Raw genomic sequence first — 61,125 nt, forward strand, 5'->3', positions numbered from 1 at the left:
CGAATACTCACAGAGTATTCCGTTGAGCCAAGATCAAGATCATACGACTATACAGCAATCCCGCATTACAAAAAGCAGGAAGGGGGAGGAGCAATCCCCAAGAGCTTCTGGCATGAGGACACGTGTGATGACAAGGGCATTGATCGCGATCGGAAGAACAAACAGCGATCCCCCATTGACAGCGAGCATCCAGATGCAACCGCGCTCCATGAAAATGAGTGCGAAGCAGTCTGAGAGAATATGGCTGATAGAAACAAACAGACCAGTGACACGCTCCATGAGTAGAGCGCAAAAGCGCCAATGATATAAATGTGGTTTTCATCCCTCCAGCAATTCCATCCTGACGATGTTGGCAGTTACCTTGTCCCTGTGTTCGGATTTCTGTTTTTAATTTCAATATGCCTGGGATTAGTATTTTTAACTTGATTAAGGAATATATATATATATATATATATATATATATATATATATATATATATATATATATATATATATATATATATATATATATATATATACACATATATACATACATACATACATACATACATACATACATACATATATATATATATATATATATATATATATATATATATATATATATATATATATATATATGAGGACCCAGATTGTTGGGGGCAATTAAGCTCACTTTGTAATAATGCCGCTTGGGGGGGGTGTGAAAGCCCTAATAAGCAGGCATATACATAGAATGAAGGCTACTGCTAAGCTTGTAAGCCGCCCTGAGTCTTTGGAGAAGGGCGGGATATAAATGGAATTAAAATTATATATATATATATATATATATATATATATATATATATATATATATATGTATAATATTATATATATATGTGTGTGTGTGTATGTGTGTGTGTGTGTGTGTATGTTAAATGTTTGTTAAGTATTTAGATTACCTTGCTAAGCCCCAAACATGGGACAAATCTTATTTCCTGTTTCAGCCTAACCCAAGGCCATCCACAGGCAGTGGTCACAGTAGTGACAGCTCATATTTGTGTAAATTTTTTGGATTGCTAACAAAGAATTAAAGTTTGCATTTCAAACTTATTTGTTCTCATCAGTCAGCCATACCCTTCTGAGATTCGAACCTGGGCTGATTGCACATTAGGCAATTGTTTTAACCCCTAGGCCACAGGCTCTCTCTCTCTCTTTGTTAGCTGAGAAGCAAGGGAGATATGTGTTAAATGTTTGTGAAGCATTTAGATTACCTTGCTAGGCCCCAAACATGGGACAAATCTTATATATATATATATACAATCATTTAAGAAAAAATTAGAGGCTTCACTAAAATGAATGAGAGCAACGAGAGAGAAAACCAAATTTATTATTCTGTATGGCATGAATTCTGTTGACAATAGCTTAATATATTCACAAGCAAAATACTAAAATTTCTTTAGATTTCATAATAAAAAAATAAAGATTGCCAAATATATAGAGAGAGGTCTCAATTACCTCTTATTTCATCATAGGCAAAGTAAACACCCGCAAAGACTTTTATAAAAAAACTAGTTCAAAGCCTGCTAACCCTCTATATATAGAATACAATACATTTCTTTTGACAATATGTGATCCTGCTGAATAACTGAGTAAGCTGTATCCAATCTCAGTAAAGAATTAAGGTAGGTTTAGTTAATAAAAAAGATCATATTTCAAATAATATTTTGTTTTCTGCCTCAGTGGAAATGTTTTTCACCTGCTACTAATTTTCTTCTCAGTTAGTAGAACTGTTATTTGTCTAAAGTGAGAATGAAGAAAGATTTTATGCTTGCTAGTGAAGTCAGATCTGGAATGCATGCAAATTAATGGGCAAATGGTATTGATCAGTCTGTTCAAAACTGTTGAAAATTATGACGGTAATTCAATTATAGCCTCACAATATGACATTGAGCAACCAGAGCTATTTTCATTTGTGCAAAAGAAAAGAAAAGAAAAGAAAAGAAAAGAAAAGAAAAGAAAAGAAAAGAAAAGAAAAGAAAAGAAAAGAAAAGAAAAGAAAAGAAAAGAAAAGAAAGAAAAGAAAAGAAAAGCTCTTTCATTCTCCATATGCTGGAGGTTTACAAACTGATATTCTCCAGTCCAATTCTCTCTCTACCCCACCCCCCCATTTTAATTTATATTTCTGGCTTTTATTTTGGAGAAATATTTTTATAAACTAAGTGCGCTGAATTTAATTTTGAGCAAGTATCACCTGACAAACAATTCAGCACTATGATTTTGCTGTTCTGTCTGTAGCAACTTAAGCTTTTTGAAGTGTTGGCTTCATTCCAGTAAAAGGTTGGCATCTAATTTTATCAAAGATTTGCTTAACAGGAATTTGGCAGAGAGCACAAGCTGCTTTGTTTAGTACTGGTTACTTTATTGTGAAAGGTTCTAACAGTTTTACAGCTATTTTAGGGGGGGGGGAAACCCTCCAGTGTATCAGTGTTAAAAATGTCATTTAGATTTATCCATGTGTAAAAGTAGTTTCAAGAATGAGTTACATTGTGGAGCATATTAATAAATAATTCAGAATTACATTATTCCATTCATGATCACCACACCTCTATTTTCATATATAATCTTTCCATTTTTAGTAGTAGTACTTCTTTTCATTCAGTACCCTGCCATCAAAATGAGCTCAAAGATGGGAGCATCTCTTCTCTTCTTTCAATGGGCCTATCCCAGAATCCATGGAAAATGCTACCCATAAAATTGGGACCCCTTCATGGATTACTGCCTTGTCGTGGCGAAGGGGCTTGCGTAATTCAATGAAGCTATGAGCTATGCCGTGCAGGGCCACCTAAGACGGAAAGGTCATAGCAGAGAGTTCTGACAAAACGTGATCCACTGGAGAAGGAAATGGCAACCCACTCCAGTATCTTTGCCATGAAAACCCTATGGACAGTACCAAAAGGCAAAACGATATGACGCTGGAAGATGAGCCCCTCAGGTCGGAAGGCGTCCAGTATGCTACTGGGGAAGAGCAGAGGGCTAGTACTAGTAGCGCCAGAAAGAATGAAGCGACTGGGCCAAAGCCGAAAGGACGCTCAGCTGTGGATATGTCTGGTGGTGAAAGGAAAGTCCGATGCTGTAAAGATTTTTTCTCCATAGGAACCTGGAATGTAAGATCCATGAATCAAGGAAAGCTGGACGTGGTCAAACAAGAGATGACAAGACTAAACATCGACATCTTAGGTATCAGCGAACTAAAATGGACAGGAATGGGTGAATTTAATTCAGACGACCATCAGGTATACTACTGCGGGCAAGAATCCCTCAGAAGAAATGGAGTAGCCTTCATAGTCAATAAAAAAGTAGGAAAAGCAATACTGGGATACAATCCTCAAAATGACAGAATGATCTCAGTTCGAATCCAAGGCAAACCATTCAATATCACAGTAGTCCAAGTCTATGCCCCAACCACCGGTGCTGAAGAGGATGAAATTGACCGGTTCTATGAAGCCCTACAGCACCTTATAGAACTAACACCCAAAAATGATGTCCTTATCGTCATGGGGGATTGGAATGCTAAAGTAGGAAGCCAAAAGATAACCGGAATAACAGGCAAGTTTGGCCTTGGAGTACAAAATGAAGCAGGGCACAGGCTGATAGAATTTTGTCAAGAGAATACGATGGTCATAGCAAACACTCTTTTCCAACAACCCAAGAGACGGCTTTACACATGGACATCACCAGACGGTCAACACAGAAATCAGATTGACTCTGCAGCCAAAGATGGAGAAGCTCTATACAGTCAGTAAAAACAAGACCAGGAGCTGACTGTGGCTCAGACCATGAGCTTCTTGTTGCAAAGTTTAGGCTTAAATTAAAGAAAGTAGGGAAAAGCGCTAGGCCAGTCAGGTATGAGTTAAATCATATCCCTGTTCAATATACAGTAGAGGTGACAAATAGATTTAAGGAATTAGATCTGATAGACAGAGTGCCTGAAGAACTATGGACAGAGGTTCGCAACATTGTACAACAGGTAGCAACCAAAACCATCCCAAAGAAAAAGAAATGCAAGAAAGCAAAATGGCTGTCTGAGGAAGCTTTGCAAATAGCTGAGGAAAGGAGGGAAGCGAAAGGCAAGGGAGAAAAAGAAAGATATGCCCAATTAATTGCAGAATTCCAAAGAATAGCTAGAAGAGATAAGAATGCCTTCTTAAATGAACAATGCAAAGAAATAGAAGAAACAATAGAATAGGGAGGACCAGAGATCTTTTCAAGAAAATTGGAGAGATGAAAGGAATGTTTCATGCAAAAATGGGCATGATAAAGGACCAAAATGGCAGGGACCTAACAGAGGCAGAAGAGATTAAGAAGAGGTGGCAAAATTACACAGAAGAACTATACAGGAATGAGCTTAACATCCCTGACAATCACAATGAGGTGGTCACTGACCTCGAGCCAGACATCCTAGAATGTGAAGTGAAGTGGGCCTTAGAAAAGCTGAGCAACAACAAAGCTAGTGGAGGTGACAGTATTCCAGCTGAGCTATTCAAAATCTTAAAAGACGATGCAGTAAAAGTGCTACACTCAATTTGCCAGCAAATTTGGAAAACTCAACAGTGGCCACAGGATTGGAAAAGATCAGTTTACATTCCAATTCCAAAGAAAGGCAGTGCCAAAGAATGTTCAAACTATCGCACCATTGCACTCATTTCTCATGCTAGTAAAGTTATGCTTAAAATTCTACAAGCTAGACTCCAGCAGTATGTGGATCGAGAACTACCAGAAGTACAGGCAGGATTTCGAAGAGGCAGAGGAACTAGAGATCAAATTGCTAACATACGCTGGATCATGGAAAAAGCTAGAGAGTTCCAGAAAAACATCTACTTCTGCTTCATTGACTATGCTAAAGCCTTTGATTGTGTGGATCATAACAAACTGTGGCAAGTCCTTAAAGAGATGGGCATACCAGACCATCTTATTTGTCTCTTGAGAAACCTATATGCGGGCCAAGAAGCAACAGTGAGAACTGGACACGGAACCACTGATTGGTTCAAAATTGGGAAAGGAGTCCGGCAAGGCTGTATACTGTCGCCTTGCCTATTTAATTTATATGCAGAGCACATCATGAGAAAGGCAGGGCTAGATGAATCAAAAGTTGGAATTAAGATTGCCGGAAGAAACATCAACAACCTAAGATATGCAGATGATACCACTCTAATGGCAGAAAGTGAAGAGGAACTAAAGAGCCTCTTGTTGCGAGTGAAGAAGGAGAGTGCAAAAGTTGGGTTGAAACTTAACATTAAGAAAACCAAGATCATGGCATCCGGCCCTCTCAATTCCTGGCAAATAGATGGGGAAGAAATGGAGGTAGTGACAGATTTTATTTTCCTGGGCTCCAAGATCACTGCAGATGGGGACTGTAGCCAAGAAATTAAAAGACGCTTGCTCCTGGGGAGGAAAGCCATGGCAAATCTAGACAGCACACTAAAAAGCAGAGACATCACCCTGTCAACAAAAGTGCGTATAGTCAAGGCTATGGTCTTCCCAGTTGCAATGTATGGCAGTGAAAGCTGGACCATAAGAAAGGCTGAGCGCCAAAGAATTGAGGCCTTTGAACTATGGTGCTGGAGAAGACTCCTGCGAGTCCCTTGGACTGCAAGGCGATCAAACCGGTCAGTCCTAGAGGAGATCAACCCTGACTGCTCTTTAGAAGGCCAGATCCTGAAGCTCAAACTCAAATACTTTGGCCACCTAATGAGAAGGAAGGACTCACTGGAGAAGAGCCTAATGCTGGGAAAGATTGAGGGCAAGAGAAGAAGGGGACGACAGAGAATGAGGTGGCTGGATGGAGTCACTGAAGCAGTAGGTGTGAGCTTAAATGGACTCCAGAAGATGGTAGAGGACAGGAAGGCCTGGAGGAACATTGTCCATAGGGTCGCGATGGGTCGGACACGACTTCGCAACTAACAACAACAAAATTGGGATGCTTTCTGAATGAGATTGAATTGTAGCATATAGAAGTGAAATGAAAGAGAAAAGTATCCCAAAGTCCAGAATAATTACACCACTGAACAATAATACTTTATATAAACATGTGATATACTCAAATATTTTAAAAATACAATTCTTTCTCATTTTTCAACAATACAGTTCAACTGGATGCCTATTGCTTACTAATCTTCCCAATTCCGATAATTATGTGAAAATCCATATGTGCATAAAAAAAGCTAATTTCAAATTTAAAAGGCCTTTTCTGCTATAGGAAATAGGTACTGCAGATGATAACAAATGTGGTTCTTCATTGTATCAAATGATCTACTATGGCCTACTATGATCTACTAAGTTTCCAAGGGAATCAAAAGCCGATGAAGAACAATATTTGTAGCTCAACGTTGAAATGAGGAGTCCTTGGTGCTCTCTAAGCTTGGTTGTTTTCTTGCAGTTGGAATTAAAAGCAGAAATGGGAAGCAGAAAAAATCTCAGTGTCAATCCATTTTTTGTTGCTTTCCTCGTCTTAATTTGGATCATAGGCAAATTATTAGGTAAAAATTAGCAAGATAACCAAGTCCTGTTGCCAGACCAGAGAACATAGTAATGTTCTGAACATAGTCCCTGAAGAATAAATTTACATAGCGCTATAAAGACCTTGATTGGAAGAGCCTGGTGAAGATAACAAAACTTGCAAAAGAAAAGATCTACTGAAATCAATGGGACAAAATACTCATACCAGTTGGGGTTCACTAAGTCTTAACTAAGCACGACTAGATCCGGAAACTTGGAGCAACCTTGAACTGGGAGCAGAAACAAGTTCAAACTCTACTTAAAGAACATCCACATACAATTTATGTGATCTTAAATGTGTTAATTTTAAATGTTATGCTACAGAAATTTGGATTTCAGAGTCAGTATCATTGCTTTCTCTATCTTAAGAAAAAATCAGCATCAACCTCATGCAACTTTCAATGTCAGTCCAAACACTTCAGCGTTCTTCCTTGTAAATATCTGACTGACTTGTTTACTTTCTGAACAGCATTTTTCAAAGCTGAACAATGAGAAAAATAGAGAAATCTGTCCCTAGATGCTGCATAAAATTCAAAATAAAATACTTTTGGGCACCTAACTGAGTAACAGATTAGCAGAATAACAGAATAAAAAAGATGGAAAGGACCTTGGAGGTGTTCTAGTCTAATCCCTTGCTCAAGCAAAAGATCCTATACATTTCAGACAAATGACTGTTCAGTCTCCTCTCTGTGGGCGCCCCGGATTTATGGAATCGGCTGCCGGTCGAGCTCCGGATGGCGCCCGACCTTCGCTCCTTCCGACGCGATCTGAAGACGCATTTATTCGAACAAGCCGGCCTGGCCTGATGGGGGTTGGGTTTGGGATTTTATTGTTGTTTTTTAATATATGTATTTACTGTTTTAGTTTGGGCATTGTATTTAATTCTTTTTAACTTTTGTATTTTTGTATTTTTATATATTTGCCCTGTTCACTGCCCTGAGTCCTTCGGGAGAAGGGCGGTATATAAATAAAATTATTATTATTATTATTATTATTATTATTATTATTATTATTATTATTATTATTATTATTATTATTATTATTATTATTATTATTACTCTCCAGTGATAGAGTGCCCACAACTTCTGAAGGCAAACTGTTTCACTAGTTGATTGTTCTCACTTTTAGGAAATTTCTCCTGAGTTCTAGATTGCTTCGCTCCTTGATTAGTTTCCATCCATTATTTCTTGCCTTCTGGTGACTTGGAAAATAGGTTGACCCCCTCCTCTTTGTAGCAACCCTTCTAATATTGGAACATCACTAACGTGTCACCCCTTGTCCTTTTTTCACTAAAAGATTAAACCAATGACTATCTTTTTTGCTGTGGGAGAGGGTCATCTAATTAGATAAAATAGAAAGGTTTTTTGTTTTGCTCAGTTAGCGTGAAGTCACCCCAAATATCCAGCAATCTGAGCACTGAAATGCACCAATAAACTTATGAAAGAAGGTAGCTTACTGACATCAATAATTATAACTAGAACAGAAGACTAACCCAACTTCTTGACTGTAAGCTGCCACTGTTCAAATAATCATAAATAATAATCTATCAGTGAAAAGATCAGTCTCAAATAATAAAACAAACTCTCTAATAATATGAAAGATGATTAGTGAGTTATGAAGGTATAAATGTCATTTCCATTCATCTGCTTTAAAAGGTTGCGGAATTCTCCAGCGAAGGTATGAAGAATAAATAAAATGTTAATTTAGGGAGAAGAGAAGGTGGGAGTCATTCATCTCTGGAATGCACTTTAGAGATCAAGTCATCTGCTGCATTTTATTTATCAATAGCACTTACATATTATGATGACTAGGATTTATTATTAGGTATAAAACATCAAATAAATGTGCTTAAATGCTTTCAAACTGGCAATTTATTTTGAATAACCATGATTATGAATTTATAGTCCTTCCTCTTTTTCAAATTAAGGATATTACTTGGCTATTGTTACCAAGCTGTGAAAGCTGGACCATAAGAAAGGCTGAGTGCCAAAGAATTGAGGCCTTTGAACTATGGTGCTGGAGAAGATTCCTACGAATCCCTTGGACTGCAAGGCGATCAAACCGGTCAGTCCCAGAGGAGATCAACCTTGACTGCTCTTTAGAAGGCCAGATCCTGAAGTTGAAACTCAAATACTTTGGCCACCTAATGAAAAGGAAGGATTCACTGGAGAAGAGCCTAATGCTGGGAAAGATTGAGGGCAAGAGAAGAAGGGGACGACAGAGAATGAGGTGGCTGGGTGGAGTCACTGAAGCAGTAGTTGTGAGCTTAAATGGACTCCAGAAGATGGTAGAGGAGAGGAAGGCCTGGAGGAACATTGTCCATGGGGTTGCGATGGGTTGGACATGACTTCGCAACTAACATTGTTACCAAGTGACAGACCTGCACATAACATGTGAACACATCCTAGATTCTATCAATATAGGGTTTAAAAACAAACAAACAAACATGCAGGCCTCATTCATAAGAGCAATGCAAGTTTTCTCAAAATGCAGCTTCATGAAGATAGCTTCAGAATGCCAATCATTTGGGAGAAACAGACTTGTTTTATAGCTCAAGAAAGATTATAACCCTAACTAGTTGTTAAGGTCCGCAAGAGAACTATTTTTGAAGACGACCCTGCTGTCAGAGGTTAGGTGGGTTTTTTGTTTTGTTTTGTTTTGTTTTGGAATAACGAGCATTTTATTTTATTTTTTGCATTGATCCCAGGCTACATTATGTTATGCTCCCACTGTCTGCTTGGCTGTTAATTGTTAAATGATTTAGGATTTCAGTATTTATATTTACTTTGTTGTTATTTTTAATCTGTTTTAAACATCTTTATATTCTGTTTTTGCTTCTAAAGTTTGTAAGCTACCATGAGTACATGACAGCATAAGGTAAAGGTAAAGGTTCCCCCGCACATGCGTGCTAGTCGTTTCCGACTCTAGGGGCCGGTGCTCATCTCCATTTCAAAGCCAAAGAGCCAGCGCTTGTCCAAGGACGTCTCCGTGGTCATGTGGCCGGCATGACTAGACGCCAAAGGCGCACGGAACGCTGTTACCTTCCCACCGTAGTGGTCCCTATTTTTCTACTTGCATTTTTACGTGCTTTCGAACTGCTAGGTTGGCAGAAGCTGGGACAAGTAACAGGCGCTCACTCTGTTACGCTGTTAAATCAAAGAAACCTATTTTACTTAAACAAGTGCCATTATGATATATGCACTCTGTTCAAAAAATATAATGTTTTACAGGTGCTTTTCTAAATCATGTCACAGTAGGCATGCAGCCTGAGTCTTCAGTCCATTTCAGGCCAATACAGCCTATGTAATAGAGGAATATTCATAACATGGACAGATCCAAACCCAATTAACATATTCTAGAGAAAATAAGAATGCCATTTGTTATTGCATAAAACATTAATATATATGTAAGAATAGAATATTCTGTTATTTATTTTGAATCATAACCAGCTTTTTTATTCAAATAAGGATTCAAAATGTCTATTTTAAAATAAAAAAATAAAACATAAATATAAATTCATATAAAAATTCAGTAATAATGTTCACTATAAATCTATGCTCTTTGAATAGTTTATTCATTTTAATATATACGTATTGATTTATATGTGCTACACATCTCACAACTGTGACTCCTAAGTATTATATGATCCTACTTTAAAAAAAATCCAGATTAGATTGATTATTAGACTAACCCATGTCCTTGGATCTTATGCTCCAGTCGCTGATGAGTATCAGTATGATGTTGACATTAACAGAGTTATTCTGAAGTGCACCAAATGTGGATAATCTGTGTATTTTCTGATGAACAGTTGTAAAAAGTGTCAAAAAAGCAAAAATACTGCAGTTGCACTGAAGGGCATATTGTATGCATTAAATATAAAGTAATCTTTGCAGGTAGAGAACTGAAAATAATTTACTTAACTTTATATAGACTACAGTACTTTTAACCTCTGAGAAGGTCACACTTCCTACTAGTTAAATAAATTGTGGACGGGAAGGAAGTTTTGTTAGAACTTTGATAGGTGGTAGTAAAATTTCACCAGAAAAGGAAGTGTCAATGCTAAGATTGTCGAGGATATCTTCCAGCTAGGACACTAAAACTACACATACTTTGATCATCTAAAAGCAATACTGGAACACTGATAGGTTTGATTTTTAGTAAAAAAAATATTCCTAAACTCCATCTGAGTATGCTATAATATTTATTTATTTGTTTGTTTATCACATTTAGAAACTGGCCATGTCGATTACACAATGACTTTTGTTCATTCTATTCACCCAGCAAGTATTCTGCTCCTTACGTAATTTCAAGTGATGGAGTTTACACTTTAGATACTCTAAATATATTTATTTAATAAATCCACTCAATTAACCTAAATATGTTTTTATTAGTTCCTATCTGATTAACCATTGTCGTAGTGCATGCATGGTAATATGTTAGCAAGGAGGCACTGCAATAACAGTTGCAACGTACAGGGAGTTCTTGGGGTTATGATGGGATCCCTGTCCTTGGGATCTCATATTTCATAACAGAAAAAGTGGTGGGAGCAACTTATCAAAGTGATTTGACTTCACTTGTGGGTAGTTGGCAGGGAAAATTGTGAGTAGTGATCATGTGACCACAGGATGCTACAACTGTTGTAAGTGCAAGTCAGTTGCCAAGTACACAAATTGTGATCATGTGACTAAAGGAATGCTGTGATAACTGGAACTTCATGGACTGGTCGTACCATGTTTCCCCGAAAATAAGACTCAGTCTTATATATTTTTTTGCCTCCCAAAGAGGCACTAGGTCTTTTGAGGGGATGTCTTATTTTGCAGGTGGAGGTGTGGGGAAGGGGGTCAGTTGCAGGTGGGGTGGGGTGGAATAGGCTCGCTGAAGGACCAGGTTGGAAGGTGGGAGCCATGGCATGGTACTACTCTCGCCCCATCACCTGCCTCACCTCACCCCAAGGAGACGGCATTGGCAGCAGGCAGAGGTGGGGGGAGGGACAGAAACTATGGAGTTTTGCATGGTACCAATGAGGTAGAAGATACTGTTATCGCACCAAAGCCATTTAATCCAAGGTGACTAATGATTGTGGTTTCAGCTTTTACATTGTCCCTTGACTAGAAAGGGTATAATTCAGGGATTGCTCCCCTTTTCCTTCAGCACAGCCCAAGCTCCCCGCTCTTCTTTCCAATTCTGCCTCAAAGCTTCAGCGATTCAATTCTCTCCCCGCCTTCCCAGCCTGTAAGCCTAACTCCACCTCCTTCCTTCAACTACCACCTCCTCATTTACCTATTTTCACCCATGAGGGTCAGGCTTTCTTTCTCGTTGTTTGCTCTTCTCCCGGACTGTTTTCGTGCAGAGGGTCTACAAATGTAACTTTGAGGCAGCAGCTGGGTGAGTTTCAATTGCCAGGAAGGAGGCCATTCTTGGCACACTTTGTGTGTTCCAGCCTTTCCATTGGGATCCCGCGAGACCTCGACAGGCCCACTCCCCATCCACTTCCTCATGTTGCTTTCTATTTACTGGTAATACTGAATGGACTCCAATGGAAAGGCTGGAACGCCACAAAGTGTGCCAAGAACAACCTCCTGTCCTAGCACGGCTTCATGAGAGCAGGAGGAGCAGTTGGCACCACCTGCACCTGGCAAGCGCAGGCAGCTAGCAGTGCTGCCTGGCACTACAGGAGGAATGGGGAGTGGGCCCGCCAAGGTCTTGCAGGATTTGTCACCCCCAGGCCAACCCCCATTCCCATTTCTGGTGGGCAGGATGCAAGGAAGATGAAGCATGGGCAGCCCCAGACCAGACTGCCAGTGAAAGCTGTGAATGGCATAGATTTGGCAGGCTCTTGTTGCTACTGCTGCTACTGCCAAGAAGCAAGTCTGACTCCTCCTTCAACCTGCTAAACCTCACTTGGACAGAACTTCAGCACCCAGCATAGACCAGGCTGAAGAGGAGCCGTCCATAAGCCAATCACCAAACTGGGCGGAGGCCTGAAATAAGCAAAAAACCAATGGGCGGTACTCCCCTCTCCATTCAGAGTGGGGCATATTCTGCTGCTGAGAAAGTAAACAAGCAAAACTTTTGCGGTACAGCAAACTCACAGCATTGAGATGCCACTCCTGGTGATTGAAACTCACCCAGCTGCTGCCTCAAAGTCACGTTTGTAGGCCCTCTGCAAGAAAACAGTCCTGGAGAAGAACAAGCAACAAGAAAGCAAGCCTGCCCCTTGTGGGTGGAAATAGGTAAATGAGGAGGTGGTAGTCGAAGGAAAGGGGTAGGGTTACGTTTGCATGCTGGGAAGGCAGGAAGAGAACTGAATCACTGAGGCTTTGAGGCAGAATTTGAAAGAAGCGCAGGAAGGTTTGGCCGTGCTGAAGGAAAAGGGGAGCAATCCCCAAATTAGACCTTTTCTAGTCAAGGGACAGTGTAACAGTATCTTCTACCTCATTGGTACCATGCAAAACTCTGTAGATTCTGAACCTTCTCCCCAGCTGGGTTTCCTCACGTCCCACATGAGCAATGTCAAGCTAGCCATGCCCACCCCCCATGGGCAACCACAATATAGGGCTTACTTTTGGGATAGGGCTTATATTAGACCCAACCCCAAAAATCAAGCTAGGTCTTATTTTTGGGGTAGGTCTTATTTTGGGGAAAACATGGTAAGTACCATATGTTCTTTCATAACTTTGAATGGTCACAGAATGAGTGGTTGTAACCTTTTTTAAAGTTTTCCTACTTAAGTGTTTTAACATTATAAATTGCAATCTTGTTTTTACACATAGCTAATATGATTTTAAAGGTAATACTGTATATATAAAAAATGGTTTAAATACTCAAGGTAACCTAATCTATTAAAATGCTTTATTCAGTACTGCAAAATGTTCAGTACTTGACTCCATTAATTTGAAATTAATCGAAGTACACTGTTAAAGCTTTTATATAAAAATTACTTAAGGAGAAAATGAATATACTAATATGCTTATCTAGCAAAAATAAATAAAATCAGACCATATTTCCCATAATAATTATTGCTTGTAGAACATGTATTGTTTTATAAGCAATATGAATTAAGAAAAATTCACATCAAATAACCATCTTGAAAAAAATGTTGCCGTTTCTAGCTGGAGATTAATTATGAATTCATATGATTTTCCCCCCCTTTCTTATTATGTGAATAATACCCTTGAAGGTAATTTTTGAATGTTTACATTTTGAATAATACCCTTGAAGGTAATTTTTGAATGTTTACATTTTGAATAATTTAAAAGTGTTACAGTTCATTGAACTGTATATGCAAGGATTGTCAGTAGAAAACAAAGACAGGTTTATGGTTTAAAAGATGGACAAGTTAATGATTATTGCTTGAGAAAATAGGAAAATCTTTTTATTTTATTCTTTTAAAATATGGTGCAGTATTTCAGTAGATGTAGGGTTTTTTAAATTGGAAACCAGCTGAAACACAATAACTTATAAAGGAAAAGACTTTTAAAATCATGAACAGAAAGTGTTTTCTGTGGTAAGAAAGTGAAGAGACCAGTGACAGGCATTTGACAACTCACTAAGCCATTTCCCACAGAGATTCTGTTCAACTTTCTCCTTGGTGCTCAGTGATCCAGCACAGAGCTTCTTGCTCCTTCCAAAAATTCAGGCAGCCAAGATATTAAGCTGAACTTGACAAAAGAATATGGGTAGGAAGCCAAAATTGCAAGCTTCTTGAAACTCTAAAGGTATAAGTGAGAATTACAGATAATATCTGCCAAAGTTCAGTAAGAATGAAGCAAGCGTGATTAGCTACAATCTTGGCAAAAAGAAAACAAAGCTTCTGTTTTTCAAGCTCAAATAAATAATGAAGGTGGGGAAATGGGAAAGGCACACATAATCGGTGTCTAGTAATAGTATCCTAGAGCTAGGGTAGTATGGAAATAACTTGGCAAAAATATTGTCTTGAATTGCACTACAGTATAAGAATGAAACATATCCTTAGTGTATATGCACTGCATATACTTCCTATGTAGGCTGCAATATGTGGCTTGCAAAGTAGTGTGTAATTATCTATGCACAGAATAGTATCATCACACTTGGGGTAAACTGGGCTATTCTTTTTGTTGTGCTTGAGTCCTACTGGCCAAAATTTGCCAAAATTGACTAGTATTCTCTTTACCAAAGAAAGGGAATGTAGCATGTGTACAACTAAGGCTAAGATCCTAGTTTATGTCTTCTTAATTTTATTAAGAAACATTATATGAAAGCTTCAACTGACCAAAACCACGATGGGTGATAAGAGGTCAGTATCTATGGGTTCATTTAGCATATGGAATATTTTATTTCATGTCCAATCAATTGATACCCTGGGCAGTGTACAACAAAGCATAGTGAGACAATGAAAAATAAAAAAAATCAATATCAAATAATATAACAACTAATATAATAGTCACCCATTATCAATCAGGATCAAAGCATGTTGGAAGTGGATTACTTTAGTGGGTATGAAAAACCAGCTCCATGTGAAGATTCAATTTAACTTATTTCTAAAAGTCTATGCACAGGATTCTTCTCAACTAACTATCATCACCGGTTAGAGCTAGTAAGGTTCATTGGCAATCAAGGGGGGTCTGGACTTAGCTTGTTTGTGGATACAAACTCTAAACAGACTCTAAACTGGCCCCTCTTTTTAGTCCTTTTGTTGGCTCTGCCAGTCCTCCTACAGGAGCTTCTACTTTCTTAGAACACTGGCTAAGTTTACAAATGCTGTGCAAGATTTTTTTTTTAATTTAGATTACAATTATAATACAACAATGACTGAGTACTGCTTGTAAAGGCTAATTTATTCCAATCTACTATACCTGCCATGTATCTCACTTGTTTTGAAGGCTATACTATACAACAATGGGATTTGAATGACACTCCTTTTAGACCTATAGCTTTACCACTTGAGGATGTTCCATTCATGAGGAGTTCCCTTGCAATTGTAGCAGTATTCTTAGTGGCAGGAGATATACTGAAAAAACAAATAGATGTCTGACTCATTTCCTTGGATGTCAGATAGTTTATGGAGGCACTGGGGGATGTTTTGTTGCAGCTGGTTTCCATTGATAAACATCAGGAGACAGATGATTTATTTCCCTTGGGTGCCAAAATTAAGAGCAACAATCATTCTAAATTTCATGTAATTTTAATGTATTTAATTATTTGTAATTTTAAACAATGTATTTCCCTCAGTTATTTAAAGTAGTATATAGAGTAATTCCTCTCTGTTTGGTTAGGTAAGAGACTCCAAACCAAAATGTGTTATCAGGAAGTTTGTGTTCTCTTCCTAATAGTCCTTATTGTCTATCACCTATCATCATCTCATATCTGCTTTTTACAAAATATAATTAAATTTATTTTCAGTGTGATTCAATAGAATATTAGATCTGGGCCTTTGATTCCTAAGTTCACCACCTTATCTGGGCACTCTTGGTGAATTGAAGGGGCTATACGGTTTACTTCAGCGAACTTCAACTTTGCACATGTACAGTCCCAGGTCCAATCCCTAATACTTAGCACATGTAAGAAAAATTTCTGTTTTAATCCTTAAAGAATTATTGCCTATCTATAAGACAATTTCATAATACAGTTCAATGGAGCAATCGTCTACCCTCCTTTTTATTACATAGGTAATATTTTTAACATATATATTGGCTATTGATAATAAGGAGTTTCTACAATTGTAGATCTAGACTTAAGAAAACCTCTACTCTAAGGCCTGGAGCAAAGTACTTGGGCAACATTTTATTTTTCACAATGTGACTAAACAATGTGATATCAAATCACATGATAGAAAATAAAATTTCAGACTGAGAAATATGAAAATATTACTTTACAACTATAAGATTAATGGATATCAATCGATATTGTTTTCAAAAGTATTATATAAATTTATGAATGCTGCCACTAATATACAGTAGCTATCAATGTGATAAGATATTATGTAAGTATTTAATATGTGTGTCAATATAGTTACTGAGGAACAGAGTTGCTTCTCATAAGTACATGCAGATCACAATGTGAACAGAATATAGGACTGATAGGTCTTTGGCCTAATCCAGCACAATTCTTCTTTTCTTTTGGGGGGAAAATCCAAACTGGGTATCCATAGTAAACTCAGCTGGCAGCTGCAATGCCAGGTGCAAGCACTGTCCCTGATGCAAAATATTGAATTTATTAATTTCATTGTGCCTTACCTGCCTCCCACCTATTTTAATCAGGAAAATACTCATCTTTTTGTTCTATAATAAGTAGTGAACTACAATGGTAAAACAAGATTTTCTTGATATATCTACAGAAAAACAAAACAAAAGGCAACACCAGCTCAGGGAAACTGCAAGTGCTCATATTTCCTTTGAACTGGATCTGTACAAATTCAGTTAACATAAAAGCACTCCAGATATATAAGGATGCCACATCTTTAATAACATAACTGAAAAATAGAGAAATAATAGAACTGATATGGTGAAAGAGTGCCCATTTAAAATTCCTGTACAATATTATAAACCTTCTAAAACCACATCAAAAAGTACAGATGTCTCGTTCACTGATGTAATATCACTTCAAACAAACATTTCACATGCTCTCTCAGCCTTTTCAGTGTTTTTACATGATCCACCCAAATATCTAACTGCTGTCTGGAACAATAGTTGGGAATTCTTCCAGATTACTAATCTCTTTAAAAGTTAAAACAACTAATATGCATCACAGGATGAATAAAAAGCTCTCTGTCATAATATACCATATGTTTCTAAATTGCATCCACATTATTGTAATATGATCATTCAATTAGCAATAATGACAAGGACTTTCCACTTATGTAATACCTTCTATTTTGAGGTTTTTGGAAGCTATTCAGAATACACAAAAAACAAATATGTCACCTAATACTTTTTTGAGGTTTCCACTATCCATATTATCTAGAAATAACATTTAAAATATAATTGTCTCAGTCCCTACAGTAAATGACTTTCTTTTTATTTCAATTACATTTGAAATACCCATTTTCTAATTCTCATTTTATATCTGTTTAATAAATAAAAAGTACAACAGTGTAACATTAATTTCAGTTCTGCTTTTCTATTACATTCTCACCTCTTTCCATTTTAAATTATCAATAATATTTAATAAAAATAATTGAATTCATTTCCAGTTTCTTATTACTAACTGTGTTTGCTTCATTTTATAAAGAATATGAACAACTATAAAATAATTATGAAATCCCTTGCAAAACATCCTGATGTTGTCACTGTAAATATTATCCATCTTATCTCTGGAACTAACTTAATTGTAAAAATCTGGTCCAATTATATTACACTTTGAAAAGGAATGTATACATGAATAGCTCTGTTGATTTGTACAGCAAGATGTATATGCATTCCATTGAAAGAAATGCTCTGTAGAAAAACATTAACTACAGCCCAACGTGTATTTCAGCATGTACCTCTCTTAAAAGAATTGGTTTCCAACGAGTAAGGAATATGCACACCTATCTGCTTAACTGAATATGTATACACATATACATACACATACACACACATATATATATAAAATCAATAAATACCTGATTCTCTAGGTTTTAATAGATAAAGAATAAAGAAATCACAACTAAATGCTCTGAAACCCTGACACTCATCTGTGAAAATAAATCTGCTAACTGAAATTGTAGCCTAACTAAAAATACAACATTAGCCTTATATATTATTAAATTTTATGACCTAAAAGGAGAATAAAGAATAAAGAGGCACAGCTAATGGAAGCAGAAACTAGATGGAAATTCAGAAGTGTGAATAACAGCAATGGTAAAGTACAGCTAAGCATCATAAAATGCTTTTATTGACAATATGTTCACATTATCACTTGAAAGTGTATTATGGGCCACAAAAACCTGGCAATAAAATGGAGGATTCTGTGTAAAAATAGATTCTAAGCAATACTAAGCAAATCTCTTCAACTCAATGAAGGAAACTAAAAACAAGACTGTGAAATGTTTATACACACGTCTTTATAGTAATAAAAAGATATGATAGCAAACTTTAATGAAAATATAAATTGACAACCTTCAGATTCTTTAAATTATTTTGCATCTGTTCACAATTAGCTTGGGGCTAGGAGTAGGAAATTGATGTTTTTCTTAATGCTATCAAAGGGCAATCTTATCTCTCATATGACAGATGACCAGTTTCTTAACCTTGTTGATGGATATTGCTGACACAAAACCAATGATAAGTGAACAAATAACTTAATATGGCTATAAATAAAAACATAAATGAAGAAAAACTAATTCCAATTATTGTATTTTCTAGAAAGTGCTACTGGGAAATTTTAAAAATATGAGGTATTCATCTATCAATAGTTGGAAAAATTTATTCTGGTAAAAAGTTGTAACTCCTTTGACTTGAAACATTGTGGCTTTATTCAAAATTTGGGAAATTTTTGCTGAAAAGAGTAGTCCACAAACATGCACAAAAATGTCAAGCGTACATAATTTTCAACAACATATTCAAACTCAACAGTTTCTGTGTAACAAAATTGAAGAAGCAGAGATCAATATTCTTTTTCTGTTCTCAAACGTTGTCCAGCAACTTCATAAAGTAAAACAATTCCTTGAGAAAAATGAGAACATTGTGAAAAATGCTGATACCAATACTAAGGTAATACTTACACATTCTGAAAGTGACTCACAATAGCTAGAGTATGAACCATACAAGAGATTTTGAAACCATATGCGCTGGATGTCTATGGAGATTTTCAGTCATCCAGGTCACAGTTATCCAAAAGGTGCTCTTTCACAAGGCAACTGCACTTTCTTGTTTTTCTTTGAAGATGATTCGCTTCTCCTTCCCTTCCAACCTTCCATTCCCCACCATTCAGTCAGAGCTAAAGAAGCTTCTTGTATTAGAAGCGAAACATCTTCAAAGAAAAACAAGAAAGTTCAGTTGCCTCATGAAATAACACCTTTGGGATGCATATGCGCTGAAAGTAAGCAAAATAGTTGGACACTATCACTTAATAAAAATAAACAACAAAAATGAAATTATAAAGTTCCTCATAGGCAGGAAAAAGTTTTAGGGATATCATGTCAAGGAATTTAAGAGAATGTTTCTATTCTGCCCAACAAAGCATCAAGGTGCACAGGTGTTGATTTTTTGTCAATTTTTTTTGACAATTATGGAACTTGTGCCAAGTATGATTTTTGGCACATTGAAAAATCTAAGGAAAAAATGCACACACATTAAAAAGTAAAAGTCAAATTAGTAAAACACAATGCAAATGGGTATCCTGTAAAACTTTAGACATAGTAAACAATAAAACAATAAATAAACAATAAAACAATCTCTTTCTTAAGTACCAGATCAGATTTTAGCAGGTAAGAAATATAAGGAAAGCATTTTATTCAATCTTACACAGCTGTAGTTATTGTTCACAAGTGTTACATTAGCCATAGGAAGGCTCAACACATATTCCCTGTCCCTCGATCAAAAGAAACATGTGGAGATATGCAAGAAAGAATTTTCAAAATTATTCAACACAAAGTCTATAAATGTGGTTCTCATTTCACATAAAATACTTGCAAGTATGCTGCATTTTATAGTATCTGTCTTGGTGTACTGTGTTTATGCAAAAAATGGAAGTAAATGACAATGTGTTTCTGGGAGATTTAGTCAACTAGGGATTAAAAATGTTTTGACATGTTTTCGTACCTGGTGCTGTGAAAAAGACCAGAAATAACTATATTCATGCAAACTTGAATTTGTAAAAAAAACAACAACTATGACATGAATATCTGTTTTCCCCATGCTTTTTCTTCTTTGTTCCTCCAAACTTCATTAGTTCCTGCTGGCTGTTCACCACCTGAAATCATAATCATCTGTTTGTGACATCACAATTAGTTACTGTGAAAATGATTAGTGTGTCACAAACAGATGATTATGATTTCAGATGGTGAACAAACAGCAGGAGCAGATGGACTCCTAAGGAACAAAGTTCCTGGTTTCATGCATAAGTCCAAAGTAATAAATGAGTTACGAAGAAAAACAAGTGTTTTGAAATAAAAGTTTTTCCATGGTTTTGATTTTCACATGAACATTTTAGATGTACACAGAATTTAGTCCCAATACATATAGAAAAAAATATACATACCAATAAGCTTGGGGAATTATGTTCAACCATTATTCTAAAGTTCAAAGACTAATTTACTTGATATACTTGGTTGTCTGACTGAAAATATTTACTCTGATTCTTGAAGTATAGTTATAGCTGCATTATTTTTATTGGACAATGATACAAAGAAATACTAAGTTATTATTTTGAACTTTAGAACATTATTTATTTTATTTGTAAAGGTATAGCTACTTTTCATTACTAAGAAATAGTTTTCAATTACACTAAAATTTGCATATCTATATAATAGCTGTGAGTCATAGAAAATACTATTTGGATTAACTTTTTAAAACATATTGGGAGAAAAAAGAAAATGACATTTGTTTCTACTACCAACTAGTTTCTCTGAAATTATTTATTATTTTATTGCTATCCAGGAATAGTCCTGGACCTTTAATATCATTCATTTAACCTTGTGAACTCTCAAGCTTCCTCCTTCCATTATATATTCAAGATGGACAGTATTTAATATTTATTTGTTATGTATATGTAGGGGTGTGGGTCTATACATATGTGTATATACTATGGTTAGGTGTGTGTCATGTATGTGTTCCACTTTGAGAGCGGGCAACTAAATTTCATTTTTGATGTGTGCCGTTGTGCCTACAGTAAAAAAATGACAATAAAGGTTATCTTATCTTATAACTTTAATCAGGGAAGCTTTGAATATAACACAATTGATCTTTAGTACATAAGCTTTTATATATCTTTATATTAATGGCACAGATTTAAAATGGAAATATCCCATTTATAACAGATCCGGACATTACATCAGAATACTCTCACATTTTCTACAAGTAACAACATAAAATTTGGCTGTTTTATGCTTGTTCACACTGAAAAACATCTCTGACACATTCAGGAAGATGCAATAATAAAGCTGAAATAAGCTCCATAAGATGATTCCCATAAAACCATAGAATGGTTTTGACTACTCTAATCAGAGACCCAAGCATATCCATTATTGAAATTGTCCTGTTACAGCATGATGGAAGGACAACAGTATGGGCCTTTTTAAAGAACGCTCTTCAGTGTTGGACAGAGCCAAGGTCTTAAAAGAACAGGCTCCATTTCCATGTCCATTTCTCCATTTTTGTATCAAGCAAAAAGAAACCCAGAAATATACCGATATTTATTTCTTTATAAAAACAAATCTCAAGTCCTCCATTATCAAAGAAAGTGAATTTTCTTCCCTCTGTTACTTGATAAGAGTACTGTTCCAATAGTGTTCTGACACTGACATTAGTAATAACTCTCTCTCTCTAGTTGCTAGCAGCTCCCATTCCATATTCCTCAGATAATGCTACTCTTCATCTAACACTGAGCACTATTCATTCCTTAGCTGGGGACTGTTCTTCTCAGGCTGTATTCTATCAGAAATTATATGGTACAATTAACTTCCTTCACATTCCACCAGCCCTGAACCTTTTCGAGATGATACATTTTTCAATTTTCAGCAACTTCTGATATTCCATCTTCTATGTCTTCCCTTCTTTCTGTTTCACTCCACTTTCATACTCTCCTTTAATTCTAAAGCTAACTCCTTCACATTTCCAAATTTTGCATTTTCTCCTAAACAGTTCCTTAACACCTGCAATTTTCTGTCACAATGTCTTTCACGCACTATTCTTCATACTCTGTAAACCACCCCACCAAAAGGTGAAAAGGTCTTGTGGGAATCTCAAAATCCGCTTGGATCTTTCTCTCCACCCAAGAATTCTTCTCCACAATCTCTCTTCAGAGTTCTGAAGCTATAAATAAGGTCAGCTAAGGCGAACCCAAACCAATCACTGTTACTGGGAATCAGCAGAGGAGAACAGCTTCCCTACTGCCCACAAATTTTATACTTAAAATACTATTCTTCCCTATGCCAGAATGTTAACTGAGAAATGTGTGCATGGAATACAATTTGTCTTGTTTTATAGATAAAAAGTAGTTCTAGATAATAACCTCTTGTATAACTAATCACAAAATGTTTATTCTTGCTGTGTTCCCGTGGCAGGCTTAATTAAGGTTAATGTTTTGTGGGAATTCTTCAATCCGGTTGGTTGTAGACCATTTGATTAAAATAGTCCTGAATTTGTTTTTAGGTAAAGTATCTCTCCACTTGCCCAACTTAGATGCTCAGTCCTTCAAGAAAAAGAATTGGGAAGAGTGGCCAGAAAAGCCAGGATATTCATTTTAAAACTCAATCTTGACAGCCACTGAGCACATCTCCCTAATGCTTATTGGCTGCCAAGCCAACTAGCCATTGCAACATCACATAGCTTGTAAATACAGTACTCTTTCTGCAGGCATTTACTTACAATCAATAATTCTAAAACAAAAACCAAAAACACTTGGCAGAGCTTTTCACACCTAAGCTGGGAAAATACTCACAAACTCTGCAATACACCTCCAAATGTAAACAAACAGCAAAGCTCCAAATAACACTGTTTGGAGAACTGCTTGCATCCAGCATAGATGATGTGAGCAGGGCCCTAATAATACCCCTCCTATTTTAGAGATCCTGGTGCTAGGGATATATCCTAAGGTACTTGTGTATGTTTTGCTTCCTCCCTTTCTGCTTCTATTGGATTACTTTATGCTTCTTGTGGGGCTTATGATATGTTACATCTACCACATTTGCTGTTGCTTTTCTTCTGTAACAAAAATTCTGCTTTCCTTGCCAGAAGAATACATCTGATTTTTTTTAGGACATTTTGTGGAGATTAGCCTGAAAGATGGATGGTGGGGGAGGAAATGCCCTTCCTCTGGCAGCTTGCCTTCTGATTTGTGTGGCCAAATTGGGGAAAGGACAAGGGGAAAGACTGCACCACAAATGGAGGAGCTCATGATGAACAGAGGAAGGGTAGGATGGGTCATGGTCTGAAGGTAAAAAAGGGGACAGTCAGTCAGAGTGAGAGAGTTGTGGGCTTTTGTGCAGATTGCAGTCTTTTATCAGTTCTTCCATACCTACTTGCTTTTATACCCATTGCTGCCTGGCTATAAATATTGTTTTAGTGCAAAAACCCATATGCTGCTACAGCCATAAGCAATGAGATGTGATGAGGTCAGTGACTAACTGGGCCAAGTGTGGTCATGCAAACATTGCCCTGAGATAGATATTTCTCTAAAGATAAAGTCTTTAGAGGAATCTAATACCAACTATGGAATATTCATACAATATAGTTTTATGTATATATAATTCTCAGTATTTAAATATTTGTCCCAATAGATTTTGCAAGATGGAGAGTGGGAATATATATACTTTTTCTTCCTTTACATTCAGATCAGTAAATAATGATAAAAGGTTTAAATTAAATATTGATATGAAAATATCGGGATTGGTTCCATTGCAGAGCTGAATAAGCTGTCAGACCAAAAGCTACATTTGGGGCTTTGAATAAAAATTGGCCACTCTTCAAAAACTGGAATGAGACAGAACAGATACTAAACAGTAGGACTCTACAAGGACAAGCTGACCTGTTTCAAAAAATAGAACTCTTAGTTGGGAAAACTGCCCACTATGCCTTGGTTTTGGCTTAGTTCATTCCAACCAATCTCATATTCATGAAACCCGTGGTCTACCCTTTCATAATCTAGCATGGGAAAAACATAAATAAATGGCTATAGCGCTGCTTCTTATCATGTTATGATGACATTTTCAGAGATGTTAGAATATTTTACATAGATAAACCATGCTCAAATGTCACAGAAACCGTTGCAGAGTCTTACTGAGTAAAGCTACATGCCTTTAATTTTTTTAATGATCATAACTTTATTTTGAAAAACATTAATGAAACTTGCAGAACAAACAGAACTATCTGTGATAAATTACTGGAAGACAGCCTCAAATGATTTTGTCTAGAGCGCTGCTGACTGACAAGGGCAAAGAGCATAAAAAAGATATAGTTCTTAAATTAGTAAGCAGGACGGTTATGAAACTTATAACTTCTGAGGGGTAACTTGAATAAACTTTCTAAAATATTTTTCAACTCTATTTCTCCCAAACATTTGTGGTACAAACCAATGGTGGCAAGGGTTAGTTGTATTTTGCAAGCTAACCAGTCAGTCACTGGATTTTACAGTACCTTTCCTATAATACAGGTAGTCCTTGACTTAAAACCATTAATTTAGCAACCCTTCTGAGTTACAAAAAGTAACTTATGATTGTATTTGCAACTGTTGCAATGTCCCTACAGTCACATGTTCAAATTTAATTAATTTAATTTCATTTTAACTTTTGTATGTAAAGCTTTTACTGCCCTGTACACCGCCCTGAGTCCTTCGGGAGAAGGGCGGTATAGAAATTCAATTATAAATAAATAAATAAATAAATAAATAAATAAATAAATAAATAAATAAATAAATAAATAAATAAATTTGGGCCTTCAGCAACAGACACAGCAGTCACGTGACCACCATTTGCAATTGATTCTGATCAAATTAGCATTATCCATAATTTTGTTGAAATAATTATTCTGATTAAAATATTAAAATGATCACATTTTTAAAAGATTATCATTTGCATTATGGCATCTTATTATATCATACATCTTTCATTTATTTATTTTATACAATTGATGTAAAAATGGATGAATGCAAATGTTTCACTAACTTTTTGGTTCCGGACAGCCAACATTTTTACAATTCCATCCCTTGATCTCCCCTAGCTGATAAATAAGTATACATAAGAACATAAAATGTGCATGATACAGAAAAATGCAATCACTATTAAATATTGTTTATGCACACATAGGAGGTGAGATACATTGAAAATAAGGACACCAGATTGTTCAATGAGAACAGTTGAGTGGTATGTGCTTCTACCATCCCATTTCCCCCAGTGGCCAACCAGATGGTTAGGAGAAGCCCATACATGGACAGAAGGCAGTAACCATACAGGCACTCTTCAACTTACAACCACAATTGGGGCCAAAATTTTGACTGCTAAGCAATGCAGTCATTAAATGAATCTCCACATGACTGGATTGATTTTACAACCATTTTTAGTGTGGTGGTTAAGGAAATCATAAGGTCATTAAGCAAATCCAACTTCCCAATTTACTTTGCTTGTCAGAAGCTGGCTGGGAAAATCGGAAATAACTGTACCATGTTCTTACAGCAATTGGACTGACTATATTTAGAAAACAAATATTGAAGAAGCATGAGGCATTTCTCTTCTTGTGGCTGAACAAACCCTTACCATTTCTGGCTGTTCTTGAAGTAGAGAAGAGGCTTTATAGCCAAGCTGTAATAACATAGCTTCAGATGCATTCCGTTTTGCTATTTTCTTCTTGGGTCCTGTTCCAGTTGTAATTTCATGTCCCACTTTAACCTAGTAAAATGAATTAAAAAATAAAATTGCATCACTGGTTTGTGAGACAACAACATAATAATATTCTATCCATTCAACTTCTGTTGCTGAACTACAAGGCAACTTATACCTGAGGAATTTTTATTCAGATCTTGTTTCTCACCTTGTACATTAGGCAATTGCCAGTATATGTTATTGATTAGGCTTCAGACTGCAAAGACCAAAGTTCTCATTAAATTACAGAGCTACAAAGCTAGTCACTTTGTCTTAGCCTAATCTAGTTATGGTTGCAAGGAATATTTTCTATATATGACACCTACAATCTTAGAGAAAAGAGATAACGTAACAATAACAATGATAATAATATCATTTTAATCATGGTTCAAATAATAAATTATGATCAGCCTCAAATCAGAAGGAAGGAAGGGAACTGATATAGGAAAGGAAAAGGGACAGATAGGTGACAGCACATTATAGCTAGGTATGAAAGCAACTCTTGATATTTGTACAGGTGGGTTAGATGGCAGTTGGTTCCCAAATTGCCATTATTAATCTATGAAATCATAAAGCATATTATGTGATTCCATCACTTTGTGATGATAAGTCCCAGTTGCTGTTGTAATTTAGATATGGACTAAGTCTCTCAGTTTTTTGGAAAATAAAGTATTTTCTTGCAATATGTGAAATACAGTAACTAAAAAAGTAAAATGTAATTAAAAAGTTAAAATGAATCATTTTTTAAAAAATAATCCTGATTAGCTCAAGGTTGGCTCAGCCTTCATTCGTTCCAAGATCGGTAAAATGAGGACCCACATCGTTGGGGACAATATGCTGACAATCTGAACCACTCAGAGAGTGTTGTAAAGGACTATGGAACAATATATGTCAAAAAATGCTAAGTGCTATTGTTAAAAAAAATAAAATGTCTTAAATTATAACGAAATGAACAGAATTATGAGCTGCCAGAGAATAATCCCCCCTGAAATCAGTAGGGCATACTTGCTAACAGACATGTTTATGATTGCACTGTAAATAAAATAACATTTAAAATAAATAGTGAAGTGAAAATTCAGTGCCTGATGCATGGACTGCTATTTCTCAGACTCGTAGAGCTGATTTAAGTATTATTATAACCTCTATCGAGGATTAAAGGTCTGACTACAAAGAAAGAGTTTTCTGAAATTAACTTTGGGAACAAAACTTCAACTAATGTCATCATAGGTTTTCTTCTGTTTATCTAACAGTCAGTATAAGTAATTGGATCCATTTCATCACATCTAAGCTTGTTCTTTGTGTGACAGATAAAAATGAACATATTATCTCCAGATATTTTACTTCCACATTCAATTAAAACAAATGAAAGCAAGGTTTAAGTACTTTATACAAAAGTCATTTTGCTTTGATAAGTTTTTGAAGGCAGTAATAAATCTACCAAGACTTTGTTTCTGTCAGATATCACATGATTTTAGTGTGAATATTTTGAAAACAGTCTTATATGTCAAGCCATAAAGTTTATTTATAACTACTAAAAACAATCAAACTAGAAACAATAGTGCCCAACAACATTAAATCATGTTAATTCTTCTTGACTTTCATGGGAGCAATTAAAACCCATGCTTAATGCTCTCACTGAAATCAACAAGACGTGAAAGTATTCAACACTGATTGGATTATATCCCTAGGCCCAACAAGAGATTTGTTTAATACTTGCAGCAGCTAGCTATGTTAACTTGTTTTTCTTTAAATAATTAAAAGACTAGGACCTCTTACTGGGAAATGAAGTCTATCTCTTCCACCCCCTTACTGTGATCAAAATGGGACCCTTCCCTTCACCCAAGAGGCTCTAGAATCCCTTTTGAAGATTTTGGGGTGTTTTTTTTTGCTGTGTGCCACACAGAGTTGCCTTTGGTGAGATGGGCAGCTATATAAAATTATTATAAATAATAAAATAATTATAAATAAATTTAGAATATAATCCATGTTATAAAATCAGATAAAATTACTCAACCTGTATAAAAGTTTATGCTGTATGTTACCAAGCACTGTCTCATGGTTAAACTTTAATTTTAGCTTATTTATTAAAACCTGCAAATCTCATTTCTAAGTAAATGCATCACAAAGTAGTTTTTTTGTTTGGAAAATAATTATATATCTGGCTATTTATACAGATGAACATTTTAACCATTTTTAAGGTTTGTCTGGAAAAAAACAATCCAAGAACAGTCTTGAACAAACCAATAAATGAAGCCCATGTAGGAAATGTTAACAATAACAAAACAAGTAAGTCAAATACAACTAAACAAACAAATTAAATGTTTGGGACATGGATATAAACACAGAGATGTTTTCAAAGTTGATTAATTATATGTGTCTGAGAAGAAACTGTTGACTTAGGGGTCAGCTGGAGCTTTGAAGCTTTCTCTGTGAATCCCCAGAGCTAGCTTCAAAATTCGTACTGATGGGGCTTCCTTTTCCCATTAGAGAAGTGTATAGATAAAAGTATACGAAGTTAATATTACAGCAGTTATGTTATTAGGAGAAAGAAGGCAAACAAAAGAATCTGCTATTAAATCCCAATAAGCAGAGTATTTGCAATGGAGAAAATTAAGATCTTCCTGTTATTTGAAATGAAAAACAATGGACAGATTTTCTGCATGATGATCTGTCCTAACATGGCCTTACAGGTCTTCCAAGGGTGTACTCATCACCACCATAACTGAGTCCAACCACCTTGCTATTGTCATTCTGTTGCTCTCTTTCCTTCCACCTTTCCAAGTATTAAAAGCATTTTCCAGAGAGCTGGGTCTTTGCATAATGTGTTGGAAGTAGGATAATTTGAGCCTGGTCATTTGTGCCTCAAATAAGAATTCTGGGTAGATTTCTTGGATGATCCATTTATTTGTTTCTTGGCTATCTGTTCAATACTACCATTTTATTATACACACATACACATACACACTCATAACACAAATATGTACATACATATATGTTTAAAAAAACAAACGGCACGTATTAGATTTTTATATCCATATTTCTCAGTGAGTCTCTGTGCTCTGCTATCTTAGGAATTCTTCTAAAATATGGTATATTGTATACACTGAGTGAGACAGGAAGCTAAGAATCTTTTTAAAATGGACTGTAGGAAAAGACAATAAAGAAGTTAAAATGCAAACTGCATTTAACAAGATGTTAGCTAAAATGTTAGAGATGAAGTTAGTTAACTGAAGTGAAAGGGAACTACCCACATTCACAGTTTAGCAGTCACCATGACTGACTTAGCTATATATCAGAATATTACATAGTTTTAGAACTTACTATGATAAGTCAAGGAGAGAAGTTTCTGATCTGAAAAGAGAAACTGCATAAGCCCATTCTGGGGGGGGGGAGAAACATCTTAGAAATGCAATACACATCAAACTAATATTTCTATATAATTTCTGTGTCAACTTTCTTAATTCACAGGAACTTTTCTGCCTCACATCAAGATAAGTAAGTTTTTTTATTCTAAATCCTTCTCCATTATTTATATACAATATGCTTTAAACGGTACAAACAACAGCAAATCTACCATCCTGATTTATTTCGTCTGACTGCTTCATACCTTGCAACAATTCTGTAAAATAGGTTAATTTCACTGGATTATTTTTGCAGGAAAAAAGGAGAAGGGTCAGAGAGATTAGCTTTCCTAATATTACACAAATAGACAGAATCAAAAGTTAGGGCTAACACACATCACTCCTCCTCTAAACAATCTATATATAAAGGATCCCTCATGATAAATTAAAAATAAAAAATGATTAGTCATACAGCTAGTTATCAATACTGATGGTACAGAATTGTATGCTGGATATAATATGCAGAGAGAAAGAAAAACACATATTTGTAAAATAGTAGAGAAGAATCTACAGGTAACTCAAAATAAATAAAATAAGACCGCAGCACTAATATAGAAATCAGATATCAGCAGTGATTTGTATATCAGTATAACAGATAAGATAAAGTTGCTGGATTTAAGCAACTCTGTTATCCAAAATGTTCATTTGGGTACATATTACATTATTAAATAATGAATCACTATAGAAAAAAACTGCATTGAAACACAGAAACAGATACATAGACACACACAAAAACCAAATAGAAAACAAGAATTTAAGAATTTAAGTAAAACGGATTATCTTAGCAGAGTACATTAAAGTGATTTTTTAGATGATGAATATACATTAGATTCCCATCAAATTTATAGACAATCTGTCAATTAAATTCCATTAAAAGTAAATAAGCTTTAATTCACATCCCTTGGATTTGATATTTTTTTTATTCAGGTATTAATAAAGCTTGTAAAGTGAGTAACTATAATGAAAGAAATTTAATTCTGAAAGAAGTTGTTTTGTATTGTGTTGCTGTTTATGTACGGAAACATCACTTATTATTAAAGAGTTTTAATTGCCTCACTCCACTATTATTTTGTTCCTGACTCCTAACATACTTCAATAAAATAACATAAGAGGGGATTTGTACAGAACCGACTACTTAGCTGAGAGGCTAAGAGTGGCTTTTATGATGAAGTCCTAGTGGTAATGTTTCACAAACTATACAGAGAATGGCATGTGGCTGACTTACACACCTGAGTTTGATCAGATTTAATGCAGATAAAACTAAGTTCAGCCTTTCCCCCATTTTCAAAAGAAATTTCAGATGAATACACAAATTAGGGCCAGCCCCTCAAAACTAAAGCTCATAAATTACAGAAGTGGCAATAAATCTATTGCCACCAGAAATAAACACTCCATTTAGGAAACTTGAGCTCACAGGAATTTAGGAGAATTAGAAAGAAGCTACATTAAAGCACAGGAAAGCACACCAATATTCAGTAAAAGGGGGAAAACCCACATCTTTGATAGATAAGCACATTACTATTCAATTTGTACTCATAGACATAACAACTATAAGGCAACTATGAAACTCCAACTGAAATTTTGAGATTTGAAGAGTTGTAACAAACAGCTTATAATATTTGTTAAAGGATAATACCATTAACAAATGTTGGCATCTCTAGTTTTTTAAAAAAAATCAAAAATAAAATATTTCTGCCTAATCTCAAATAAGGCAGTTGCCTATGTATGGGAGACTGGGAACACAAACACTTAACAAGATGGAATTGCTATATGTCCAGTCAGAGCAGAGAATTGTTCAATAGTGGGCAAATTTGGGGGACCTGTTTCAATCATCAGTATTTGTCTTTAGATCAACACTAAGCCTCACAGCCAATGGGGACACAGATAAGCATTAGCTGTTGCTTTGAACTAGAGCTACAATAATAAGAATAGTGTCATAGAATGCTTTAATGTTTCATATATTGATAGTTACCTCTTAATCTATTTGGTATGATTTATTTATTTACGCTGTAAGATTATGTCCAGAATGTAATTTAGGAAGGGAAGGAAGAAGGGAGGGAGGGAGGACGGAAGAAAGGAAGGAAGGAAGGAAGGAAAAGCTGTAGTGTAGGGGAAACTCTTCAAAGAAAAAGCAAAAGGTAGAAGAAGCATTATGGGCCTTTTTCATTGCTACTGCTTCAGTGCTTTACACTTGTTTAGAAATGATCTGGGTTCTCAGGCTGCTACTGAACAAATGAGCATCTATTTCCTCAGTTAATTTTGGAGTGGGGAGCCTTAGATTGATGAAACAGTGATGCATAGATGATAAAATATGTGTTTGTTTTTGAATATTGCTCAGCTTAGACTATATACATTAGCCCAGGGGTAGGCAACCTTGGCTCTTTTATGATTCGTGGACTTCAACTCCCAGAATTCCTGAGCCAGCCATGCTGAGGGGAAATGGAGAGGTTTCCATACTGAGCCATGCTGGCTCAGGAATTCTGGGAGTTGAAGTCCACAAGTCATAAAAGAGCCAAGGTTGCCTACCCCTGCATTAGCCCATAAGATCTAACTGGATGCAGCCAGACTCCTCTGTGTCTGTATCAGAGATCTTTAAAGAAAAGATAAAAGTAAAAACAGAACAAATAAAGCTACTCATCATATGGGAGTCATTATGTGAGAACTATTGCCCTTTCATAAAAACATTCTGGTGGCCCAGGCTCTCAAGAAAAGCAATGGTTAGCTAATTTTGTATTCTCAATTTATATTAAGCACATGATATAACATATGGCAATCTTTTGAAATGACTATCTTTCTATCTCATACCTTTTCTTAATATGAATGGGATAACAATGCAAAATTTAACCATCTATCTTTTCTAAAATGTATACTTTTTCATTTTTAATTCATATCATAGATGCATTAGATGCAGGTAGCCCTCACTTACTGACCACCTGTTCAGCAACTGTCTAAAGTTGCAAGGGCACTGAACAAATGGAATTTATGATCAGTTCTCAAAGTTCTGGCTATTGCAGCACCCCCTGAAGTGAGACGGTTATGATCCAAGCAATTGGCCACCAATTCCTATTTACAATGGTTGTAGCATCCCAGTCAAGTGATCACCATTTACGATCCTTCCTGTCAACTTTTCACAAGCAAAGTCAAAGGCAACGAAGGTAAGTCCCACGAAGCCTACCTGTGCACCACACCAACCTGGAACTTCCTTCGATTCCCCTGCACTTGCACCAAATTGCTCCTTCAGTTCCTCAGTCTCCCTGTGTACACATGGATTATGCCTTCTACCTTTAGAATTCCTTTGCTTCCACTGCCCCATGCCCTCCTTTTCTTGGTCTCCCTGCACCTTCTCAAATATTTTTCAGACGTTTAGAGCATATTGTAAATCTTTTAAAGTCAATACAGATGCAGCAGCTTCGGGAGGTAACTTCAAAGACTGTGTTCCAGATTGCTAAACAAACAATGCCTCCGCACTTTTAAAAACGGGTCTATGCGGTTTGGGAGCCATTTTTGCAACTAATGACTTTCAATACACACTTTCACTTTCTAGTCCATTTATTACTTTGTAGTTAAACTGTGAAATAACCAAATCTTGAAAATAACTTTTTAGCACCTCCAAATTATAACTAGCTCTTTTAAGCTTTAAAAGTCCATTTTACATATTCCTACTCAGTTCAAACAGTCATTTTACTTTGGAAAAAAAACACTTTCGCTTCTTGTTAAAAAGAAAAAAAAATCGGTCAGACGCCATCTTCCCCTTCTTTCAAAACGATCGTTGGAACAGGAAGAGAGTTTGAGTTTCAGAGTTAAAGCTTTGTACTTGATATTTATACTGCTCCTGCATCAGCTCTGCTGCTACCGTCACTCAAGATGTCAATCAGATACGGCAGGAGTGGATTCAGCATCTTGTTCTGCTAAAGCAGAAGAGTCCTTCGTCTGGAGCATTTCCAGGCTTCGGGGGGGCTCTCACCCTTCATGCCCCAGAACAAATGTTCTGGGACTCTAGGGGAGCTCTACCCCTACCAGGAAACTCCCCTTCCCCTCTTTGCCTGAGGAGAAGGGTTTTCGAGCAGCGGAACAGCTGATCGTCGGCTATTCCGCCGCTTCAACGGAATTGAAGTGCCGGAGGTCGAATCCGACCGTCCTCGCCGCTGAAGCACCACCCGGAAGTCCAAAAAATGGAAAACATGTTGAACATCTAATGCTATGAGAAATAAACCAAACATACACATACATGTACAGATATACTTCTACACAATATCATTGTACTTATCACATTTACCTCTATAAAAATATTATGCAGTATGACCCTTTTCTCCATTGCAATCTATCAGTTTAATAATCCTTCATTACTAAAAAAAAATCTATTTTGCTTAACAAGTGAGGTCCACATCTTAGTACCAGAATTGTCCGTACCTTCACCAGTGCCACAATAAGTGCTTCAGCAGCTCTTTATCTGTGCAATGGTCATTACATAGCAAGGGTTTTCTTATAGGCACTGATGCTGACTTGATCCCCTCTAGATGTGATTTCAGTCCATAAGAAATCCCAGCCAACACAACTGAACCATGGCAGGCTAGGAAAACTGTTGTTACAATGCTGAACAGCAACAGCAGACAACAATAGAATTTAATTGGAAAAACTATGACGGAAAACCAGACAATTTACTAAGGAGTTCTACGACATTTCTTTTTAAAAAGGTAAATAAAACTCAAGTCTATTTTATAAGACAGAGTAAGTGAGATTAGGTGACCGCATAAACTCTTTGGACTTAATATTTAGGACAAGATTTTGCCCTCAGGCTGTGTTGCTGACATCACTGGGCAGAACTTGGTTTCAAGTGACATTACACACCCTGCCCATTCATCAAATATTGTGCAAGTCCAAGAAGTTGTTTACATGAAACTTCAAATATTTTAACTGTTTGCTAACTTATGTAACAGTGCTGATATATTTTCTGTGGGTCTTGTAACCTAAAATAAATACAAGCTACTTTGTAAATATCATATTTGCTCTTTGAAAATTTGGGTCTGTGTTTGACAGGAAATAATACTGAAAGTTCTTAAATTAAAATCCTATTAACAGCAAATCTTATAGCAAGTTACAAGATAGTGTGTCACTGTATGTTCTAAATCTAGCTTCCAAACATCTGGGTCAAAACTGAAACCTAACAGCAGGTGAAATACGTTCTGTGCTCTGTAAAGTTTTTACTTAAGAAGAGAATGCCCCAGGGTAAATGTGTTCAGAGGAAGCTGCTACAAAGTGAAGGCTGTGCCTTAAGGTAATTATGTTATATACCAGAGGTCTTCAAACTTGGCACCTTTAAGACTTGTGGACTTCATCTCCCAGAATTCCTCAGCCAGCCAGGAATTCTGGGAGTTGAAGTCCACAAGTCTTAAAGTTTCCTGAAGGAAGTCCATATTATTAGCCTATTTCATCTGGTGGTCTTACTGGTCTAACCCAGCTATAAGATTAGCTATAATTGTGAAGAAAATATTCTATGAAAATTTGCCATAGTCACTACTTCCAGAAAATACTGCCTGCAAAATTTTCCTGTAGTCATATTGTTATGATGGTGATCTGGAAGAAAATCTTTCTCAAAATGTTGGAAGGATAAAAGTGATAAGAATGAGCTAGAAAGAGGTAAGTAGGGAACCAATTTTCATTTAGTGGCTGGAAATTGAACCAAATTTATCCTGGTCTACTATCCCTTTGAATCTCTACCAGGCTACTGTCCTGCATATAAGTCTTAGTATGACAGAGGACCTTCATTGGTAATTCATGGCCAAAGGCCAAAGAAAAGAATTTCAGCAACTGTCAGAACCAAACAAGAAACTGAAAGCTGAACTACCTATACTAGGGGAAAAATTCATTAGTGGCTATTTATTTGCTACATTTAACTGTTTCTTTTCTTGCCTTTCCCACTTTAGTGTTATTTTTGCTTCATGTCCTATTTTGACAAGAGCTTATGTATGTTTATACAAAGGAGCACATATTGATTTGGACAGAAAATTCAATACACTTAATATTCACTAAAATCAGAAGGATACAAGATAATTATGACTGAACTTTTCCACTGACATCATTGGGACCTGGGTGCCAGTAAATTGACTTGAATCTAATCTCTATGATTTATGTCTTGAACCAACATTTTCCTCTTGACAAAGGATAGAGACCAACGCTAATGGAATAAATGTTGATGTGAGAGATAAGAAGAAGGTTGGGGGTAAGTCACTTGAAAGATTACTTCAGAAATGGCAACTCAGTCCAGGTGCTGAGAGATCTGGAAGAAAAGTTCTACAAAGAGGCTCTGCCTTAACTAATTATGAGTGAGGCTGGGAGATTCCTATTACAGTTTGCATGATTTTTTTTTATTTACCCCACACTAACATGAAATATCCCTTACTGAAATCCAGATTATTCTTGCATCTTTCAAATCCATGCTTCCTTGAAATCCACTTAATTTTTGCCATTAAATCGGGCTTGGCAGTTCCTTATCAATTAAGCCATGAGATATAAATGAAGAACAACTATTACTGTACTTCTTCTCCTTCATCATCATCATCACCACCATCATCTTTGGAAGGCACCTTGGAGGTCTTCTAGTCCAGCCTACTGCTCAAGCAAGAGACCCTATACCAGGAGTAGGCAACTTTGGCTCTTTTATGACTCGTGCACTTCAACTTCCAGAATTAATGAGCCAGCATGGCTGGCTCAGGAATTCTGGAAGTTGAAGTCCACGAGTCATAAAAGAGCCAAGGTTGCCTACCCCTGCCCTATACCATTTCAGACAAATGGATGTCCAGTCTCTTCTTAAAATCCTCCAATGATGGAGCACCCACAGCTTCTGAAGGCAAGCTGTTCCACTGGTTGACTGTTCTCACAGGAAGGACACTGTCACTTGCCAGTGTCTTTCCTGTTCCCATGATTCAGATTCACTATGGTCTTTTGTTAGTTTAAAATTAGCAGCACTGTAGGACACTCAAATAAACTAATAGTTGAATATCATCCATTACATGTAGCTTAATCTTAATGGAAATGATTAATTAATTAACTATTCATGTATGTAGTCTACATAGTATATTTTTAACATTGTTCTTAGTAGCTTTGGACACAGCATATTTTATTAATACAGAGAGAGAGAGAGAGAGAGAGAGAGAGAGAGAGAGAGAGAGAGAGAGAGAGAGAGAGGGAGAGAGAGAGAGAGAATCATGGAAAACATACTTCAAAACTGGCAGGCATGTTGTGCTTCAGTGCAATTTGAAATATTGTACTGATTTCTGACTTATTTTCATTTTTTTTTCTTCCATTTCATTTCCTGTCTGATCCATTCTGATCAAACATGAGAAGTTACTCTTCAACCATATTTCTTCTAAGAACAGAATCAATTATCCAGTATTTTTCTTCAAAACTACACAAAAGAATGCAATTTTTATATGTTTATATTGTTTTTAAAAAAATTATTGTAAATTTATCTATATAGTACATTTTTAAGGATTTCAGGTTTGGTATCAAGATAACCTGAAATCCTTAAAAATAAGTGTGCCTTCTTCTCTAGCAGGGAGTCGAACAGAATATCTTCCTAATATTCCTTCCTTCCCCAGGGATAAAGGAATGCCTCTGGTCTTTTTTGTTTGTTGTAATAACTTTCAATATTTCTCTCAAGGCTATCTCCATAGTTCTCCACAATAGGGCCTTCTGCAAAGTTATTTCTGCTACTTCTCAGTTATATTCCTGATCTTCAAGGTTAATGAGGACCTCCTTTGAGGTGGTGGGAGCTAGGATCCAAATACTAATTAACACTGAGTGGGGAATGTTTCCATCACCTGTGAAGTAAATGGTGGTACATCTCATACTCAAGAATTCTTTATATGACCTAATTATCTTGCAAAAGTATAGACACATCTATAGTTTTTTCTTTTTTTTGGAAAGGCAGTAGAAAAAGCGGTGGTACTACAACTGCAAAGGATCAGCATGGAAACTGCACTGATTATGTGAACAACCTCTGGAAAGATTAAGATTGAAAGAGTATAATCTTTCTAGTCCTCCTTGATATCCTAGTGGTTCTTGATACCACTGAACATGGTATTTATCTGAGCAGTTTATGAGGGACTGGAATACTGTTTTGCAGTGTTTCTTCTATTTTCTACAGTGTGGGTTCCAAATGTAGTGCTGGAAGAAGAGAGATCTAACAAGAATTCTCTACTTTGTGCAGTGCCTCAAGAATCACTCCTGTGTCCATTCTATATGAAACCACTGGGGGAGTCATCTGACACCATTAGAAAATGGCCAGGGAAGTGATCTACAAGTGGGTCCATGAAGCGATGTTGGCTTTTTGATGCAAGATATGGTGCCTCCTGCCTTGAAAGAGGCAGTGCAATGGCCCTTACTCCAGAGGCTATCCTTGGACTATTTTTTTTTGCTAGCTATTGAACAGTCTCCAACATTCCAAGTTGGGGAAAAGCTATTGAAAAGGTGACTGGTCTGCAGCTGATGAGAACCTTACAGGAAACAGACTATCTATTCTAGACCAATTTGAGTTGTTTTTCAGTCTAGAATTTTCTGAGAAAGCTTTGGTCACACTTTTAGATGGCCTGTGGTGGATGATGGTGGTGTCACCATCTTTCTGCTTGAACCCTTGGCAGCTTTTGATACCTTTGACTAAGGTATCTTTCTGAGCCAGCTCCCTAGGTTGGAATTGAGGGCACCATTTTTGGGTATTTTTTGTCCTTTTCTGGAGCTGGTTTCATTCAGTGCTGGCTGGAAAGTCAGATTGCTTCCTAGGCTGGTTCTTTCTGGGGTCCTTCAAGGTTCTATTTCTCCCCTGCCTCCTTTTTAACACATACATGAAAATGCTGGATTAGATCATCTACCAGTTTGGAGTTTGGTATCATCAGTACATGATAATACATAATTATATTGTTCAAACCTGTGCCATCCAAGCTGTCAAGGTTTTGTCATAGTGTCTGGAAGTTGGGCAGGTTTGGATATTTATTTATTTATTTATTTATTTGTTTGTTTGTTTGTTTGTTTGTTTATTTATTTATTATTTGGATTTATATACCGCCCCTCTCCCGAAGGACTCAGGGCAATTAAAACACTATATACAACACATAATATACAAAAATAAAATAAATATACAAAAATTAAAATAAATTAAACCAAGTAGCCCTAAACAATAAAACACATTCTAAAATGTAAAATGTAAAATTTAAAATCTAAAATCCCAGTCCCTCAGTCCAGGCCGGCAAGTTCAAATAGCCAAGTCTTCAGGTCGCGGCGGAAAGAGCGAAGGTCAGGAGCCATCCGGAGCTCAACAGGGAGCTGATTCCAGAGGGCAGGCGCGCCCACAGAGAATGCTCTCCCCCTGGGGGCCGCCAGTTGACATTCCCTCTCTGTGGGAGCGCACAGGACGATGGGAAGTTAACGCCGGCAAAAGGTACTCCTGTAAATAATCCGGACCCATGCACAATATTCTATAACTAATCTTGTATGGAGTGACACAGTCCCATTCAAGGGTGATTCACGTTTTGGGGACTTCCTGGACTCCCAGCTCCTACTTGATAAGCAGGTGGCAGCTGTACTAGGAAAGCCTTTGCACAGCTTCAGCTGTTGTGCCAGCTAGCCAAAATCTGGGAGCTCTTCAGAAATTCACTCATTCCTTGGACACCTTATGGCTTGACTATGACAGTACCCTCTACCCAGGGCTGCTATTGAAGACTACTCAAAAGCTTCCACTGGTCCAGAATGAAGTGGCGTGGGCACGATGGGTGTGCCTCAATATGCCCATATAACACTTCTACTTTGTGAGCTACACTAGTTGCAAGTTTGCTTCCAGGTGTGACTCAAAGTGCTGGTCAGCTGGTCAGGGTTCATGCAAGATTCAATTACACAATGCCATCTGTCAATAGCCTGGAAGTGTGCCTACTCTGTAAAAGAATCTGCCTTCTGGAATGAAGTTCATGAAGATCTGAACTGCCCCTACCTAATGGTGTTTTAAAGGGCTCTGAAGACTCTGTTAGATGATGTGGGTTGCTTCCCTTCATCCTGTCTGCTTTTGTCATCCATGCTATCTCTACTCTCTACATTCCTTGGACTTATTTTAAAAGCAATCTATAAAAATTTCTGTCAGCATAGTAATAAAGGAAGTTTAAAATTATTTTTCTGTTCAGTGATTGATTCATTTTTTGATGATTCTTAAAGTGCCCTAAATTAAAAAATGTTCTTGCATTTAAGCATACACAGAGTTATTGACACAAATCAAACAGATTTTTTTGGGGGGGTACAAATTTATTTCTGATTCTATGCACGTGGACTAGTTCTTGAAATCCAAACACAGAACAGCTAAATGAAAGATTGCCATTTATTCCTATAAAAATAGCTGAATTTGTTATTGGAAAACAACACATTTTCCATTTGTAACTGAGATAGAAAACATATATTTACCCTCAATATGGCTACTAATAGGACACGGTGGATCAGTGGGTTAGGACGCTGAGCTTGTCGATCAGAAGGTCGGCAGTTTGGTGGGTCGAATCCCGAGTGCCGCGTAACAGAGTGAGTGCCTGTTACTCGTCCCAGCTTCTGCCAACCTAGCAGTTCGAAAGCACGTAAAAAAAAATGCAAGTAGAAAAATAGGGACCACTACAGTGGGAAGGTAACAGCGTTCCATGTGCCTTTGGCATCTAGTCATGCCAGCCACATGACCACGGAGATGTCCTCAGACAAGTGCTGGCTCTTCGGCTTTGAAACAGAGATGAGCACCAGCCCCTACAGTTGGAAACGATTAGCCCGCATGTGCAGGGGAACCTTTACCTATGGCTATTAATATACCCTGGAATCTTAAGTCCCATCTATTAGAGATATTTGAAATGTCATTAATTAGGAGTTATTCAGGGTAGGACTAATAATTATTATTGCTACAAGCAATGGTTTGCAAACCCACATTTATTCATGATCTCATATCCCAGATATTGACCAGCATGCATATTCAAAAGTATGTCTTCACAAAATTTAAGCAACAGAAACCCAGTTGTTGATCTATGTGACATCAATATATCAACATTATATTTTACTAAATAATCAAATGTAAGTAGAACATAACTTCTAAGTTAGTTAGCAACTAAATGTCTTATACTCAAATCACTACATTATAAAAATAGACAGTAAAAGTCAAGCCAAGAGTAAACAGGAACACAACTCTTCTGCATTATTTATTGGCATTGGCACTGAACAGTAAGTCTTTGAGATGCTTTCACATCAGCTTCCTAACCATTGTCAAAAATAAAGGAAAGGGCTGGATGGATGATTGGTGGTACCGAGAGATCCCTGACTTACGTGTGAGTCTCATTACAAAACTAAAACTCTTGGCTATTTATTCCCTTCTCAGGCTTCGCTTTGGCTGCTTGGCAGGGGTAAGCTGGCAACTATACAGCAGTTCTTTCATGAATGCAAGTTTGTGTTCCCATACACTCCCTGTTTTCATCACTGCTGTTTGCATTGTGATTTTACCAAACAGTCCCAATAAATATTCAAACTCATAAAGTTCTACCATACAGTACTTGGAAAGACTGTGTGTCCGACATTAAGCAAAAGGAAGACACACTGGAAACTTGTTTGCTCGGTAAGAAGTTTGTGTCTAATGTGTCACACATCTACTAACCTCTGTTGCTCTATTACTTGATTCATGATTGTTCTGATCAGCTGCAAAACCAGCTATCAGGGCAGCACTTATTATAATAATTTGATCTGAGGACCATATGGAATCAGGTTTCCCAGAATACGTGGATAGCAATAGCAATACCACTTAGACTTATATACCACTTCACAGTGCTTTATAGCCCTAAGAAATTTCCAGAATCAGCATATTGCCCCAACAATCTGGGTCCTCATTTTACCGACCTTGGAAGGATGGAAGGCTGAGTCAACCTTGAGCCAGTGAGACTCGAACTGTGAAACTGCTGGCAGCTGGGAGTCAGCAGAAGTAGCCTGCAATACTACATTCTAACCACTGCACCACCAGGGCTCTTGGATGTTCCTATTACTAAACTAACAATGAAATAATCTATGATAGTGGTAATACTGTTAGTCTTATTAGTTTGTTTACTGTGCTAACATGTGAAGAAATTTTAAATATTTGGAATGAACATAAATATTAAATAGGATTAAAATAAATAAGCAAGAGATGTTGTCCAAAGGATGGGCAACACTTACTACTGAATGCAAGAGAAGAATAAAAGTATTTCATCTGTCTCCTTCCAAAACAGACTCAGTCAAGCCTACTTGTCCAGTGCCAGTAGCATACCTATCATCAGATTGTCCCTGGTTCCCAACATCTGAGGCAGACTTTGTTAAACCTGGTGACAGCTGAGACAGCATGACCCTCCTAGTTTGTGTCACTGTCATATTTGAGGTAGGCATGTGGAGTATTAGAGGGTTTTTCCCCAAGGACCCCTACTGGTAAGGTAAGTACCAACTGGGATTTAAACCCCACTCTCCCACACTGAAGGTGATGCTCTAACCACTATGATATCTAGCCACTACATATATTCTATGCTAGATGGAATACGAGAGAGACATGTTCAGGATTTAGGATTTCCAATTAAAAGTGGCTATTCAAAGTCAAGTAACTTGTACTGAGTGCTGAAGGAAAGGCATTATTTCTCAGGGCTCAGACTCACAGCATGCATGCCACTGCAAACATGTATTTTGCTAATTGTTTTTGAGAGATGTGTCCTTTTGACCTCCTCTTCATGTCATCCCCAATATACTGCTAAGGCAGCCTAAAGCCATCCTTAATAGTAGTAATCTAAGCCAACATTAGGACAAACCTGGAGATGAGCTAGTCAGGGACAGTGATCTGCCAGACTACTAAAAATGCTCCCTCTCTATTGGATTGCTGGGTATTGTACCTCCTTGGGCATTTTTGGCTGCAAAGAGGGGCCAGACACCTGGTCCTTTTTGCTTTATGTTGGAATAACTCTTAGCAATAAGTCAGTCAGAAAACATGCTGCTGGATCTATGTTTCAGTCACATGCATATGTGTGTGCTGGGATGATCATAAATTCAGGAAAGCCCTTGAAATTCACACACTCAAAGGAGGAACAGGAGGTGAAAAGGAAAAGAGGCTTTTTGCCTAATCAAAAGGGATTTCCTCAGAAAATTGATCTCAGGAAGGAGAAAGATAACATAGATCCAGAGAGTAATAACAGCACTGAGAGTTTTTTTGGTATGGGTTTCTCTGCTTTGTATTTCAAATAATCTCTTTCAATTATTCAGACATTTGGGGGAGCAGTATCTATGAAATTGATTTACAGAATAAGTATGCAATAATAATAACAATTAAAACTGAGCAGATTTTTTAAAAAGTCTTTAATTCCCAACCCTGATGCTCTGCACATTCAGGAGAGAAATTGGTGGTTGGTTTCTCTGCCAGCAGGTGATGCTGGGTGGAATAGGAAAGGACAAAATGAAATCTACCATGCGTTCCCCTTGGTGAAACTATTCCCACTGACTTATGTGAAGATACCAATGCTGCCCAGCCTTGATGCGGAGACACTTAAAATTAGACTGTAGGAGCAATACAACTTATGTTAATATATTTTCCTTTTGACTCAAGGATGGGAAGAATTAACATTAATAGGGCTATGAGGAAAAGTTCTCCCAACTCCTTCCAATCTGTTTAGCAAAGAGAAAATACTTGAATTTCCCGAGCAGGACCTAAAGAAACTCTGAAAGAAATTTAAATCTGGAACTAGTATGAGAGAAAAATAAGACTACATTCATCTACTTTCAAACTTCCAATCTATTCTGTCCCTTTCAACTTCATTTAGAAGTTTCTGGTAAATATAGAAATGCTATTACCCTAGTCCTTTTATTTTAGTCCTATGTATTTTCACAATATCTTTACATTTTTTTAAAAAAATGCTGCTGGGGGCAGGCGGGAAGAATAACAAAACTCTAGCTTCATATAACTGCTCAGTGATACACCAAGGGATTAATAGACTGCCTAAAACCATCTGACAGCTGTTCTGAAGCTCTGTCAAAATGTTTTTGTAATCTCATTCTCATTCACAAAAACATTAAAATGTCATCATTTAGAAGATCTGAAGGAAACAAATTCTTAAGAATAGGTACTTGGAACCAGTTGATGTAACATTCTGTATTTTTATTTTTTGTTGCATGAAAGCATTCCTGTAATGCTTTGATTGAAACTAGAAGAGATAGAAATATTATTTCAAAGTGCATTAATAATTATTTTCTCACAATCAAAATACAGTAGAACTGTATTATTAAACACAATTCTCCTTTCCTATAATGTCTCCGATGTTTTGCATGGAATTGCATTCAATTGGATAGCGCCTCTATGACTAAATATGACATACAACCCATAAACTGGTTTTTCTAATATCTGGTAATTTTATAATTTAATTTTCGTTAAACTTGCTTCATGTGTGTTTCTGTGTGCGCATGTATATATGCATATGCAGGGCTTTTTTCCTCATTGAACGCTCAGAACGGAGTTCCGGCACCTTTTTTGGATGGAACCTTGTAGGGTAGGCAAGGCGGGTTGTATAACATGTGTGAGTTCCGGCACCTTTTTCTTTTACAAAAAAAGCACTGTGCATATGTATAAATGTATCTGTTGATCTGTTCCAGCCTACGACCGTCCTTGTTTGCATGTCAAGGACAACCCTTTTTCTTTTAATCAATAGGCTGGAAAAACCCAACCCTTTTATTTATATACAGTTCAAATACTTAAGTCCAAAAAAACAACAGAATATTTTCCTTAGCAAATAAATGGTTCAAACAGCAAAAACAAGAGTTAAACAAGAAGTTCAGCAAGAACACAAACAGACCAGGATTTCCTTTGGAGTTCTACAAACGGTTACCTTCAGCAATGAGCACTGTCCACACCTTCCCCTTTTATTAGCAGCCCAAAGGCGTGGCTTGTCAATGCCTTCTCCTCCTTTCGCTGAGTTGCCGCATAGTCTTTCTCTGATCTGCTCTGCTAAGCTGCCTTCTACTTCGAACATCAATAAATACATTCATCTGTGAAGCCTCAGAGTCCGAGTCATCCTCCCTACACAGCTGAGCCTCATACAGAACACAATTGGAGGGGCCCGGCTCTTCCTCTGACTGTGAGTCCTGTAATGCCTCAGAGCCTCCCTCCAACTCCGAACGCTATCCAAACCCCTCCTCCTCCTCCTCCTCAGATCCCTCAGACTCAGCTGTTGGGAGTACAGGCTGGCACGGAATCACAACATCTGTGTATATACACACACACACACACACATGTGTATTTATATATATTTATGTATTAATATATATATAAATACATCCTTAAGATCCCGCTTTTTACCAAGTGGGATCCATTCTATGACTGCCTGGTCTACCTGCCTTGGTCCACCCGCCATCAGTTTTTCTGCCTATGTGATCAAGCCATTTCCATTTCAAATATATACATACACATATGTATGTATATGTATGTGTACACATACATACATACACACAATATAATCCTCTACACCTAGCTATGTACACACATTAAGTAACAATACAATGGATATCTCAATATTAGGTAATTAATTCACTGACACCTAGATGATAATTAATAAGGATAAAATTGTTACTTTTCTCTTTTTAGTTTAATTAATATTTTTAAATAGTAGAATGTTAATAATTTTAATTATATAAACATTACTGCATTGAAATCTACATTAAAATAAAACTACATATCATGATGTTTATGTTACAATAATAAAAATGACCATGTACAGATCTTTATACGAAAAAGCAATATATTCCACAGATTCCACCATCAATTTGCAATGCCACATAACTGACGTATAAAGCATTCTCAACCTTTTCTGCCCCATGCATGGTGTGGAATTGCAGTTCCATGGTACTAACAACTGTTCTTTCTAGAAAACCTTCAACATGCCCATAGAAATGGAAAAGTCAATCAGGACACAGTACTCTAGCCAGATACCAAAGCACTAGATTGAGACTAATGATCTATAAGAACCATGACACTTGAAAACAAAATACAAAATTAAAACTTGAAACAAATGCTGAAAAGGGAGGTAGAAGGCTTGGTAGTAAATCTAGCAAGAGTTTGGCTCTAATCCAACATTCCACTTCACTGGCTCATGTGTGTCTGTGTGTATGCACATTTTCTTTGAACAGCAAAGTCCAACTTTCCTCCAAATACTATTCCATTCAATTACTTCATTTAATTATATAATTAAAAATGTGTGCATGCTGTGTTTAGAAGGCAAAAATAAATCACTCATCTAAGATAATTCTGGAGGGATTGGCTCATTCTGAAGAGTAAAGCTCTTTGCAGCATTGTGTAGAGTCTTTCCTTCACCAAAAAAACGCATGCTCACCTCTAGTTAACTGAACGTAGAAAACCTTAGGCATTGGGTAGTGGTATCTAAGAAAAAAAATAGGGGAAAAATGTTTGTCACTACACGTTAAATCCACATGGTAAGCAATTTGTACATAAATTATAAGTGAAACATATCACCAAGAGCTAAGATCTGGTATAATATTTTGGTTGGATACATTTTTTCATTTTCCAAACTATATTTTACTGTATGACATTTTTTGCAGTTGTAGTTTTATCATTCATTTTATCATTCTGTTTTTCTAAAAAATTCAGGACAAATGAATTTCTAATGATAGCCCCAAAATACTTACCCAGCAAATTTCAAAATCAATCTGATCTAAACTTTTGTGCAGGATCCAATCTGAGTTGGTCACCTGGATCAAAAAAGTTTATTCTTCCAAGCTTTAGGCTCATGCTGGAGGCCATAATCAGGGAACATCTCTCTCTCCTTAATATGTGCACTGGGATGTCCTATATGTTGTATTTATACAGTGCCTGGTTGTGTGACTACCAAGAGAACTAATATATAAGTGAACTGTGACTCTCCTGAAGCCATTACTCACATTATCTTAATGTAACATTTATGAAGCAGTGAAATGACAATAATGATCACTTTTTTCTATGGCAAATCTACAAGTATAATTGAAAATTTCATCAAAGGGGTTTTGCCCGGGAAAGATTCAAAGGTCCCAATGCATTTAGCATATGGTTCGTGAATATTTTAATAAGGTTTAAAATAAATTCTCAAGATAGGCAACTATTTTGGGAGACCACCAATAGGAGACCATTTTAGAACTAAAAATAATAAGCTGGAACTCAGTTTCTAAGCTATGATCCAGCACAAAGTTCTTAGGCAATGAAGAATGTTTACAACTAGTTTTTAGCATCTGAAAAGGGATTTATAATATGCCTTCACGTTGGTGTGATTAGGCGCCATTGTAATTAAATAAATTGCTATGGTCTGTTGACAATTACAAAACTAATTTTGGTTTGCCACAGAGGCCAACAAAATTTATGTTTATTTTAATTTTAATGGAATATGATGTCATATGAAACACACATGCTGAATCAATCCTATACTTTCTAGCCAAATATTAATTGCATATTAAATATGCCTTAAAACTTCTCCATGTATACTAAATATACATAAAAGTAAAGTATTATTTTATTAAATAATCTATTGCATTTCCCATATTTTTTCAGATTCCTCTATGGGATCAACATTCCTTGAAGAATAGATGTTTTTATACAAACCTTCTAACAAACTGGGTAAAATTTCAAAACAGTATGAACTGCTTGTATTTAATTCCATTTTCTTTGCATATTATAATTTGCAATATAAAGCTAGGTCTGTGCACTGTTTGCCTCCTTTAGCATTTTCTGAATTGCCTGTTAAGTTCCTGGATAAACATGTTTGTACCACATTATTTCTGAGGCAATCAAAGATTCTCTATTTTTACTGCAAAACATTTATTGACAAAATAAAACATAATACAAATGTCCTGAAAACTCTTTTTTTTTAAAAAAAAATTATAACATTTTTAATCAATCCGATGACGGGAGTTCTCTTAAGTAAATGACATTACAGATAGTCCTCATTTAGTGACCACAATTGGGACCGGCAACTCAGTCATTAAACAAAGTGGTCTCCGATACCACAACTCTGCTTATGATCTTACTTCAGCTTTCCTTTGTTTTACAGACCTGTGAAGGTTGTAAATGCAAGGATTGGTTCTAAAGCTACTTTTCCATCACCACCGTAACTGAAGAACTGCTAAATGAGGCAGTTTGCTAAACTAGGGCTATTTTAAAATAGTAGGAGAACTTTAAAAAGCATCCAAATATTTTAAAAATGCCAGAAGAGCAATGTCCTGAATAAGAGGGAAACAAATTCTTGGTTTTTTAGAAGGTCTTTCTACAAGTAGGTACCTGCAAGTGAAAAAGACCTTTTGCTGGAGTCAAGTGCCTAACATTCCCCTGCAGGAATATCCAGAGAAGAACTTTTGAAGAGAACTGGACATCTCGGAGAGAAGACGTGTTTTCTGATACTATTCTGAAGAGTTCTTACACTGTGACTGTCTGATAGCACAGAGGGTGACTCCTTCATAGCCATGCAGTTTATCACATTGGGCGTATATCCCACGGCATGGGTATGTATCTGTGTGTGTGTGTGTGTGTGTGTTGTTTGTAAAAAAAAAGATCCTTTTTGTTTCAAATAACAATGGTATTATTAAACACTTCTCTGATCTGGTTATATAATGACATCATTAAGGGATATTTACAAAGTAGATTAAAGGCATCTAACTGTTTATTTTGATCTCAAGGCACAATCATGGAGCTGAGATCAGTTTTGTGATCGCAGTTGCTGCTATGGAAGAATTTAGAAAGGTTTTCAGTAGATCCAGCTTGTTTGATTATTAATTTTGATTGTAAAACAAAGGCCATAAAGTAACAATTAAAAAAAAACCAGAAATGAAATTCACTTAGCAGAAATTGTGTTTTATTTTATTTTATTTATTATTTGATTTCTATAGCTGCCCATGTCAACTAGTGACCCCTGTTTCCTATAGAATTCACATCCATCTATAGCTGATCAATGGCACAATACAGTTTGGTATACTATATAGAACAAAGTCAATTTATGTGATCCTTCTTCAATTTTTTTAAACAAACTCTGCCTTTTAAAAGACTAAAGCTGAAGTAAAAAGGAGAAGTATTAACCTACAGGTTTAAAATAACTTTAAGAGGTTTTTCTGATTAAATTAACCAGAAAAATCCAAACATGTTCTATCCTGGAAAAATGCATTTCAGAGTCTAGACAACATGGGTATGGTGTGACTGCAAGAGGAAGAGGTGAGGAGGAGGAGGAGGAAGAAAAGGAGGAAGAGGATTGCCTCTATTATGAACAAAATATAGTGGTAGAATCCTATGTTATACAAGTACATCCATCTCCCAAGTCTTCCTTTTGATGTCCTCCCTCTGCATTCTCAAAATTTGTTCCAGAGCTGAAGGAACCCCAAAGCAGTATTTGAGAGTATGTGTATGGAAGAAAAGCAAGACCTACTCCTCCTGAAAACATTCTGGATGGATTCTGCCATAGTTATAGGAAGATTACAATTCTAAAACATATTTACCCATGTGACAGCAATTTCTACACCACACATTACCTGGAATCTAAAAGAACTTTGTATGCAGGCAAAACCTCTCCACTTTTGACCATTGCAACATCCCATGGACACATGATCAAAATTCAGACACTTGGCAAATGAATCATATTTATGACAGTTGCAGTGTTCCGGGACCATGTGATCACCTTTTGTGGCCTTCTGAAAAGAAAAGTTAATGGGTAAGCCAGATTCGTTTAACAGCCATGTTACTAAATTAACAACTGTAGTGATTCACTTAACAACTGTGGCAAGAAAAGTTGTAAAATGGGACAAAATTCACTTAACAACTGTCTTGCTTAACAGAAATTTCAGGCTCAATTGTAGTTGTAAACTGAGGACTATGTATATTTTAAATGAACTATTAATCCTTTCCATAAATTAACAAGATTAATATTATGTAAAAAGTTTGAACAAGACTCCCAAAGTTGCTCTAGAATTCATGAACATTTTCTCAGAGTCTGAAATAATATTTAATGACATCATGTCATACTATATTAATTTTGGACTTACTAGTTAGGATATATTTAAGAAGCATCCTATCCATATAATGTAAATATAGCTTTCATAAGCTGACAAAAACTTACAAGGAAAAGAGGTATATTCTCATACCTGAGATAGAGGACAATACAAACTTACCCTACTATCAAGTAAATTAACACATTTCAATGCATTATGTAGTTGTATTACAATTATGCAAATGCAATTTGAATTCAGATTTCCTGCATGTAATACTTTTTGGAAAGAAGGCATTACTTCTTATAGAGCTAGTCCTTGAGGTATGATGGCAATTGGGATCGGAAGTAGGCAAGAAATTAAAAAGTTGCTTTTGCAAACTAAAAAAAGGCAGAATCTATGTCTTAGATTATTCAACTCTATTATCTATTTCAGCACATAAACTTTTCCATGAACTCGATAACCCACCATGCTGAGTGGTTAGAAAGACAATTTTCTAAATACTTCAAAATTTTTGTTACAGAAGAATATAAAAAATACTGTATATCTTACTGCAGTATCATCTTTGTAACCTGAAAATAATGCTGTATTTGCCACCATACTGACTACGTAAGGAAAGAAAACAAGGTATTTCAACCCTTTAATTTAGCATTATATTTATCCCTATTGATGTTATATACATCAGGCTACTCTGGACAACTTATTAAGATGAATATTTCCCTATTACATAATGCTTAAAAATTAGCATGAACAATGGTAAGCATAAGAAAACCCAAACTTTTCATGAGAAAAAGTTAAATTGTAGAGTCAAAAGGTTTAGCAGAGGGTTTGTTTTGATTACACATAATACTTAATGATCTAGATATAAAAAGTACTATATTCACTGAAAGGACAAAATGTCCTGGAAAAAAAGGGTTATTGTACTTAAATCATGTTCTACTTTTGTTGTTGTTAACTTTATTTATTTACACATATAACTGCAACGATATCAACATTCTATGCCCACTGAGACTACTCAATCTTTATGGCCAATTATAAGATCTCCTCCACTAATGTATTTTTTTATCATGCTTTATACTTCTGCAGTCTTGAAGCCTGATTACTCCTCACTCCACTGCTTAGAAATTGTAACAGAATAATTTACTTCAGGAGTCCCCAGCCCCTGGTCCGTGGACCAGTACCAGGCCGCGGCATGCTAGCAACTGGTCCACACAAACAAAGGCCCATCCGCGCAATGCAGGCAGCACACAAAACCAGTCCGCAGAAAAACCTCTCTCCACGGAACCAGTCCCAGGTGCTCAAGAGGTTGGGGATCTCTGATTTACTTTAACATATGCAATATAATTTATTATTATTTATTTATTAATTCGGTTTATATACCGCCCTACTCCCGAAGGACTCAGAGCGGTTTACAAGGCAAAATTTAAAAACAATACAATATAAAATAAAAATAAAATTAAATTAAGTCTAGCCCCAAAAAATTAAAATCACAATTTAAAAACATTAAAACCCCTCAGTCCAGACCAGATAGCTCAAAGAGCCAGGTTTTTAACAATATTGCTAATGTTTATAAAACATTATATAAATCAAAGAAAAAAAGTCTGAAATCAAAAAATCCTAGGCAATTCTTCATCCCAAGTTTATACTTTAAAATCTACCTGCAGGAAAGGCAAGAAAAGAGATGGAGAGAAAAAAGAAAATCAAGGCAAGAGGGAATAAATAAATATAAATACTATTCTTCATTCACAAGTGTATTTTCAGTTTTGGAATAACAACCAAGACATTAAGGCAAATTTTTCACAAAGAAGATACTCTTTTTAAGAAGAGAGAACATAAATTGTGTAAATTCAGGGCTAGTCCTTAGATTTACTTATAAAGAGTACAAATCTTAAAATCAACCATTATTCTTTACTTAACTTCACATTTACAGTACTTCCCCAACATACTATCCTAAGATGTTATGAGAACACAGTTCCCAGTATTCTGGCTGGGAATTCTTATGAATTTGCCCCAACTGCAAGATTGCAAGGGCAATATAAACTAACAGCCTTAAAAACAAAGCCTCACATTATATCACCCATCCCACATTTAAGCAAGCTTCTCCTTTGTATATATAAGATGGCAGCCAACATAAACAACTAGGTTTCAGCTTTGAAGGTTGGGTTAAAAAGAAAGGCTTTGAGATTATTCCTGAAATCCAGGAGCAAGGGACCCAAACAATTCTGTAGTATCAAGAAAGCATGGATTCTAATCTTTGTACTTTTTACCTATTAATGGGCCAAAACTCTCATAAGCTCTCTTTAGATCAGGGGTGTCAAACTGCCGGCCCATGGGCCAGTTTCATCATACCGAAGCAGCGCCCACCCTATTTCCGGCAATGCAAAAAGAGTCGCAACACGTCGCGACATGTCACGTGACATGGCAAGTTTGACACTCATGCTTTGGATGAACTAACAGGATGGGCAGATTTATTCTGAACAAGGCAATCAAACTTGCCAGCACTCTCTCTTAGCAACCACAATTGGGACTGGTAATACTGTCACTAACACTTGTTAAGTGAGATTACATGACTGCAAAACTTATACCTTTCCTAGGTGTTAAGCGAATCACCTAGCTATTAAGCAAGACATTGTGTGACCATGATTTTCAATTTTACTGCTGGCTTCTACATTGACTCTGCTTGTCAGAAGCCAGCTGATGATCACATGACTGCAGAATGCTATAAATGTCATAAGTGGGTAGACCAGTTGTAAAATTACTTTCTCAGGTCCACTGTAACTTCAAATGATCACTAAACAGGGCAGTCATTAAATGAGGACTATCTGTATAGGGCTTTAAAGATGATAACAAATACTATTGAATTGAACCTGGACATCTATTGAAAGCCAGTACTGTATAGCAACAATAAAATAGCCATTATTCTATAGCAGTGGACCCTACCTGATAACAACTGGGCTGCTGCATTTTACTCTAAAGAGTTACCCTCCCAGGGGCTTCACTGACCAAACACTACCTCATTAAAAAGCACTGATCTCAATTTTCTTGAACTTGATACCTTTCAAATGTGCTGAACTTAAAATCCAAAAATTCACAAGCCGCTCTAGCTACTGATACATTGGTAGGGAAAATCCAGAGAATGCTTTCGTTAACTAAAGAGGATATTAGCTTGGGGAAATCTTCTCTGGATTCAAAGTTATTCTGTGTTTTGTCTAAAACCCAGTTTGGTTAAGATTCCAGGTATCAAACCCTGACCCCACTTTCTCCTGCAGGCTTGTCCTCATAATGGAAGTATTTCCCCAGTTCCTGGTTTTAGATGCCTTCTAATTTAACCTTCCTACTCTCTGAATGCAGGTCAACAGAATCTACTATTTTATAGACTAGAATTAAATTGTTGCAAGGATTTGGGGGAAATGACCACGATGTACTGTTCAGCCACAGACTTTCAGTGTGTGTGAAATATGTTGAGAAATGAGAGAGCATTGAAGGAGGAGAGAAAGAAAAGAAATAATTGTATAGGTATGGTACTAAACAGGCATTTTGCAAGAAATAATGTCATAGGTTAAAAATACTTCTGTGGTAAATAGGCCATATGCTGTGTTCTTTAGCTTTTCTGACATCTAGCATAAACTCAACATGCCTTTCAAAATAAGAAGCTGTTACAAAATGTTATAATAGTCAGAGTTAAAAATTTAATCCCTTTTTAAAAACATAATATGGAACAGGATAATGCAGTCTAAAAAGAGTGTAAAGAATCGTCTGCTGAAAAATATCCTAGCTTCTGTAGTTGAAGCTAAAAACAAATAATAAATTTATACTGCCCTCTGATGGCCAATAAAATTATTTTAAGTTACACTATTTTCTAAACATAATCAATAGAGTGACAATTGATCCTGTAAACTTCACTTCTTGCATGGATAAATAACCATTGTTTTCAAAGCTTTTCCCCACAGATTGACTTTCATGTTATTCTAGGCAAATAGAAACCATGAGCACAAGCTTTATGACAGCACTTTCATGAGCCTCCCATATCATTTCCTCAAGCTATACTGAGTTTCTACTTCTTTGGGTGTAAGCAGATATTCACAGGTCTTGAACTGATTCTTATGTGCATGGGGGTTGGGGGGTGGGGAGGAGGCAGGGGGGAGGTGGGGGAGGCAGGGGGGAGGAAGGCAACGCCATGTACCACCAGCCACTAGTGGTACGCGTACCACCGGTTGGAAAGCCATGTTCTATTCATACACAGTGACTATAACCCATCTATTTCCACTTATGTCTTCAACAGAAGGATTTGTAAAATGTGAAATGAAGAGTTTTTTAAAAAAAATAATAATAAACCAAATGATATCAAGTAACAACATTTGTAAACCAAACAATGTGATATATACTACCGAGATGGGGAAACTGTTTCATTTCCTGCTAATTTTCCACATGCTTTCTCTCACTGTGAAGGAAAAGAAAATTCAGAAACTAAAGCATACCTGAAGTAGATAAAGTATCAAATAATGAAATGCAGCATACACAAATTAAAAACTTAAAATCTGCTGGTGTTTTAAAATGCTATTGGACCTATAATAATTATAAAATGCACAAACCTCCGATCATACATGCCACAAAAAATATAATTTGCTCTCGAAGTGGGACTGGCTTTTGATTTAATGGTACAGAGACAGCAGGCTCCTGTCTTTCCATAGCAAGACCATTCAATTTCACTGTTGGAATAATACTGCCTGTAAAAACAGAAATGTATATCTATATTTAAATGTATATCTATATTTAACAGACATAACAGAAACATCAGAATCAATTGCTTCTATTTCCTACCTTTGAATCATAAAATATCATATCCAGAAAGCACCACTAACTTAAAACAGAGGTCCCCATCCCTGGTCCATGGACCAGTACCGGGCCGCGGCATGCCAGCAACCAGTTCAGGATGCAGGCAGCACACAAAACCACACACCCTTCTGTCTGCAGAAAAACCTCTCTCCATGCCCAAAAGGTTGGGGACCTCTGACTTAGAACATTCAGATCTAAATTTACAAAATCTCTAAATGTTAAACCTGGAGATAATCTCATTCACTCAGGAGGCTACTCCAGAAGATGTTAAGTAGGCTAAAAAGGAAAGTTTATATTGTCAAACTAAATATAATGAACATTGACTGATACAATATGAGGTGTTTACATTAAGATAGAGGGTATTTTAGTGACATTATTTTGTGACTGTTTTATTTCCGGATCATAATGATGAGCTACTGTGTTGTCATCATGATGTCAAGAGATTCTTCACTTTCATTCTCCTAAGGTGGCAAAAACTGCTAACAAATTTCAGTTCCTGAAGTTTTCATCTCTGCAGTCAACATGCTAAAATCCTATCTTACACAAGACATCAATAATGTGGCCCACACATTTCTGCTTGATAGCAGTTTCCCTTTAAGTTATCCATCAATTGTCTTTAATCACTTCATCAATTCTTCTCTTGTGAAACTCATTGGCTGCTGTTAGATATTATCTTCTTCATTCTTGATCACCCAAATCAACTTTTTCTGGTTCACCAACTTTATATTTTTGGGCCAGCAATCCCCACTATTCATACTGATTCAATCAATTCTATAAACAAGTTACTTTTGGTGGTGAATTTCTTCCCTTTGCCAGAAAAAAAAGTTATAACATGTGATTTAAAGTGCACCAATGTGCACTCACTGCAGGGTTCTATATCACAAAATAACAGAAACACCAACATTTTCTTATAACAACTTCCCATCAGTTAAAATAAAGAACAAATGCTAAAGAAGATATCAGAGTTTTGAGTGTTAGCAATGCCATGTATTGATGACTTATAACACTACAAACATTATTTTTCATTCAACCCTCATAAATACACTGTGTAAATGCAAACCAATCACTTTCCCAAATACCATCAAGCCAAACTGAAATGTGTGACTGGCATAATAATTTATTTATTATTTGGTTTTTCTCAATATCATTGATTAGGAACATAGTACTCTATTCTTGCAGTACCAGCAAGTCTTAACATTGCCAAGGTTGGACAATCTTGGCAACTGTAAGACTTGCTGGCTAGGAAATCTCTGAGAGTTGAAATCCACAAGTCTTAAAGCTGCCACCCATGCTCTACTGCAGACATGTCAAACACAAGGCCCGGGGGCCGGATCCGGCCCGCGAAGTGATTTCATGTGGCCCACGAAGCCATCCTGGAAACAGTGAGGGAACAGTCCCCACTGCCTTGGCCCTGGCCCAGAGACCCTCCTTCTGCCAGAGACCCTCAGATCTGTCCCACTCCTGCCCAGGCCCCCATAGGCACCCTTGATGCGAACGATGTAGAGTTGGCCACGCCCACCCAGTAGGCCATACGCACTCTACCCACGCCCACCCAGTAGACCATGCCCACCCTGGCCATACCCACCCGGCCCCCTGAGGGCAACCACAATGCTGATGCGGCACTCAATGAAATTGAGTTTGACACCCCTGCTCTACTGAATCTAAATATCTGCTACATCTAAATAAACTTTCATAAGATTCAGCAGTTAATCTAACTCAAGGGTGTCAAACTCACCATGTCACATGACATGTTCTGACGTATCACGACTCTTTTTGCATTGCCGGCAATGGGGTGTGCGCAGCTTCAGTATGATGAAACCACCCCGCAGGCCGGCAGTTTGATACCCCTGGTCTAACTGATGGGCTCAGCATTCCATTCAGCCACGAAACTAATGGTTGACATTGAGTATCTAATCATATCTCAGTGTCTTAACCAGATCATAGTGAAGGAACAGACCATCTTAAACATAGGGCCTGCCCAGACATCTTGAAAAGAATGTTAAAATCTAAATTTAATATATATTTATTAAATAATTCAAGAAAGCATATTTAGTTGTAGTTATTTATAGCATGTGTAATTTTCATTTAGTCTAAAATTTATTCAAGTAACTAGCTTCCAAACTAATTATACAGAGATTGAACATAGTTTTGCCTTCATCATTGAAATGTTCTTTATGAAAGACCAAACAAGAGAACAATTAAGACAGGAAGGTGTTGGGAACAATATTAGTAGGCATGAAACCAGTACAATGAAAATATGCTGTTTTAGTTCTACTTTTGGTACAATGTTAATATCAGAATTTTTCAGGTTTTGAAGGATTAACTACGTGGGTATATTTTTGTTCAAAAACATTACTTACGTTATACATTTCAGAAATAAGCTTTATTAAGCAAAATGAGAGCTAACTAAGTCAAATGGGACATCCATTAAGTTACATGGGAAGATGTGTGTGTGTGTGTGTGTGTGTGTGTGTGTGTATGTGTATATATATGTGTGTGTATATATATGTCTATATGTATGTGTATGTATATGTGTGTGTATGTATATACATATATATATATATATATATATATATATATATATATATATATATATATATATATATATATATATATATATATATATGTGTGTGTGTGTGTGTGTGTGTGTGTGTGTGTGTGTGTGTGTGTATAGGTATAGGTATAGGTATAGGTATAGGTATAGGTATATGTATAGGTATAGGTATGGGTATGTGTATGTGTATATGTATATGTATATGTATATGTGTGTGTGTACACACACACACACACACACACAAAGTCCTTGGGAAGATCTCTCTCTATACACACACACACACACACACACACACACACACACACACACACACACACACGTCCTTGCCATGTTTCCTGAACATCCCCTCATCGTTTGAACTGATCTTTTCAGGATCACTGCGAGGCTCCCAACCTGGGCGCTCCCTGCCCTATCGGATAAGCGGCTCTCGAAGGGACGACGAGAGGCTCCCCGCCGTCCCGTCTCTCAGCCGAACGAGATTGTCTTCAGAAGATACCACTGGAGGCTTTGTTTTTTTAATGAGACTGGACAACCCCTGGTCTGGAATAGTATGGGGTTGGAGGTTGGACTAGAAGACCTCCAGGGTCCCTTCCAACTCTTGTTATTCTGTGAGGAGCAAAACAAGCGGGGCTCGATTTGCGCAGCTCGATTCCTCTCTACCGGCCGTAGGAGGCAGCTCTTTTCTGCCCCGCGGCAACATCTCCAGCGGCTGTCCAAGGCCAGGGCGGCTGCTGTGGAGGAGTCCGCTCCAGCCGTCCTCGCGCCACCCCGGTCCCGCAACGGGCCGTACGGCCAAGGTTACCTGGTTCCCGGGACACTTTGGTGACGTCGTCAAAATCGGCGAATAGTAACAAGAAGGGACCCCCGCCTTGGAGGTCGGCTCCAACCCACCGCTTCTCCACCCACCCACTCTCGCTATACGCCACGATAAGGCGCCGAAGCCGAGGCGGCCCGCTCTCCGACTTCTGGCCGGGGCCTAGCCCATTCGGCCTAGGTTAGAGCGTCTCTATGCGGGACTGCTACCGCTGCTGACCGCCCCCCCCCCGTTCTGACCGTGCGAAGGGCCGCCTCCGCATCACCTTCCCCAGCGCCTCCCAGTCCCAAACCCCGAGTGGTGTTTCGCGCCCCCCGGTGGCAGCTGAAGGCACCGCCGTCCTCTGAATTCAATCCCAGGATGGAGAAAAGACACTTCTCTTTTAACAAGTGTTACACCTTGCTGGCATGTGATATTGTAATTTTTTAAAATTCTGCTGCTTTTTTACTTTTAGCTGCTGTGGCAGTGGAAATCGGCAAACCGGCACAACATGACACGCCTTACCTGTCAATAATGACAACATACATTCTGAAATAGTCTAATTTTTCATTCTTTAATCCTTCTGCTAGGGGTTCCCTTTAACAATACTTTTATTTGGATGTTATAAAGCTGAAGGAGTACAAGACAATTTTTTCTGCTTTTATTGGTACTAAATCATAAACAAGCGCATTTCAGTACTGGATTTTCTATCAGCATTCTTCCACCCACTCACCCTGCCCCCAATGCCAGGTAACTTATCTGATCTTTTCTTGCACTTTTGGGCATCATTTCAACCCTCACTTCATCTTTGCAGGCACGGGCTATTTGCTGATATTCAGCCTTAGTTATGTGCCCCTCTTTCCACTTCTTATACTTGTCCTTTTTATCTTTCAATTTATCAGAGAGTTCTTTATGCACCCATGCTGGTTTCTTTTGAGAGCTGTTATTTTTCTTCTTTGTTGGTATTGTGCTAGACTGGGCCTTTATTATCTCACTTTTCAAAATTTCCCAAGCTTCTTGAATTGTTTTCCCCTTTAGGATTCTCATCCATGGAATTCTTCCCAAGGTCTCTCTGTTTATTGAAATTTGCTCTTTTAAAGTCTAGTTTGACTGTTTTCTATTGCTTGTGCTTCCAGAATGTTGAATTCCAGTATTGCATGATCACATCCCCCCAAGGTTCCTGTGGCTTTGACACCTATCATTTCATCTCTGTTAGTGAGAATTAAATCCAATATGGCTAATCCCCTAGTTCCCTTCTCTACTTTTTGGGAGAGAAAGTTGTCTGCTAGGTTTGTCAGGAATCTGTTTGATCTTCCACTTGGTGCAGTTTGTCTCCCAGTTGATATCAGGGTAATTAAAGTCCCCTATTACTATTGTGATGTGCTTCCTACATACCTTAGTTAGCTGACTAGCAAAAAGTTCATCTATTTCCTCTGCTTGGTTGGGCAGCCTATAGTATACACCTATGGCAATGTCTTTTTCCCCCTTTTATACTGACCCAAATGCATTCAAGTTTACAGTTTTCATCATTGTTGTGCTCTATTTCTGTAGAGATAAAGTTGTTTCTTATTGTCATGTAAGCACAGCTCTTAGTAAGTTAACATCACCGTTGGACTGCTGTTGCAAGTGTTTAAGTTAGAGAGAGTGGAACATGGGCACCTTCTCTTCCTTTGCTACCACCCTCTATTTACCATGTTGTTGACTGCTGCAATTTCTCCAGTTGGGCTTCCCATTTGGAATTTATTGCTAGATGCATGTTTTCAGGCAAGCAACTAGCAAGCAATTTAGCAGCCTTTCCCTGCCTGACACTTCTCTGCTATCGCCTGGTCCACAGTTAGCAGAGCTGTTGGCATTCTCTCACCATCTTTCCTCACTACTGACTGAAATATCAGATGAAATATCTCATATCTTTCTCTCCACAAATGACTTATTACTTAATTGTTGACATGAAACATTTGTCTGCCTCCATCAACAGTCTGTGGAGCTTTCAGTTGCTTTTATGCAAAGCTCAGACTTACTGTTTTGCAATTGTGTAACAAGCAGTCTGTATATTCTGCAGGGATATTTATTTAATTTATTTATTTAGTCAATATCTAAGACCACTCACTCAATGATTCTGGACAGCTTGCAATGGTTCAAAACAGTAAAAACCAAACATTAAACATCAAAAATGACCAAACCGAGGAAAAATAATTTGCCTGGAAATTAGCAAGACCAAATATAATCCTTTCCAACCGATGGGAATTGCCAGCTCTTAAATGTCTTCCTAAAAGTCAGCAAGGTTAGGGTCATTAGGATTTTTTTTAGTGGGGGGGATACCATTCCAAGGGCAGCAACAATGAAAGCATACTTCATGTGTCCCCTAAGATGGCACTCTTTAATTGATGGAAGCCCCAAACATGCTGATCCTGATATATTTATTTTAAGGCAGCCAGAAATAATAGGCTAGAGATGGTACTACAAATATCTAGACCCTGTACCACAAAGGCTTTATAGATGACCAACAGGACATTGAACTTACTTGAAAGCTCACTGGTAACCAATGCAGCTCAGAAAGTATGACATGGGTATCCAATGGTGCACCCATACCAATTTGCCCCACTGTATTTTGGACCGTTCTAAAGTAGCTTGCAGAACAGCCTCATATAAAGTATATTGCAGTCATCCAACCATCAGCTGATTAAGGTATGCATATTCCATAAGAATATTCTGCTCTCAGAATGGCACAAGTGGTGCATAAGACAAATTTGGAAAAGCCTTCCTGGTGTTCTGTACCAGCCTACCGGCCCTGCAGAAAAGGCAGGGACAACCCCTTTACAAACGGCAAGAGGCTGGAATAAAGCCTGCCAAATTTATTAACATAAAACAGAGCAAGACACCAACCATGAAACAGGAGCTATGAAACAGGAACTATCCAAGCAGTTGCCTTCAGCAAACCAGCCCTCCCACACATTCCCCTTAAATACAGTTCAGGGCGTGGCCTCTCTCTGCCTCCTTCCGAGGTGCCCCATTGCCTTCCTCTGTTTACTCCTGATTGATTGCCTCCTGCGTCGGGTGTCCTTGAACAGGGCCAGCTGTGGGTCATCTTCATCCACGCTGTCAGGCTCACACAGCTGGGTCTCCGTCGTGACCAGGTGGGAGGGACCTGGCTGAGGGCTCTGCGGAGCGTCAAAGCCATCATCAGCAAGCTCTTCAACACCCCCCCTCCTCCTCTGAGTCGTCCGACCCAACTGCCGAACCCACAGGTTGACCCTGAATCACAACACTTGGACTATGCACTGCTAAGTACACGCTATGAGTCAAGTGATTTCTACCAACGTACTACAAATTTAAGATACAATTGATTCCATTTGATAAATTGCCATATATTATTTTTTCCCAAAAATGTTAAAAAGTCATGTCATTTATACAAATTAAGCTATGTATCTACAAAGATACATTGATGCTTCTATTGGCTGCCTTTCCTGATACTACTGAATAAAAAGTTATAGTATCCACAATAAACAAGTTAAAAAAGTAAATGGATATAAAAGGAAATCATATA

The 61,125-nt window shown here is 37.0% G+C and overlaps 1 protein-coding gene across 1 annotated transcript; it reads right to left on the reverse strand.

Annotated features, from left to right (window-relative positions):
- Positions 1-15,378: 15,378 nt before the first annotated feature.
- On the reverse strand, positions 15,379-54,279 carry STAU2 (staufen double-stranded RNA binding protein 2; the record flags this gene model as incomplete). The annotated part of the gene is given in 9 exon segments (XM_081325609.1): positions 15,379-15,537; positions 25,886-26,017; positions 32,567-32,731; positions 36,610-36,669; positions 45,732-45,767; positions 45,769-45,823; positions 45,984-46,038; positions 53,991-54,125; positions 54,261-54,279. Coding segments are annotated over 9 exon segments (816 nt in total).
- Positions 54,280-61,125: the final 6,846 nt, after the last annotated feature.

This window comes from Vipera berus (genome assembly GCF_964194415.1).
Source record: "Vipera berus genome assembly, chromosome: 3".
NCBI classification, from domain to species: Eukaryota; Metazoa; Chordata; class Lepidosauria; order Squamata; family Viperidae; genus Vipera; species Vipera berus.